Source organism: Halichoeres trimaculatus, unplaced genomic scaffold (genome assembly GCF_033239565.1).
Source record: "Halichoeres trimaculatus isolate MK-OKI-2021-1 unplaced genomic scaffold, fHalTri1.1 fHalTri1_scaffold_14, whole genome shotgun sequence".
In the NCBI taxonomy this organism is placed as follows: domain Eukaryota; kingdom Metazoa; phylum Chordata; class Actinopteri; order Labriformes; family Labridae; genus Halichoeres; species Halichoeres trimaculatus.
In genome coordinates this window covers 12951308-13023396 of record NW_027437192.1, presented here as the reverse complement: position 1 = coordinate 13023396, position 72089 = coordinate 12951308, and the positions used below count along the sequence as shown (strand labels likewise).

At 40.2% G+C, this 72089-nt stretch overlaps 2 protein-coding genes across 2 annotated transcripts; one reads left to right on the top strand and one right to left on the bottom strand.

Annotated features, from left to right (window-relative positions):
• Positions 1 to 17361: 17361 nt before the first annotated feature.
• Positions 17362 to 28860, top strand: LOC141803316 (kelch-like protein 10). Its single transcript, XM_074687279.1, has 6 exons — positions 17362 to 17397; positions 22306 to 22421; positions 24183 to 24666; positions 27103 to 27711; positions 28074 to 28223; positions 28492 to 28860. Exons 1-6 carry the CDS (start codon positions 17362 to 17364, stop codon positions 28858 to 28860), a joined length of 1764 nt encoding a protein of 587 aa, XP_074543380.1.
• A 19409-nt stretch (positions 28861 to 48269) lies between these two features.
• LOC141802940 (transcriptional repressor scratch 1-like) lies at positions 48270 to 60526 on the bottom strand. The gene is made up of 2 exons (XM_074686764.1): positions 59435 to 60526; positions 48270 to 51947 (listed from the first exon to the last, which is right to left on the bottom strand). The coding sequence occupies exons 1-2, from the start codon at positions 59556 to 59558 to the stop codon at positions 51172 to 51174; spliced, it is 900 nt and encodes a 299-aa protein (XP_074542865.1). The 5' UTR covers positions 59559 to 60526; the 3' UTR covers positions 48270 to 51171.
• Positions 60527 to 72089: the final 11563 nt, after the last annotated feature.

The window sequence follows — 72089 nt, the reverse complement described above, 5'->3', positions numbered from 1 at the left end:
TCCTGTGCTCTGCACTGAACACACAGCAACACGGTGTGTGTGTGTGTGTGTGTGTGTGTGTGTGTGTGTGTGTGTGTGTGTAAAAGCCCAAACCTAAAAACATTAATAAATATGAGTAAAGCAAAAATAGGATTTTGATTCTAAGTGATTTTTCATTTTTGTATTTTTGTGGGATTAGTAAAGATGACTCATGTGCAGTCTCATTCAGCATGTTTAATTTACGGTTTGTTTTGTCAATTATCTGTGAAACATGTACAGTTGACTTTTAACTCACTCAGAATTGAAACAGCTCTTCCACTTTTATAATTATTGTTATTATTTTAATTTGATTTTTTTTTTTATTCTATTATTGTTTTTGTTTTCTTTTTTCTTGTTTCTTTTTTTTTTTTTTTTTTTTAACTGGGATTCAAGTCTTGGACTTGGACCTATGTAATGTGACTTAAAGTTTTGAGTTCCACTTACTTGGAGTTCAGAAATGTAAAAGCAGTGCTAACATATTTTTTTTGCCATGAGAGGTCGTTGGCCTCACTCAACACACTCAGCTCCCATAATGCACACATGCTGCACACATGCTGCACACATGCCACGCATCAACTCATAATAAAGCAACCAAAAGTACAGCTTGAAAACAAAAACAATCACACTTTTTTAAACCTCTATGATGTAACTTTAAATTTTCCTTACATTTTAACATTCATTATCTTATTTTTCCACAGTTTTTTTTATAAAGTTTTAAAAGATCACTGTTGCATTATGCTGAAGATTGTTTCACCTTTCAGGCTGTTTTTTTCTGCTGTATTTGATGCAGAGCAGAACAGCAAGACTCAGCAGGTTGCATCAGAAAATGAAAGGTACTGGATGTCTTTAATATTTTAACTTTCTCCTCAGTGAGAAGTTAAATTCTTTTAACCATTTCAGTACCATTTTGTAAAAAAATATAACCCTGTCTTTGTCCATCACGGTTTTTACTGTTTATCTCTAAGCTCAGAAATCTAAACTATGAGGGTTAGGGCAGTGAAAAATAAAGGTTGGTGTGCTGTCTGAATTAAAAAAAATGCTTTAAACCTTTTTAAACATCTTGTTAGATGTTTGTTTAAATGTGTGTTTTGCATTTGTAGTTTGCAAGGAAAAAAGACACATACTGTGCACATTTTTGCCACCAAAGAAGGCTGTTTACCATGTTTTGTCAAGAAGAATGGCATTTTAAAGTGTGATTTGTTCCAAAGACGGCACTAAAGGGTAAGTATAAGCCTGGAAAAAGGGCACTATAGCGCGCTTTTTTTGGCTTCAAACAGGGCACTTTTGTGTGCTTTTTGGCTCCAAAGAGTGCCATTAAGGTGTTAAGGCTCCAAAGAGGGCACTTTTGCGAGTTTTGGCTCGAAAGAGTGCAATTCAGTGTGTGTTTTGGCCCCCAAGAGTGCAATTTAGCTTGTCTTTGGCTCCAAGGAAGACATTTTTTGTGTGTTTTGGCTCCAAAGAGGCCACTTGTGTGAGTTTTGGCTCGAAAAAAGTGCAATTAAGTGTGTGTTTTGGCTTCAAAGAGGATATTTTTTGTGTGTTTTGGTTTCAAAGAGTGCCATTTAGTGTGTTTATTGGTTCCAAAGAGGACATTTTTTGTGTTTTTTGGCTTTAAAGAGGGCACTTTTGCGAGTTTTGGCTCCAAAGAGGGCACTTTAGCTTGTGTTTATCAACAGTTGGGCAAAGAGGGAGGATGCCCCCCTCTTGCACACCACTGTTAAGTCTTTTGAAATGTAACTTGCCCTGAGTAAATTCAGATGAAAAATAATTAAAAAAAAAAAACAGAAACAACAATTCAACCTCTTGATGACCAAAAAATATCTGTAGATGAAATCTGTTCAAATAACTTTCATCAGGATGGCGGAGCACAGCACAGATCTGTGCAGTTAGAGACACTAACAGCTCACATCCAGTGGACAAAACTCTTAGTGAATCAACCCTGAGCCATCAAACAGGGATATCTGCTCTCCTTTTTTCTTCCTTTCCTGTCGTTTTTCTCCCCAACTTTTCTTCCCCGGATCTTTTCTGTGCTTCTCCTCTTCTCTCAGTCTTTTATCCGTCCTGTCCTCACTTCTCCGCTCTGCAGTAATGGCTGCATCATGTATATTCTATGAGAGATAAAAGCAGAGGGAAGCAACAATAGGCCAGTAGCAGTGGCCTTGTGTGTGTGTGTGTGTGTGTGTGTGTGTGTGTGTGTGTGTGTGTGTGTGTGTGTGTGTGTGTGTGTGTGTGTTGTGTGTGTGTGTGTGTGTGTGTGTGTGTGTGTGTGTGTGTGTGTGTGTGTGTGTGTGTGTGTGTGTGTGTGTGTAAAAAGGAACATGGAGAAAACAGACGGCTAATGGTTTTCCTTTAATAAACCACTGTCCTGCTCTCGGATGACTCGCCTTCACACGCACAGACAGAGCCATGACTAAGATTAGCCCGAGGAGGAAAGAGGGGAGAGTGGAGGAATGAAGAGGAGAGTTGAGGAAAGAGGAGGAAAGGAGAGGAGAGGAGAGGAGGCCATCAGATACCTTGAGCAATAATTTCACATCCTTACATCATCTCTTCTGCCTGTGTGTGTATTTTCTCTCTGTGTTAATTTTTTAAACACACATGTAATCTTTCATGCATGCTGCTTTACACTCCTTTGTGTCACAGCACTTATGTATATTTAATCTCACAGGTGTCAGCTTGTGAACACCTGTTTCTCACACACTGCCCCTCTTTTTTCCTCCTATCACATCTTTTTTTGCTGCTCGATATTATCTCTCCATCCGTTTGTGTACAGTATCCTGTCAATCCCTTAATGAATTTGTTTTCTGCTTCCAAACTTACTCCTGTTTCCTTTTTAAGATAAGATAATTTTCTTTTCATTTTTTTGTATGCATCATTTTTTCTTAAAAAATGTGCCTTACATAGATTTGACAGATTCATTGATACGTACTCAAGTTTCACAACACAAATCCTCTCATAAAAACACACACACCATATAAGTCTTTAATAAAGTGACTGTTCCATCTAATGAGGCACACTACATCATTTGAAGTTGGACTTTTCAGGATTTATCCCTTCTATCTTGAAGGAAGATAAACAGCACACACACACTGGGTGACTCATTCTGACACACCTGTCACTTTTATGTGATGACGTCAGTCCACTTCTCACACCCTGATGTAACCTCTGGTGTCAGCCGTGTAACATTAACGACTGTTTACCGTACTCAGGACTCAGCCAGCCTTTGATTCCAGCTTTTCTTTCAACATAGCTCTTGACTTCAGACTTCAACTCACTCATCATAAAATTACTTGAAGTTAATGTGAATCCAGAGAATAAACCTTCAATCATGTTTTCATTACAATATGGTACAATATGATTTTAAATATCATCAATAGGTGATGATGAAGCACATCTGCCAGTGGAAGAAAGACAGATAAAACACATATTTGGTTTCACAATCCTGACATTTTGCTCATAGTTCGAACATTTTATCTTTTTCTCTTTTGGCTTCTTGCCTTTGGAAATATGGAGAACAGGAAGGGACATGCAGGAAAAGGTTAAGGCGACATTTAAAAGGTGAGACCAACTTGAGTCTAACTTTTTAAATGGAAGTTATTGCTCTTTTTGTTATCATTTCTTATGCCATGTTTTGGTCTTTTTATGGAATACTTGAGACACGTTACTATTCTATAAAAGGTCCCATATTATGCAAAAATCACTTTACTAAGTATTTAAGTGAAAGTTTTGGGTCTTTGGCTTTCCTCCCAGCCCACAAAATGTGATATTTGATTACAAAACCTGTACTTAGTAGTGCTTGTGAATGTAAAATCTTGACCTGAAACGAGCTGTTTGGATTTTGGGGATTTGTAGACGTCAATGATTCCCTTTTTTCACCAATCAGGAGCAAGTCTGACCTGATTGGTCCACCTGAGCAGATACCCCCGAACCTCCTCCCCGCCCACTGCCGAAGCTGAAGAGCCATCACTGCTTTGTTTTTGGTTGTAAACAGTTACATAGTTTCATGCACAAGCTTCCCATCTCGGAAGAAGACAAGACTAAGTGGCTAGAGTTCATTTATCAAGGAAATGTGCCAGCTACACTCAGTAAAACTGTGCATGTGTGTGTTAGTCACTTCACAGACTGCTTTTCCAGCTTTGGACAGTACAACAGAGGGCTAGAGAATAGACTGGTCCTGAATCCAGGCGCATTATTAACCATCCGCCAACAAACCTCGAACCCTGGAAATGAGAGTATTTTAAATGTTGTGTGCTGTGGAGCAGATGTAACAGCTTTTCCTCAGTGTCCCCCCTGTCTCTGTGTTAGCTTCAGGAGGCTAACTTTAGCTGCAGTTAGCCTGTTGTTTTAGCCTGTAATGGTACGGTAAACGAGCTTCGCTGTTTTCTAAACATTGTGCACTCAGAGCTCGTGGCGCCGCTCTCAGTGACGCTGAACAGCAGGGCAGTATCAGCGGTGGCTCATTTACATATGAAGGTCACGCCCACTAAATCAGACTGTTCTGAACAGAGGGGCTATGAGAGCCTGGAAACAATGCTGCTGTGCTTGATTTATTGGCTTTTTGGACCAAAACATGTTACTACCATTTCATGAAGACATCAATGATCCATAATAAACTACAGAAAAGTAGCATATTATTGGACCTTTAACTGTTTATCTCATATTTAAAACTTTTTATATGACTTTTTAACTTTTACGTCATATTTTCTACTTTTCATCTCATAATTTCGGTTAAGTCTCACATTTTCAATTATTTATCTCACTTTTTTTCATTAAAATTTTAACTTTTTATCTCAAAATGTCAACCTTTTGTATTTTATCTCAAAGTTATGTTTTCAATCTCAGAAACACAACATAACTCAAATTTAAAATTCTCCATCACAGTTTTAACTTTTAACTTCAGAATATTTACCTTTAACTGTTTTGTTGTTGTGTTTTTTTTTTTTTTTGTAACTTAGGCAGAGCTGTGTTTTCATAACCAAATCTTCGAAGTAAAATCTCATGGCGATGAGATGAAATACTTTCTTTGTCATTGAGAATGTAAGCTGCATCCTGCATACCAGTGTAACCAGTATAAAATATATTACTGTACAGTATTACTCTATTTTATACATAAGATGGCACAGTAGAAAGCATCATGGATACGTAACAAAGTGGATCACTTTGATTCACCTGTTTTGTCTCTTTTCTATCTTTAGGAGAATCCAGTTTGATGCGTGTAAGATTTATGATCCCTGTGTTTGTGTTCTCTCTAGGTCTGCATGTCTCAAACCTCTGAATTTTATCCCTAAATTTGACTTTACAAGTTGTTGCTCAACCTGGATAAACAACCACACAAATGGGAACAAGAGACCACATCACACACACACACACACACACACACACACACACACACACACACACACACACACACACACACACACACACACACACACACACACACACACACACACACACACACACTGCACTGTTAATGTTTGACCTTGCATGAGGTTCAATAAATTCAGAAAAGTGAGTGCATTAACACACTCATGCATATATAATACAAGGACTTTTAGTGGATTTTTTTTTCTAAATTCAAGAGGATTGCCAGAAAACTCTGATAAAAGTTGTAGCTTGGCTTTTCTCCTAAGACACAGACCAAACCGTTAAGCTGCTCAGAGTATACAATAATCCAACACTGAGAGAAAATGCTTTTACGTTCACATTAATGAAGAGTTGTTTATTTCTAAGATAATTTGTGTAAAATAGTTTTCTGATGATTTTTTTGCTCATGTGAGAAGTTTTTAGATTGTGTCCATTTTGGATCCCTCAAAACTTTACTTTCGATCAGTTTATTCATACATTTCTTGCAACTTTAAAGCAACGTTTTCTGGTGACATATCTCACTCTGTCTTGCATCAGTCAAACATAGTACTGTAAACATATACAATGAAGTATGTAGGAGGAAAAAGAGCTAGAATGGTATCTACAGACATATCACCAATTCTTATTCATTCTGGCTAGCAGGTGGGTCAAATCACTGTCATATTAAACAATGAAAACTGCTTTCAAACACAAAATACACCACACCAATAATAGACCATTATTTTAAGAATTTGAAGGTAAGATCAGTTATATATGGACGCACAGCCTGCAAGACTCCATTCCTCAAGGAAAGGCATGCTGAAGCTCGTTTAAAGTTTGCTAAACAGTATCTTGACAAGCCTGTAGAATACTGGGAGAATGTTGTCTGGTCAGATGAGACCATAATTGAACTTTTCAGCTGTCATACTACATACCATGTTCGGAGGAGAAATGACACTGCACATCACCCAAAAATCACAATACCACAGTGAAGTTTGAAGTGGAAGCATCATGGCATGGGGTTGTTTCTCATCTCATGGTGTTGGCAAACTTCATATAATTGACAAAGCAATGAATGGAGCCATGTATGGGGAAATTCTTGATATGAATCTGCTGCCATCCACCAGGATGATGAAGATGAGACGTGGCTGGACCTTCCAGCAGGACAACGATCCAAAGCACACAGCAAAGTTTTCTCTCAAATGGTTTTTTAAAAAAATCACCTGACTTAAATCCAATTGAACATTTGAGGAAAGAACTAAAGAAAGGGTTCCCCAGAGGGCACCAAAGAATATTCAAGATTTAAAGACAATCTGCGCAGAGGAATGAGCCAAAATCACACCTGAGCAGTGTGGGCCATTAGTTAAAACATACAAGAAGCTTCTGGAAGCTGTCATTGCCAACAAAGGCTTCTCCGCTAAGTATTAGATGAGTCTCAGTTAGCGTGTTCAATACTTTTTTCCTGTGTTATCACACTAAATTCCATATAATCATTATTTATGGACATGAACGTCATTATTTCTTTTCATGTGTGGATAATTTAAATAAATACCAATGTCTGGTAGAATTTTTTTTTTCATTGCATCTTTGGAAATAAATGTGATGAGAAAAAAGTTGACACGTTTAATACTTATTTTCCCCACTGTATTTATATATAGTTTGTATTTATATATAGTTTGTGTGTGTGTGTTGTGCGTGTTCACTTCATGTAAAAAGTGTCAGGCAAATAAAGCAAGCCTGAATTGTGCTGTTGAAGTAGAATACACATTAATTCTCCAGAGACAGCTGCAATACTGTCACAAGAGCCGAGCTAGCTTATTACTGCTATAGCTTTATTGATCTCTGCACATGCCCCACACACACACACACACACACACACACACACACACACACACACACACACACACACACACACACACACACACACACACACACACACACACACACACACACACACGCTTGTTTGTATGTTGTGTTCAGAGACCTGCGTGAAACAAACTTAAAAGCAGATATGAAAAAACACACAACTTATTTTTGTGAGGAAATAAACCCATAGAAACAATTTTTTGTGCTTATATTCTCTTTCTCACCTCACACACACATTCACACACACACACACACACACACACACACACACACACACACACACACACACACACACACACACACACACACACACACACACACACACACACACACACACAATCACCTTGGGTCATTAGGACTTCCAGCAGTGTGTCCTGTAAGCAGTTTGGTTCCCTGGTGGACCAGTAATATACTGCTGTGCATGTGTGCGTGCTTGTCTTTGTGTGTGTGTGTGTGTGTGTGTGTGTGTGTGTGTGTGTGTGTGTCATAGTGTCAGCTGTTTTGTGCCTGTTAAGCCAGAGTTACAGTTTCTTAGTTGGCCTGGGAACACTTTGTTAGCTTGCTTTGGGACGAAGGTGTGTTGAAAAATCATTACACAGTAAAGTTGTTTAAGGCAGCGTTCAGGTGTTGTCTTCATTTAATCCTGCTTATTATGTTTTTACTGCATAACTCACAAAGAGAATTAGATTAAACCAGGAAATGAATTAAAACTGTGTCTGCTTGTTGCAGCTGTGAAGTTTTTTAAAGCCAGGACACACTTCTCACCATAAAATTAGGCAATACAAGCTGACTTTATAGCAATTTATGAACCCGCTGTGGCTTGTAGAGGGAGACAGATATAGGCCTGAGGGACGGGGAAGACAACCCATATACATAAAAAGGAGATTTAAGTGTACAGCGTGCAAATACAGCCAAGGGGATCAAGTTAAAGCAACAGAGGAAACAAACAGAAGATATTAAAAAAGGTGCACTGACTCTCTGAGAATAAGGGCCTGTGTCCACCAGCAGCATATTTTCTATAGCATCCCCATTTTAGGGCTACTTCTCATCCGTTAGACATTGAGGAATGGCTTTTAAAAGAAAACGTCTGGATTTTTTTCATTTTTATTGGATGGGACAGATGAAGAAAGACATGGCCAAGTTTGGGGAGTTTAACGAGACCAGGCATGCCCGAAGTCAGGCCCTATAGCAAAGCCACACCCCTTCCAATCATATGAGCAAACGATGAACATTTAGACCCCATTTACACAACGTTTCATCTGAAAACGCTAAAACGCTGTGAAAAAAAAACTGCGTTTACATGGAAACGGTGATGGACTGAAAACGCTGTAGTTAGCATGCCAGGCCTGTAGGTGGTGCTATAACTGTCTTGTCCAGAAGCCGCTTTTAGGAGATCTCCATCAAAGTAGAGTTGAGCCAGTCATCTGGTGTATTGGGGAATACCAAGTCAAAAAGTGGAGTAAAAGATGCACATTTTGTTGAAAGACAGTCACCAGATTGAGCAGCACAAGCACAACACGGTAGTCCGCAATGATCATAACAATGGTACTGTTGTCCTGTTGTATGCACGTGCGCAAGGTGGAGTGTGACGTCAGCGTTTTCACTGGAAATGCCAGCTTACTATTTACATGGCAACGGTGTCGGGACCGTTCCAGAAAAATCCCACTCTGGAGGCCATTTTCAAAAGTTTGCGTCATAGGTCGGCTGAAACGCCGTTTCTGTGTAAACACGAGTCTGATACGCAACAAAACTTTGCGTTTCACCCTAAAACCGTTGTCGTGTAAACGGACCCTCAATGACAGGCCCTTTGGTAGGTGTCACAGTAGGGGACATTTTGCAGGAGGCCATTGATGCTTTTTGGAGCCGGAAAGATCACATAACATCTAGAAGTCACTGGAAGGGTGTTAACTACGCATTGGAGTGATAATCTCATTGCTTACAGGGTTGAAAAAAAAGCTTCAGTTAAAAGCAAAAATTTACAGATCCAAGTGCAAACATGATAAACCGCATCTCGTTGCTGTCACCATCTCAGACAAAAGAGGATCAGCATTGTTGTTGTTCACAATGATGTCCAATCAAAATACAAAAACTTGAACTAAATGGACCAATGAACTCCAAACAAAGATGGGTGACATGATGGACAACAGCTCAGAGCTTACGTTAGCTGATGCTAGAGATGTTAAAAATAACTTTGTATTTCTTTCCACCAAAGTCACAATATGCTGCCTCAAATAAGATTTTGTGGTCAACTTTATCCAAAGAAGACACTTTTCTCGCTGAAGATGTGGCGTAGGAAAGGGTAAAAAATACACCTTATCACCCAGTCTCTCAGGATACCTTGTGTTGGAGTTGCATAAACACTGTTTGAACATTTAAAAAAAAATCAAAATCTCAGAAATTCCTCTTTGACCCAATGAAAACAAACTTTTAGCGATGCATGCCCATGAACGTCCTGGCAGATAATGTATGAGTGTATGGGGATGGCTTAACACACTGTGATTGGCTTATCATACCTGAAGGTTATACTTAGCCATAGGTCAATTAAGAGACAGGTAAGGTTGTATTTCATAGGTCTGTAATGATGGCACAGGTTTGTTGACATAACTAAAAGAAATAGTCAAACAGAGCATTCATATGTTACTTTCATGGTTAAGTGCTGAAAGCATTTAACTGCAATGGCTTTATATGAAAAATGGGAGCTGCTAGTGCAAACCAGTGGACACAGGCCCTTTAAGTCTTGGGTGATAAACCATGAACCTGGTAGACTTGGGAATCTTGTGTTTTTGGAGGTTTCGGCAGATTTATTTCAAATTCAAAAACAAAAAAATTAGAGCGTGATCCTGCCATGACAGCGCCTTTACCAAGTAAAAAATATATTTTAAGCCTGCTGATGAGTATTTATATAATCTAAATGAAAACATGACTAAAATGTACTTTTCTTGAGGCCTGGATAATATCAATGTTGTGTTCAATAAACATGATCACTATAAACTGGCCTCTAGCTGTAATGTTGCATTTCAGATCAATAACTTAAGCATTGACTTGTAAAGCAAGAGAAAATAGAAAATGTGGGGCTAACTTCAAACTTTTATGCCTCTTTAATTCAAAAGAAAGAGCAGAAAAGGAGGAGTGTGTTAGAGAGCAAAGGACAGGAGGAAAGGAAGAGCCGAGAAGCTCTGCTGCAGCTGGAATTGATTTTTTTAAAGGAAGCAACAGAGAGAAGCAGGAAACTGCAGGTACATCCCCTAGAGCTTCCTCTGACACACACACACACACACACACACACACACACACACACACACACACACACACACACACACACACACACACACACACACACACACCAACTATCCCTGACTTAGTCCTTTTCACCTGGTACAAACCAAATGACTCAAACCAGCACAGGTCACTTTGTCAGGTTTCTCCCATCAGAGCAGCTTAATTAGATCCAGTTACACATAAAAATACCTGTGTGTGTGTGTGTGTGTGTGTGTGTGTGTGTGTGTGTGTGTGTGTGTGTGTGTGTGTGTGTGTGTGTGTGTGTGTGTGTGTGTGTGTGTGTGCGTGTGTGTGTGTGTCAGAGAGAGAAAGTACCAATTCATTACAATGATATTGATCTGCTCTAAGGGAAAACCTCTGATATTACTGATGCCGCTGTTTCCTTTGGAGCACGTTCTCATTTATGATGAGTCAGCAGAATTTTTTTATTTAGCTTTGAGCCTCAGGAAAGAAAAGGTTGCCATATGTATATTTTTGGCCACATTTCTGTAAAACTAAGTTATACATGAAGGGTTTCAATGCTAAATGTATACATTTTTTTTTTTTTACCAGGTAGCATTAAGCTAGTCTGACATCTTTAGTCAGAAGTAAAAAGTAGTATAGACTCAAAGTTGGAAGATGATCTGTGTGTAGACTTTACCCAAACCGGTGCGCAAGCGGAAATGTCAGAATTACTACTCTGTTTATGTGCTTTAAAGAGGGGATTTTATGCTTGCCCATATTTTAAACATAGATATGAGGTAACAGAACTGGATGTTTACGCTACATGTGCTAATTTTCAAACTGCCGCGTATTAGTATCTGTAGAAATTCCTGAATCTGCAAACTGCTCAAAATAGTCCTTAGTAAGAAAAAGCATGAGATCTTTAGGCAACCTGTAGAAATGACGAGGTCATCCAATGAGTATCCCCTCACTGGCTCATGACAGTTGGAGAAGCAGGCCTCAAAGATGAAGCCATGCCCCTGACTGGCCTCCAGGGGGCTGGCCAATCAGAGGTTGGGGGGTTTGTGGAGCAGGTAGCCTTAAAGAGACAACGCTTAATGCAGAGGCTGAAAAAACAACGACAACAAAAGTTTGAGAAAAATAGGGATTTCATTTTTTTTTTTAAGCTCTTAATTGTGTAAAGCTACAACAGGTATTCCAGAGGGACAGTGTTAATCATTAAAAAAGAAAAAAGAAGAAAAAACACAATACTCTATCTTTAATGTAAAATATAATTATTATAGTCATAGCAATCACCCTGGTTTGTATGTTGCACTGGTTAGGAACTGCTAATAATGAAAGGAGCTCAAAAAGTTTAGATAGAAATGTTGACAAACTGAACTTTTTAAAAATTTCTTATTTCTTTTAACAGATATTTGTTAAAATAATAATAATAATAAAAAAATGATGTCACACAGGCTGGGCTTAAAAAAGTTTTCTCACACAACACTTAAAGATCAAAAGAGTTTATTAAATGCCTATGGGTCTTTGTGTAGTGTCTGCAGTGCCTTTGCATGAATCATTAGCTGCTCAAAATCACAACCGTTTGCCTCTGATGTGCAAAAACAAGAACACGGTATCATGCATGAGTCATGACATACATATCAAAAGTTAACTTTATGCCTCACAACAACTCAGCTGAAATCTCAAGAAACCTTCAGGGGACGGTCATTTCACCACAAAACAAGCTAATGTTAGCTTAGTTACAATCATCAATGCAGTCCAGAAACAGACCTGATACTAGTTAAAAACAAGCAGCTGCTTTTCTTTGACCCCTGAATGAAATTAAGGAAATACTTCTAAGTTGTGCAGTTGTAAACTTCAGTGTTTTGTTTCAGTACAGAGCTTCACTTTCAAAAGCAAAAGTTACCAGGGGAGCCACGAGAGATTAAAATTATGGTTTATGTAGAACTTTTCTACACCTTAGGACTATCTTAGCAAAGTTCTTGTTACATGAATGCAATGCAAATATGAGTTAATTAAACTCAGGAGAAAGGGGGAGAGATAAAATCATGAGCTAACTCCCTGATTGCTTAAATAATTAGTTGATGTGGATGCCTTCAGAATTTTTAAATAAAGACTGGAGCTGCATCCATCTGCTCATGTCACGAGATTCACCCTCAGCTCATTCTGTCTTTCTTTAGACTCCTGTGAAAACCGAAACTGAAAGTAAACAGGCTGTTTCTTGAAATAAAGATGTCTGATTCTTTTTTTCTGCTAGCTAGGCTCACAGGTGTGAATGTGTGTGAACAGAAAGTAATGAAAAACAGCACATTTGCTCAGCCAGCTTAACCCAGACAAATACAGGTTAATGAAAAACGAGCCCTTAAACTGAATGTGTAATTTGAGCAGCAGGGTTTGGAGCATGTGTGTGTGCGTAGCGAAGTCACCTGTGAGTGTGTGTGAGTGTTAGAGTGTAGTTGTGTGAGTGTTTTCTTCTTCACAAACCACACCCACACTGCCACAGGAAAACCCTACAGAGTAACTGTATAATTATGCAAAGAAAACCAACTGCTCACGCTCCTGAAAACCAACGAGTGATTCTTCAAAGTGAATCAACAGTTGAGAAGAGTTCTTGGTAAAATGAATGGAAGTATGAATATGGATCAGAGTGCTGCTTTTTCTGCCCTGTCAGCTTTTCTTTACTTTATTTTTTTTTTAAAGAAGCATTGCAGCACCACAGACCTAGTTTTCCTCCCTCATTGCCCTGCACATTGCACCAGAACGTTTAAAACATGCAGAGCAGGGAGGAACTCACAGAGGTAAACATTTGTTGCTTGTTGCAGGTCATTTAAAGAATGTGACACTGTGACGCCCAAAACTAAGGTCCATCCAGAGACGCTTCGAAATGATGGAGTCATGCATGTCCCTGAGCTGCCACTGATCTTGAGCAATAGTTCTGTCAGATAATAATGACATAATGTTCGAGGCACGTATGCATAACAGGCCATTAGTGGGAAAAACAGACCTATTGTACTGACGGCGAAAAAAAAGTTGATTCGCGGTATGCATGAGCCAGGTTAACGGCCAAAAAGAGCCTTAAAATTAATGGAGGCAGACCCCACCATTACAGGCCCAATCAGGATTACAGCGCCTGTTCGGCTGTTTGAGGGCGGACATGGCGTGATGTGTGATCATTTTAGACAAATATGCAAAGACAGTGGACAATACTTTGAAAGGGTGGCAATGTATAGCTATACAGCAACTTTATATTTAGGGCATACATTTTTTAGTGAACAGATGAGATAAGGGAGACAACTGAAGTTTCAAACCTGCGAGGCTCGCTGTCATCAGTTTTAAAAGTTTGATTCGCTCTTTGCTTTTATACATCTGGGTTGCAGCACTTGTTCCACAAAGCAGCTTTCATATTACTGATTTTACTTTTGAGGTTTTCTACTGTGGGCTCAGAAACACCACACACATCTACTGTGTTCAAGATCACCAAACTTTCTCTTTCTCTTTATTTTTTTCTACCTGATTGACTCACGGCCAACAGTTGTTCGTCCATGTGTATTCTTGTTATATAATCTCCATTTCTCCAGCTGAAAAATGTTTTTCTTGATCATCTCTGTCACACTGTTACCGCTCGCCAGGTTAATCACTGTTTTTGAGTGGCAGGCATGCACAGTTTTAATTTTTTTGATGGGGGGGTTCCCCTTAATTATGACGTAAACTGCACCTGTGTTGCTTTCATGGTGTAATTACTTAACTGGCCGATTATTTCCAGTCGTGCATGCGGCTAACACTGCAGCCAAACGGGCCGTTCCATAACAGAGTGTTAGGACTAAAGACCCTGTTTGTTTAATGACTGAATATGCATATGGACCCAGATCTCTGAATGCACAATCAACCTGCATAGGGATCTGTCTTGAACTCAGCTATTTGTCCCTAGTAACAGAGATGTCTCTTTCTGTCTCTGTAGATCCCGATCTCTCTCCATCCCTCTTGGTTGGTAAGTGTGAAAAAACTCCAACATGCAAAAGTAGTCTTGTAAAATATATGTCAGAAATAAATTGTTAAAAATGAGTAAACAAACAGCAAGACAGAGATTTCTGCTGTCATAAAGACTTATATTAGGGAAAGGCATTTCCAGCTAAGGCACTTTGAAACTGGAATCTGTTTGGGGATTACTGGTTACCCCCTCACTGTTTTTCCAATGTGGATTAGAGGCTTGCTGTAAGCATCTATACATTAGCCGCAAATTCACACCTGGGACACTTTCCATGTTAATTCAAACTAATAAAAGTTTGTGTGGCATTCGCATGAACCAACGCCAAGAAGAAAGGTTGCTGTTAGCAGGCATCGGTCGCGACTCTTGACATGTATGCCGGTGTTTTTGTAAAGACACAGCATGGTGGGCTTGTTGTCATTTTACAGTCATGCCCAGTCTCTGCAATCTTCTCTGTCTCTGAATCTCAAAGCTCTTTATCTGTATTTCCAGCGACTCTGGTTAATGCTTTCTTCTTCTTTAGCTGCTTGATTCAGTCACCTTTCTTCTTCTCCTGTTAATCATTGAGGTTAAAAACAGGGTTAAAACAGAATGATCATTAATTCAGGCCTGCTGAAAATCCCTCTATTTCACTATTCCTCTGGAACAGAATATGCAAATGAGCTTGGGTTTACCCTGCCCCTTCAGGAAGTAACCTGTAGCCCAAGTGCTTGGTTACCATGATAACTTTACTACAAAAACAAACAAACAAAAAAACTGCCAGATATGAAAGCATCAATCCATTCTGGGGATGTGTGTAGCCCAACATAACATAATTTTGGGCTGTATTTTCAAAACAGCTCTCAGAGGAGAGATTTTCAGAAAAGAGGGGCTCTCAAAGAAGGGGGTGGGTGGATCTTTTTCATTTTAGGCGGTGTTGTAGACGAGCCAGTGACACACTTTTCTGTCAGTTAAACATATGAAAGTGGATTTTGTGTGATATGTCTCCTTTAAGTGGCACTACAGCCACCGACTGTTGGGTTTCTGTATCATAACCAGGTACCAGCAAAAATGTGTAAAATGTTTTAGTTCTGAATGAGATCATTTTAATTTTAATAAAGTATTAAATACTCAGTGATTCAAAAAAAAAAAAAAAAAAAAAAAAACGTAACCAATTCTTACTTAAACCCAGTCACAAGCAATGAGTTGGGGTTGAGTTTTAAGCCTTTTCACTCAGTCAAGTTTGTCATGAATCTAATCGGACTTAAAAATGTTTGCTGAACAAATTAGTTTTTTTTTTTCATGTGTCTGGATGTAAAACTCTTTATTTTTTCAGTAATAATTGTTTCCTGAATAGTGTTTGTGTGGTTTCCATCACTTTGGGAGCCAGCCTCCAATGAACCATTGAGGAACTACAATTTTTAGCACCACAAAATCACAAAAAATAAATCATGTGTCCTTTACTAATGAAGCAGGATATACACCCTCGCAAAAAACATAAATTTCTAAGCCACTTCAAAAGATTTCATAAAATAAGAAGTATGAATTTATTTCTTAAAAGGACTGTTAGGACTACCTGGGTTTTCTATTTTCATGGGGGAAAGACTCCGATTCCCATGAGCACTTACACCCACTGCCATGAGGACAGGCCTCTTACCAAGGCATGCGTTTGTTTTGAAGCAAATAAAATCAGAGCAGATCTTTTTAGCGGTACTTTTGTTTGTTCAAGACAAGGTCATGTATTTGTTTGGAGTTATGTGGAGCTATTGTTTGAAACATGGCAACTAGCAAACTTTGTAAACTCAGTTCTTCCTGTAGTTTGGTACCCAGCCTGCATTTAATAGCATTAAGAAATAACTTACTTTGGTGCTGATGATCTCATTTAACTTGTGGAGTATGATCAGGCATATATCTAGAAATGAGATTTTTTTTTTCGCAAGAGCACCTAAAAGTCTTCACAGCCCCTTTAAATATGTTTACCACTTCATCTTAGAATAAAACAGCCCTTTTACATGGTACCATGCTTGTATCTGTCTTTGTCTGTCCTTTGGATGGAGACATGCAGCATGTTTGGCTGTTTTTATATAAATCTGGCTCTGATGTTGACATGTGGCTTAAATTAAATCCCTGCTCTTAATAAAAAGTCACAGTAGATATCTCTTCACTTCATGTCCACATTTCTGCGGTGGGCTGTTTTTACCTTTGCCTGGGAGTTTTCAAACGTAGGGAAACTCACATTTGGTTTATATTATTTCATTTGTTTCATACAATCGCACATTAAAACTGCTGCCAGAGGATAATTTATGAGTGAGGAGGATGTGGTAATGGCAGATAGATTCACAGACATGACAGGGATGATGGAGCAATAGAGATTTTACTGTTTGAATAAATCGAAACTGACAAGTGTAATTTCATTTTTTTTCTACTGGCATTTATCGGGTTATTTTAGCGGCAATTTAAATCCCTATGAAGTCCATTCTCCCAAAGTACACACACACACACACACACACACACACACACACACACACACACACACACACAACACACAGGAGTGTATTGGTAACATACATCTTCATTAGTGTCCAGTCGTATCTCTTTGCTTCTCGCACTTTGTTTCTGTGATTCTCCCTCATGAATTTTTAAATCTGAGAGTATTAACACTCTGTCATATTCAGATGTAAAGACTGAGAGACGCTCAGAGGCTGTTTCATCATATTTCTTGTTAGTCTAAAATGTGCTTGCTAAACTTCAAACAGGAAACATTTTCCATTAAGGAGGGACGGAAAAGGAAACAGGCACGTATGATGGAAATGGCTCCATTTACATTTTATGGCTATGAGATAATCAGCCACGGTTTCTCATGACTGAGGCAGAGGATGATGTCAGTAAACAGAGTGTTTTATTTAACATGACAAGATGATGAGAATAATCTCCTCTGAAAGGGAAAAATGCATGCAAAATCCAGATCACATCGAGAAAACACCATTAAGCCAGTCGTCATTCTCCTGCCAATAAAACTGATCCAAAGAAAGAGTTAACAAGTTATTCACAGAAAATTGCAAACACACAAGATTTTTTTAAAAAAATCTTTCCCTCCATAATTTTCTCTTTTCACTGATTACCTGTTTCCTGATGTATATCAGTGACAATGCACTGGTGGACTTCAGTTTTCTCTAGCCTTTGATTTTCATCGTTCTCTTTCATAAATCTGAGCTGGTTTTGCATCTTCTAGCATATTGTAACCAGACTATACTGTATCATTCTGCTTTGAATGGTGTCAGATTGAGACAAATTGTGTTGTATTTTATCATAACTATCATATCGTATGGTACTGACTCATGACAAATAAAATTTTATAATTACCTAGGGCATAGATGGCCTAGCGGACGAGGTCCCGTCCCATGAGGCCCGTAAAGGTGGCCCAGGTTCCAATTCAACCTGTGGCCAGTTTCCTGCACGTCATTCCTCACTCTCATCCTACTCTATCCAATGTCCTCTCCTATTGCAGCGCAGCGTTGTGCCCTTGCGGAGAACTTGGATTCCATTGTAATCTATCTGGCAAATTCCACTGCAAGCGCTGCTGAAGCGAAGGTGCGCGCCCAGGTGCGAGAAATACGCTTCAGGTCTATTTTCTGTGTGGCCGCTTCCAAACCCCCTAAATTCACTGTTGATAAGAAAGCACTAGACAGGAAGTCACTGTGTGAAGGACCCGGAAGATTCCAAATAAAACACAATGCACGAACTCTCGAATGTAAATTTCCCCCCTATGTTATAAATACGTCACATCTGGAGGCACATGCATCAGGTAAACCGTCGGTCAGAGGGTCCCAGACGCAACACAAAGGCATGGATGAAGAGAAGCTGATCTTGGAAGTTGAGGAGTTCAACATTCTGTATGATCCCAAACATCCTTTTTATAAGGATACAGGCAGAAAGGACAAGGTGTGGACTGACATATAAAAAGTTATGGGAGTGGATGGTGATCATGTGATATCGCTATTTACACGAGAGCCTGTGACTCTCCAAGGACCAGCCCTCCCCCTCCGGATTGAGTGGCGCGGTGTGGCGCGGTGTGGCGCGGTGTAGCGCGGCGTGGCGCGGCGCATGCGGTGGAATTTAGGTGTTATGCTTTTCTCGTCACTGCTTGTCTATCACATTCACCCTCATCCATACACCACTGACCAACAGTGGGAGCAATTCAGGGTTCAGTGTCTTGCTCAAAGATGCTTCGGCATGGGACCACAAGAGCTGGAATCAAAACCCCAGCTTCCAGTTGGGAGGCGATGACTCTACAACTGAGACACAGCTCTATAGCGCCATTTCCACGAAGCAGTTCAGTTTGGTTCATCTCAGGACAGCACACATTTTACAGCGTTTCCACTGACTAATCCCAGGACAGACCCCCCAAATAACCGAGACACGCCATCCTACTTTTTGTCACCCTTCTGTAGAGCTGCCAGACTAAATCGATCTGACCTTGGAAGGTGGAGCTACGACACTGCAGACCGTTGATTGGTCAAAAGAATCGTCACTTCCTGTGCAACAGTGGCTGCTGTACTTCTCCTGGCAGCACACAGACTTCTCTGAAACCAAACTTGATTGCACTTTGTATCAAAGAGACACATGGAAATCACAAAGAGGAAGAAATGCTGGATGTCTTCCATCGCTGCTCTTTGTTGACTGTGTCACGTTTTTCTTCTTTGTTGGATTTATTAGCAGGGTACACAGTGTCGCGCTGCTGTGGCGTCACACTATTATGTTTCTGATGCAGCTGTCGGCATCCAGCTTACACCCCACCTACCACGAGGGGGCACGGGTGGCTGTGGACACACAAACAGGACCAAGCTTGACCCAGCCAACCTGTTCCAAACCGTACTGATCGAAACCGGACTGTACTTCATTGTACTGAATTTCATCATACTTTGTCGTATCATATTATACTGTATTGTATTGATTTTTTTATTGTATCATTTTGAACTACATTGTTTAGTAAGGTGTCCTGCAGTTTCTCATCATATTCTTGATGTCACATTATATCTATATTTACTATCATAAAACATCTTAATGGGGTCGGATAGACATAAGCTCTGCTTCTTACATCCCTATTTCAAACCGAGGTGGTTGTTTTGTTGGGAGTCCTTGTTTGTTGTTGTATTGTCTTTGTTGTGTTGTTTGTTGTATCTGTTTGGTTTGAAATAAACTATTTAAATTGAATTGAATGTATCAGTTTGTGTTGTTTTGTATTGTAATGTATCATTTAGTTTCATATCAAATCATCATATTGTCTTCAGTCCAAATAGACTTAAAGAAATGTTTAATTCAAAATTGAATACATTATTTTCAAAGTCATGAATTAAAAGCTGGATAAGAGGCTTCAGCTGCCCTGTTTGGTTTTGCTCTTGGTGTGAAAACTTCCTCCCACTTTAAATCATCAGCTCAGAATGAGTGTCTGAATGTTTTGACATCTCGCGTAGTTGTTTTGCCTTCAAGATAAATTATTCAGCCCATGATTTGAAAACCATCAAACTGACCCTGGTAAGTGGGTTCAATTTCTTGATGAAATCTGTTTGATTACACTTGTTTTCTTCCACTGACTCTTTGTTTATTTATTACGAGCACCTCCTTAGACACTGTTTAATCAGAAGTGTCTGTATTTAACAGCCTTTCATCAAAATAATACCCTCGTCCAACTGTTCACTTTCCTCTTTATTACTGCAAAATGTCATGAACTTGGCTCAGTTTCTCTTGGATGGGATTTTTACTCAGTGAAACAAAAGGCTAACAAGCTAATTAGATCTCTGGCTACCTGCTGTGTTTGCCCCTGAGGAAGGCGGAAGTTTGATAACAGGCAGTGAGAGCAGACATTTAGGCAATAATGTGTGTTGACTTGGTCTCAAAGTGTACATGAATTCTTCTGATGCGTTCAAGTAAAAGCCCATAACCCCTTCTTCTGCCCACTTGTCACAGCAAGTTACCAGATGTATATTATTTATCAGTTATAGCCTCTTATAAAATGGGTTAGAGCAGTGTTTGCTTGTTTTACTCAGTGCTTATTTAGTGGAAGATGTAAACTCAATCAATCAAAAAATTAGAACGTTATAACTTATTTAAGAAATAATTTAAATTGGCACATTATTTAACAGTAATACAACAGTCCTTAAAGAGACAGACACTAAATACAGACAGATCATTAACTGGTTGGTATAGAAATCAGTGGTGAGAGAGATCTCACAGCCTGCAGGCTCTGTAACACAGAACAGGTGAAAACTAATATCCATTTTCTTATCACCTGTCCAAATAAAAATATTAGAGACATATTTTCCCCCAAATTTAGAAATTTATGCCCTAAATTTCCTTATCTCTTTGCAGAGCAGCAGATCCAGAAGATTCTGGGTGAAGACAGCGCTGCTGTTGAGCTGTCAGCTGAATATGTGACAGCTTGTCACAGAGTTAGACAGGCTTCTGTGAAAGACAGTTGATAAGATGTTATTAGGTAACAAAAACCATCTATGTCCATGTAAATACAGATTGTTGGTGGTTTATTTTATTATTTGATTTATTTTTGATAGATAGTACTGTTGTTGCTCTTAATATGTGTTTGCTTGTTGATGTGTTTTTGAATCCTTTTATCTAAACACTGGCTGTGTCAACATGTTTAAAAAATAAATCAATGTTGATAAAGCTTATTTTCAATTTGAATATGAATAGTGAAAATTTCTGTAAAGAATACTGCCAAAGTGTTAACCAATTATTGGCTTTGGCTGGCTATAAAGGCTGACATCTGACATTTGATTCAACCATTTTATACATTTATGTGTTTCCTTGTTGTTTACCTCAACCTCCTGAAAGGTCCAGTTTAATGTCTACCTACATAAATAGAATAGAATAGAATAGAATTGAACTTTATTTTCGCTGTAACAAGTACAACGAAATTGAAGTCACAGCATTAATCAAGAAAACAAAAGTAAGAAAGTGTAAAGAAAGTGCAAAAAGGTCCATAAGAAAAAAGATGATGACAGCTTGTCCATCATTCACCAGTTCAGCCAGCCTCCACCTCCACAGGGTCCAGGACTGAGCTTCTTCAGACATGCTCCATCTCTGTCTCCTGGATCCTGTCTGCTCACAGCAGGTGAAGCTCTTCCAACATGGCATTGATGCCTGATGATAGCTCCGTTAGCCATGTGTGTGAATAGCATGATGCTACTCTGCCCTCTGGTATTCCCTCTGTTGCTGGGTTAGCACAGCTAGCTTGTCCTTCTTGTTGGAGATAGATCTTATGTCCCCAATAACGATGGATGGACGGACAGGTCCATGTTGTCACTTCTTAGCTCACACCTGAGAACCAGCATGTCGTCCTCAGCTCCTTCTCCTCTCCAAGACATCAGGTCTTACACCAGTTAGCGTTGACATGCTACAGGCTGCTAACAGCTGAGTTCACATGTAAACAATGCAGCCATGGTTACATGTAGGATCTCCAGACAAACACAGGAGCAAAAATAGTAAAAACATCGCTGAAGCCACAAAAAGTTTGGTGTCCATGACCAACAAATGAGCCATACAAAGCAATGATCCACTCCAAATACAAAGATTACGGAAAAAAAAAAGAGAGAAAAAAATTACAAGAAACCGACAAAAAAGAGAGAGCTGCTTCAAAAGGCAGATATAGTGTGAATGAGGTGAGTTTGAAGCCTGGGTTTATTATTTAAAACACCTTGTAAATTTTAGTTCCCAAATCCAGACATCACAGGCCCTGAAGATAGAGATTCTGTCGTTGTTTAAATAAGTTGTATTCTGCAAAGAACCATTCTAGACCCCCGTCACCATGCATGAGCACTGACATAAAATCTGCCTCAAATCAAATCAAAATGAACGACAAAGGTTTGTGGTCCGACTCACTGTTTAACAACTTCCGCCTGGAGGGGACCTTCTGTGACGCCATTATCCGAGTCCAGGATGTGGAATTTCAAGTCCACAAAATTTTCCTCTGCAACTGTAGTTCTTACTTTCTGTAAGTAGATAACCTGGTCTCAGCTGATACTTTACAAACTTAAATAAGACAAAAAAAAATTCTTAGGGTGCGGCCACACCAAAAGCGAATTTGCGGCGCGATTACATACAAAGTCAATGCAAAGACGCGTTTAGCCGCCGATTCGCCTTGGGCGGTGGGTGTGGCGCGTTTGGAGCGTTCACACGTTTGGGCGGTAGACGCGAATTCGCTCGAGTTCAAAATATTCCCCCACGACGTCATTGTTTTGACGACGTTGGGGGGCAACTGCCGCCTGCTCCAGCTCCAACTCCGCCGGAGGATGGAGGAGAAAACAATCTGTGCGGTGTGTCATCATCCAGAGGTATACGATACGACGTGTGTACTCTACAGAGACCGGAAAAAAAGGAGCAGGCTTGGTTAAAAGTCTCTGAGAAGACAGGTTTTGAAGGTAAGTTCAGTAAATATTTGTTTCCAGCTGGATCTGCCAGCACGGGCTATCACTGAGTCCGACTGTGTTTTCCTCAGTGGAGTTTTGAGCCTGATAGAGAGGAGGAAAGAGCGGGGCAGGGGCAGAGCCCGGGAAAAGATGGAAGTTCTCTGTGCTCCTCTCTTTCCTCCACCCCTTCATTATCCCCAGGGAGACCTCTGGGAACATGGGTCGGGGGTTCGGGTGGTCGGGGGTACGGGGGGTCGGATGTTCAGGAGATCAAAGATGAGATCGCAGGGAACAGCCAAGCAGGGCTGGTGGATTACCAGGGAGAGGCAGCAGGCATTGATTGTGATCTCCAAAGCTTTCACACACTCTCCTGTCATGCTTTGGAAACCACAGCTCATTGTTTTTCAGATGCTCTTTTGGACTTTCGGTCTTTAAATGAACGAGCTCTCTACTCCGCATGCGCAGTACCGCGCATTCGCGTGTTCGCGCCTCAGCTTGTCAAAAAAGTCCAGCGGCGAGACTCGGGCGTTCACGCGGCGCGTGACAGGCCATTCGCGCGAGTAAATTCGCGTGTTCGCGTTTGGTGTGGCCGCGGCATTAGAGATCAAATGATCTAGACCTGAAACACACACTCATCACAATTACTAATGAGTAACTCTGAACTGAGCATTTGTGACACAACAAGACAAGGATAAATTCCTGATAGATGCTTAAATTACAGGGGTTATTAGGGGACAATTCACTTGTCAAAATTCAACCTGGGGTTTAGGTTTCCTTTTTGTCTAAATGTAGTCAGAAATCAAGTGAGATAGAAGTTTTCACTACATTTGGTTGAAAAAACTAAATTGACATGACAGTAAAATGATGTGAATATTGGGGATGTTTGATGTTGACTGCTGATTGGTTTTAAAATTTAACAACATCCCAAAGTGAGTTCAGTGATATTAGTTATAAAGTTGAATTCTGACTCAATACTGGTAACCTCATTTAACAACACAAAACTTAAAATAATTATAGAGGAAACTGATTGTGGCAGATGATGCTGTGTTGAAACAAAAATGTTTCATTTTTAATCTGACATTTTATTTATTATCTGTCAGAGTTGTACTGAGAGAAATGCATAAAATGTAAGCCACCACTTCCTTTTAATACACAATGTTGATTTCTTGAACATACACTGAAAATGTGTGTGTATTAAACTGTTACACTCATACACAGCTACTTAAGAGTTATAAAGATCTTGAATCCAGTTATTTTTCTCCGTACAATCAAAAAAGAATATTGGTATGAATGTCAGGAGGAGAAATTAGTAAATTGTTTATCCTGTGATTTTCAATAATCCACAGAGCTCTTTTCAAAAACTGGTCGCCCTCAGACAAAAAGGTCTTCGACATCTCTGGCGTCTCTCCTGACATAATGGAGCTCATGATTGAGTTTGCGTACACAGGCTCTGTTTCTGTGAATGAAGACAATGTTCAGGAGCTGATGCAAGCTGCCGATCAGTTGAACATCATTGACATCGTAAAAGCTTGCTGTGACTTCCTGGGCGAGCAGCTCTGTCCAGAAAACTGCATTGGCATCTGGAGGTTCAGCAACATCACCTTAACCTATGGACTGCAGAGCAAGGCCTTTAACTTCATCACTGATCATTTTCAGAAGGTAGTTTCCACTGAGGAGTTTCTGCAGCTCTCTCTGGAGGAGCTGCTGGATATCCTGGAGAAAGACGAGCTCAACATCAGTGATGAAAGGTTTCTGTTTAGAGCAGTTACCACCTGGATACATCACAACCCTGAAGAGAGAGAAAAGCACATCACAGTGCTCCTGTCAAAGGTTTGATGACTTTCTGTTACTGAATTTATTCAAATGTAGATCTTTAGAGTGGACATAGTTCATGACTGTAACAGAAATCAAAGCAGGGAGGAGATTTAAATATAAGCTCAGGTTACTTTTGCAAACCAGTTAATTCAGCCCAGACACTGAGCAAATCTGCCCATTCATGCTTCATTTGCTGTAATGAGATGTGTGTCTCAGATTCCCTGAATGAGGTCAGGAAACTTAAAACTTGAAAAACAAGACATTTGTGTTTAGTAGATCATTTCTTTGTTGTAACAAATCTTTTTGGCAAAAAATCTTACACCATTTTAAAGTTTATTTTCCCTTTTTTAATGGAGACATATTTGTAAAGAAACACACTTGTGGGGTGAGAAGCAGAGATGAGTATTTGGGTTGTGCCCATGAAAATTTGCCAGAACTTCTCTGCCAATGCCAAACAGCAATTACAACAAAGAAAATTATCCTTTAATCACGAATTACCTCACTTTTTGTGCTAGTTTTATAACCTGGGACAGGCTAAAGCATCAACGAGACACTGTGTATATCCTAAGCCTTTTATTTGAAACTTCAGAAGTTTCACACCAACTAATGTTACAGGCAGTTCCAAAATTAGGTTTTCTCTAAGGCAGGGGTCTCCAAGACTTTCAGACCAAGGACCCCCTTACTGATGAACAAACAGAGCAGGAACCCCCTAAGGCCGCGTTTACATGATGCCAAAAACTGTCAAATCCAATAACATTTCGTTGCGCTTTGGCCTTGCATTTGTTTGAGATTGCGTTGTGTTTTATCCAAAAATGGAAACTTTTGAAAACGCCCAGAGTGGAGAGTTTTCAAAACGCTCCTCCATCCAGCCTCGTATAAACACAGAGCAGAGTGTTTCAGGGTGAAACGCTGACGTCACCACATGTGCGCACACAGTTTCAGGTGAAGGTTGCGCGTGCAGCCACAACTTCCAGTTAAGCCAATCAGATCCAGTTGGTGGCGGTAATGCGCCTCAAGGTTGGATCGCCAACCGTCTCACGCAATGGCAGAAAAAGAAAGAACAACCACAACAATGATGGCTGATATCCACATCGCCAACTACTGGCCTAGCATGGCCACTACATCGTTGTGACTTGTCCTCTTGGAGTCGTATGAATGCGGATCATTTTCACGCCGTCCTCATGTAAACACGGGCGGCTTTTCGAAACACAAATGAAGAATCTTTGTGGGAGTCTGTGCAAACGTGGCCTTATACTTGTGGGTTATGTTAAACCTAGGGCCTAGAACAGGGATGTCAAACTCGTGCCATGGAGGGCCAAGAGGCTGCAGGTTATCCTTCCAACCAAGACCTCCACCAGCTGGTTTCACTGATTAGTCCCTGCTCTCTGCTTGAAGGTGAGGTAATCAGTGGAATCAGCTGGTGGAGGTCTTGGTTGGAAGGAAAACCTGCAGCCTCTTGGCCCTCCATGGCACGAGTTTGACATCCCTGGCCTAGAACAACATATGAGCATACCTTGTTAGTGTCTTCAATATTCAGCTATTCTGGGGAGCCTGACAGAGCCAGTTTGAAACATGCAGCCACATGATTGGCAGAGCAGCGTTAGCGTCAGGTCTTCCTGGTTTGTGGAGTTAGAAGTGAATACTGAGTGAACGTGTGCAGTTTTTTGAGAGAACTGCTGTGTTGCTAAATGTGTTCGTATCTGACTGAAAGATCTTTTGCCACCATGTATCACTTGTTGTGTGTTTAAAGACAACAGCGAGAAAAAATGAAATGTTTGGGAATAATTATTTGAAAATATATTATAAAAGAAACTGCCAAATCAACCGGAAATGTCATGGACCTCATGCAGTACCCCAAAGGGCTGCGGACTCCCTGACGAAGACGTCTGCTCTAAGGCCTTGTTTACATGACAACAGCCCTATGACAAACAAAAAAGACTTTCTGTGGTTTTCTGAGATCTCAAAACTTATGGAAGACACTGAGACACAAGGGGAAGAATGGGTGGTGAGTGAGGGCAAGGGACACATTGATGCAGTTTTACAGACTTTAGATGTACTCACTGTCAAATCAACCAGTGTGGCCTAAACAGATGGGCAACATATTTAATCTGCTACTGTGTCAGTTTTTGACAAACTGGCAAATGTTTCATGCAGCAAACAGATTAAAGCAAAGGTTCCCAATTCATGTTAACCCAAACAATTGTGTATTGTTTTGAGTTCGAACCTGTACATATTGAATGTTGGGGCTTTTGAGCTAGCTATCTGGCCAGGTGACCTTGCACTGCATTCCCTTTTCCACTGGGGAAACCATCAAATATTGAGGAACACACATGCACTCCCTGTCTTCTAGTCATCAAATTTCAGTCACCAAGATATAACTGTATGAAACTATAAGTCATAGCTGATGTCTAAACACTGTGCTGAAGCTCACTGTCTTTTTTCACTTTGTAGATCCGGCTAGTTCTTACAGATACAAATTTCATCAGATCAGAAGTAATGTCCAATGAGCTGGTGAGAAACAACACTGCTTGCATGGAGGCCCTCGAAGCACTCCTAGATTACATTGCCGGGGGGCCCTCCATAACTGGTCCCTTGCCACCTTTTGCCTGCCCTCGCCTGCCATCTACTATCCTGCTGGCAATTGGGGGCTGGAGTGGGGGTGATCCAACAAGTAAGATTGAGGCGTACAATGTCCAGGCAAACCATTGGGTCAATGTACCAAACAATCTGGAGTGTCCTTGGGCCTACCACGGCACAGCCTTCCTCAACGGGTGTGTCTACTGTGTTGGCGGCCTTGACCAAGTGGAGTATTTCAACATTGTTCGCCGGTTGGACCTGAGCACGTACACCTGGCATGAGGTAGCCCCCATGCATTATCGCAGGTGCTATGTTAGCGTCACAGTGCTGGATGGATACATCTACGCTTTGGGGGGTTATGATGATGATAATTCACGACTCAATACAGCTGAGCGCTACAAGCCGGAGAACAACCAGTGGAGTCTGATCGCACCCATGCACGATAAGAGGAGCGACGCCAGCTGCACAACATTCAACGACAAGGCGAGAGATCTGATTTCTACTTATGAGTTACAGTTACCACCACTATGTACTACTACTGATGTAACTGAACTGAGTCACTGCATTATAGCAGTCAGCTCCTTAGTAAAGTAGCTTTAGCATTACTCTTATTAAACACTTATCACTCTTGGACTCATCTCATAGACATTTTGTTGATTTTGCCAACTCAATAGCTGATATGTAAACATGTTTATAACAACATACCTTACAATGACTCTGAGTCCTGGCTTGTAAATTGTTTAGTTGCTTTATAAATACAAATAATCTTTGTAGTTTGTGTTTATGTTTGTGTTCATATCTCTAAAAAAGACTACCTTAATTAATAACTGTCATGTTCTCTCTAGGTTTACATCTGCGGAGGCTTCAATGGGAACGAGTGTCTGGAGTCATGTGAATACTACAGCCCAGAGACTGACCAGTGGACAATGATCAGCCCCATGAGCAGCAGGCGAAGTGGAATTGGCATCACTACATATGCAGGCTACATTTATGCAGTGAGTTCGTTTAGTGCATAAACATTTAACGCTTTCCTGTTTTATCTCCCAATTTTTTGTTGTGTTACCTCACAAAAGGTGCCAAAGGTTAACTCCTCAAACATATGCAATGACACTACATCAGCTCAAGATCAAAACAAGCATTGAGCTAAATGCTAACACCAACACACTAACTCACTGCATTGACTTTCAGATGGAGACACTGAGTGGGTAAGTGTTAAAAACTGGTTCTGGCATTTTAACTGATCATCCAACTTTCTTCCTTCAGGTTGGAGGCTTTGATGGTAACACTCGCCTGCAAAGCGTTGAGGCCTACAACCCCTGCACCAACTCCTGGCATGCAGTGCCCTCTATGTTGAACCCCCGCAGTAACTTTGGGATCGAAGTGATCAATGATTTTCTCTTTGCTGTTGGGGGCTTCAACGGGTTCACCACCTCATGCGACGTTGAGTTCTTTGACTCCACAGCCAACAAGTGGTATGCTGCTGCAAGCATGAAGATTTTACGCAGCGCTGTTAGCTGCTGCGTGGTGCCCCGGCTCCCCAACATGGCCAGCTTCATGGAGCCTTTTAATGACCTGCTGTTGTATGACTTTGGGATTGAGTCTGATGAGTCAGAAGACTCCGAACAGTCCTAAACTTTAGTCTGTTGCTGCCCTACGTCACCATCTACTGGGCTGAACTTTTCGCATCAAAAAATGAAATTATAAAAAAAACTTGTGTATTTTTCCCTTTCAGAAGGTTTATGCGTCCAACACGTAGACAAGGTTTGAATCAAATAGCACCATGTTAGAAAAAAAAACGACTCCCACATTCAGTCCATCTCTGTTCTGTTGAGCTTTTGCTTTGTGTTTCCACAGCATAGATTCATAACTTTCTACTGTTAGGAATGTAAGGCTAGATGGACCCCCTTCTTTCTTTTCTTCTTTTTTTGGAGTTGCTTTTGTTTTCTCATTTACTTTGGACTGGTTTTCACGATGGAAATAAAGTGGGTTAAGCTGTGTTGGCGTAACTGTGTTTTCTGATGGACTTGAATGCATCATGCTTGAGGTGCGCCAGGAGTGGACATCTGTCTCCTTTTTGTAAGACGTCATTAGCCATCAGGTGAAATGGGCTGCAGCTGGGAGGTTTTTGAAGACGCCAACAGACAGACGCCTGAGGATGCAACACGGCTGCCAACTGAGATAAAACCAGCATTTTTTGTTTGACCCCCAACCAAAATACAAAAACTGAACTGAGAAAGAAGCCGACTGGGTTCGCCGCTCACAGCTACGACTGAGTCCGCCATTCGACTCGACGCCGACCAGAGCCATCCTCGCCAGGTGCTCGACCGAAGGACGTGTGGGTGAGCTTATCCCGCTTCGGTTGTTTCTGCGTGAAAACCAGTCCATTCTTTCTCCAGCTGTCACGGATCACTTGTACACTTCAGGTTAGGGTTAGCTATATGTTTTTCGGTTATGTTCTGGACCCGGGTGGGACTAATCCGTAACACTACCTCTATGATGAGTTTCCCTTTATTCATGTGGTCATCAGTGACTGAAAACCTCTGCCTTCTTGACTCTAGGCCTAACTCTGCTCAACTCACTGTTTATTTATTAGTCAAGTCAGGTCAAATCTGTTTTGGGCAAGGAGTGGCTCATTGCTGTTTGGTATGTCTGGCAGTCTTGAGTATCGGCTGTGGGCCTCTGGATTGCCTGAGCTGAGACGCAGCAGAAAAGAGAAGGAGCAGAGCCGAAGGAAGCACATCAACCCTTTATGATCTACCCTACCAAGTCTGCCACAGCAAATCTTTACATTTTTACATGTTTACAAGCTGTGGTGTCATTGTTTTTTCATAAAGCTTTTGCTATAAATCAATAAAACCCATATATCATAAACTTAAAAGGTAGGGTCTCCAAGAATTTTCATTGCTTGTTCGTAAACACAACATTCAAACTGGGCTCCTCCCTCATGGCTTTGTGCTAGCGGTAGCTCTCACCCACTGCCTCTGACAGAAGCTCTGTGAACACACTCACTAGCCCAGCAACAACCTGTGGTGTCGCATCTTAACGTGGGAGAGACTTGAGAGCCATGCACCTGACTTGGCATGTTGGCACAAGTAAATCACTGGGTTATCTGACACATACCTGGTTGGAAGAAAAAGCTTTGTCTTCATTGCGTTATGTTTTATTTAGGTTGTGCTTCTCCTTTCCCGTGCTACATCCACTATCATAGCCGCTCAGGATAGCTTCTTCCACTCACTAATCAACACACAAAGTCACTTGCGCACTGAGCTCACTGTGATTGGCTGATGTAACCACTGTTATTCCCCGCCCAAAAACGTCCTGATAAAACCAAAACACTATACACATATAGGCTAAGGAGAGGGTTTGAGGCAGACACTGACACTGACAAACAAAGAGGCCTGTAGGAGACCATTGAGCAGGATTTTTCCTGTAAAAGTTGACATTCCATTTTTGAAGGAAAATCCTGCAGACTCTACATTTAATAAATTGTATAGAATTATGTCCAGACTAACTAAAATAGAATGAAAAATTTACACATTTTTCAAAATACAGAAACTGGTTTGTTTTAAGATGTCACAAGACTGAGCTCTTTTTTTTCCTAATTTTAAGCCAATTCCTCCAGAGTTGTGTCATTTTCAAATTTATAAAAGTGATTACAATGCGTTTTTGACATGCGATTTTTTTAACCTGTGATTCCTATATTTCATCCTTCAGTTTTAATCAAAAGCATACTGGAGCATCCTTATGGTGTTCATAGTTTCATTTGCTCACTTCTAGGGAGTAATAACCGCCTAGAAAAGTACAAACAGGCCCATTTAACTCCTGCACAATCCTGTTTAAACACTAGAAATGATACATGGATGGGTGGAGCAGCCTGCAGGGAGAAACATGGACATAAAAACGACAGTGGGATTCAGTGAGAGGAAAAGTTGGTGCTGTTACATGACTTTCTGTCTGATGTCAAGGACTGGATGTTCCACAATCTCCTCCAACTAAATTTGGACAAAACTGGGATTATTCAGGGGGAAGAAAAGCTTGAATGACTTCAGTCTGTCCTTCTCTGTTTTTGCCGCATGCACCCCTCTCTTCCTCTTTCTCTTAATCTCCCTCTTCTTCTCTTTCACTCCTCTCTGCTCCCTCTTTTTTGTCTTTTTCTTCATCTCACAGACAAAGCATTGGTTTCTTCTTTTCTTTTTTCTTTTTATTTTGGACGGAGTCACCTTGAGGCAGAGAGTGCAATGAGATTTCTTTGTATCTCTATACATTTGCATGGGAATAGATTGTATGAGTGTGTCAATACTGGGCATTTATACATATTCCTTTTGTATTTAGGGAATAAAACATTTTTCCTCCAACAGGCCTGACTGGACTGTTGAGCTGGCTCACATTTCTGGCCTCTAAAAGCATTTTAAAGTTTAAATAGACCTGGTCAAAGGACGTCAGCACTCAATTATGCATTCTATACAGTGTTCGCTTATGCTTAAACGTACAACTGTAAAATTGAGTTCACATGCTGTTGCGTTCACATCAAGAACCTAAAAACAACCTGATCCATAAAGAAAAAGTAACAAAGAGCAATGCAGGGGGTTACCGCCAGAGTGCCTTCATGACTCAGCAATTTTTAACCTGACACACCTTACAGTCAAAGCAGAGGCATGGGGTGGCACAAGCACTAAGATGTTTTGGTTAAATGATCTAAAACCTTTCTTGAGAAGTGAAGCCAAAAGTTTGAAGAGTGTGATTAAAAACCAACTTCAAATAAAGACTAGCTCCATTTTTTCCCCTGCAGACTCCCATCCTCCTTCTCCCACCAACCATGTCCTTCATTTCTCCAGCGTAACATCTCAGTGTGTGTGTGTGTGTGTGTGTGTGTGTGTGTGTGTGTGTGTGTGTGTGTGTGTGTGTGTGTGTGTGTGTGTGTGTGTGTGTGTGTGTGCATGGGTGTGAATGTGTGGGAGGTTGTTGATTGTAGTACTTTAGATAGATAGATAGATAGATAGATAGATAGATAGATAGATAGATAGATAGATAGATAGATAGATAGATAGATATCCTCTCAGTACCAAGAAGAAAGTTTCATTTTGTGTTTTCCCACATAGACATTTTTGTCAAACCACATTAAGACACAGCAAGCAACATATAATAATGTTTTAATGGTGTAATGTTAGGTAATATGTGTCTCAAAATGGATTGTAACTCGTAAAACAACAAAGAAAATTGTTTTTGGATCTTTATTTTTAGTCAGCAGCAGAACAGTTTTCTAAAATTGGATCAGATATGTTGCCAAAAAATGTTGGCCAGAATTAAAAATCCAGTGGAACACGACAGCTTCAGATTGTGTTTTGTCCACAAGACAAAATTGATGAAAAAAGGAAATACTGTAGAACTCAACATTACGCTTAGTTTTTAATCCTCAGCGTTATTCAAACTTCGCTTTTGTCTGTATCGACATCACACAGAAAATTAAAAAGAACCATCATGGAGTCATGAGGAGAGGATCATATCCGCGATGCACTTTGAGAATAATGTCAAAATGTTAAGTGTAAATCTGAAAAAAATTGCACTTTCACTTAAAGTCATGAAGCTTTCAAGCTGCAACAGCTGAGGCCTAAAATATTCTAAATATATTGTGGTGCTGTGTTCACCCAAACAGCGTTGCTCCCTGCTTCAAAAACCCGCTTCTCTCTGGCTGGTAAGTCCTCTGGAGGCCTGATGGGGCAGAGCTATGATCAGACCTTAGTGTTTGAGGTCTGCTCCTCCAATGTGTCATAAATCAGTGAAGACAATCTTTCAGAAGACCTCAGTATTTATTTCAGTAAGTCTCGTGAAGATCTTGTGAAGATATAACCTAATTTTTTTGAGCTGACTGCTTTGAGATGTTTCCACTAAGATTTAATGATTCATTGAATGAATATGTAGATGTTTGAAAATCTGCATACATTTACTATAGACAGCCAATATTGTTACTTTACATCCACACTTGAAATATGGTAAAGCATGAAATCCCTCTTTCATCAACATCAGTGTAAGGAGTTGCCCATTCAGTGACCCCTGTGATAAACCAGCTATTGCTGATCATCTGTCATAACAATCCTGGGCTTTGGGGGACATGAGGAGCCATAAGTAGAGGGCACAGTGGTATGGGTGCCATCACTGAGCACCCATACTCTACTGGTGGAACCTACCATACCACTTGGCCACTAGTTTCCCATTTCCCAAACTTGCTCAGAGACGTACAGTAAGAGCCAAAACATTATCTGAGTTTTAAGGTGCTTCATGGAGTATGACTTCTTAAACTTATTCTTGTTCATCACTTCCAAGTTAATCCCACAACTTGAAGCACACAAACACTTTTCTCACCCACAAACACTACACCGATTAAGGGATGCTAAGCTCACAACACCCCAGTGAGTGGTTACCAGGTAGCTCTGACAACCATCACCCCTGGAAGGTTAGACTGTACCTCCACCCAAACCCCCTTCCTCCTATGGGGGAATCACGCATCGACTACTGCAGGCCTCCCTGCGTGTACATTTCAACCTCTGCAGATGATCCAGAATGCAGCAGCACGACTGGTCTTTAACCAGCCAAAAACAGCCACGTCACCCAGCTGTTAATCTCGCTTTAATTGCCTCCAGTAGCAGCTCGAATCAAATTTAAAGCTCTTCTTCTGGCTTACAAAACATTAACAAGAATGGCTCTGCCTACCTGGGGTCCCTCATCCAAGTCTACACTCCTTCTCCTTCTACACTTCACTACGCTCTGCTTGTGAAAGACGCCTGGTGCTCCCAACCCAGCACGGCTCCAAATCACTAGCCAGACTCTTCTCCTCTGTTGTGCCCAAATGGTGGAATGAATTATCTAACTCTATAAGATCCGCAGAGTCCTTTTCCACTTTTGAGAGATGTCTGAAAACTCATCTGTCTAGGGAACACTTGTGCACTTAAGCTGACCCTTCTCTTTGCCCTCAGATTTTTTAGCATTGCTTGTGCTGTATGTCGCTTTGGACCAAAGCGTCTGCTAAATGAAACTGTAAACTGTGAGAGATCAGCCCTTATCTTGTGCTGTGTTGTATAGTATGGTATTACTTTAACACTTTTGGTTGCCTCACATTCATTATTGTTTTTTTTTTTAATTCTTACTGCATGTAAGCTAATTCTGCTAACATGTTAACTCTTAAAAGCGTTTACACACCACATTAAATGTCTTGCAGTGACATGTGCATGCATCCATCCCCAGAAGACATGGGGATAAGGTCTTCTACAAATAGAGGCCGACATCCCAACTGTTACACCGCCCACACACACACACACACACACACACACACACACACACACACACACACACACACACACACACACACACACACACACACTCACACACACGTCAGAGAAGAGGCCTGACATGCACAAAGCTCAGAGGTTTTTAAAAAATTATTAGCTAAAGTTGCTCGGCTGGTGGTCGATGTTCTAAAAGCTCTGCGCAATACAACTTTAATAGCACTGGCAACAGGGTGCACACACACACACACACACACACACTAGCACAAACACAGAGCCATTTTCTCCTTCCTTATTTGCAATGTCTGGTTTCTCTGTCTCCTCCACTTTCCGTCTCTGTTTCTCCTCCGCCTGTCTGCCTGCTCTGTAGCCGAGGGCTGAAATACAGCTCCTCGCTCATAAAACGAGAGAAAAACACACAAGCAGTTATTGTTTTGTGTGAGCGACTGTCAGCAAACTGACAAACGACACCGAATTAACGCTTCACTGACATGGTTATATCATGATATCAACAGTGTGGGGCCAGTTTCCGTGTCTTTCTAATGCGTGAACACATGTGAGTAGATGTTTGAGAGTCTGTGTGTGTATCTGAAGTGTGTGATCTGTTAATAATAAACCAAACAAACTGTATTATGTTTGCACTGTTATGAATCAGGATGCGCTATGTGTTAATGTGTCCTGTATGTGCGTGTGTGTGTATGTGTGTGTGTGTGAGGTAGAAGGAGGGAGTATGTGTGTGCAGCGCCTCAGGGCTTTGTTCTGTACTGGTGCAATAAAAGACACATTAGAGAAAGAGAGAGATTACAGAAAAAAACATTATCAACCATAAATGGTGTTCTTTTTTTCTCTCACAGGAAAAAAACAATAAATCTATGTGGGTGTGAGAAGCAACAGAGCTGAGTTTCACATGATGCACAGCCCAGGAAATCCTGCAAATGCTACAATTTATAGCAAAATACATTTTTGGGGGAGGGATTTGGCATCTAGCTTGTTCAAACATATCCTTAAATAAACCAGAGAGAAGAGAAAACTACAACAGACAAAGTCCATAAGAAAGAAGAATGTGGAGGATGAAGAAGAGGAGGATGAGAGGAGGATGGTGGCTTAGAGATAACAGAAGGGAAAAAAGCGAGGAAGAGAGGGTTAGTGGTGTGTGTATGTATTGAGTAGAGGGTGGAATCAATTTCTCCTGTCATGCTTAACACCTGTCTAACCCTCCTAGTGTGTGTCTGTGTGTGTATGAGGCAGGTGTGTGTGTGTATGTGTCTGAAAGAAGGAGAACAGACAATAGTTTCCCGATTGGAAAGGATTCAATTTATAGCCAATCTATCCTCTGCCTCGCCTGCTTTCTCACTCACACACGTCAAAGACAGCTCTTAGCGCTCCCCCGCGACCTCCCCATGACCTCTGTCTGTTTCCTCTTACCTGGGTGTCAGTCATATGACATCAGTCTGAGGATGCTGCTGCTTCAGCTCACATTTACTGTCCTGTTCACAGTCTAAAAGCTACATTTGTGGAAGAGTTTTTCTTCTCTTGAGCAGAGCTGTGTGGGACATGAGCAGAGGTCATCGCTGAGAGGTTTCTCAGTGAAGTCGCAGAAAAGATGAAACAGCCCCTAAAGAAGAGTGTTAGTTTACTCTTATTGTTTGATAATACTTAAGGCTAATTGAAACTTTTTTTTCTTAACTTTAAACAAGTCTTGAGTCAAGTCTTGAAAAGTTTGTTCTGAGTTTCCATGGACACAATATCAGATGGTTTTGAGGTTTTCTTCTCAGTTAAACACAACTACTTGTTGATGAAACATGGGCAGCTATGGCTAGAACATCACTGGGGTAATGAATTGGGCAGCTCCTTTCATTAGCCATGTTTACATGAGGAGTTTTTCGTCTTTCTGAATGACTTTTCCAAAAACAATAGTATACATGGAAAGGAATATTTCAATCTCTGGTCTACATGTGCTGCTATAATCAAACAGAATACTCAATGGGGCATGCACAGAAGAACGTAAACATCACGTGATTTATCAAAGACGGAGGACAACAGTTTTTTTTATCATGGTATTGCAATACTCTGTATTGCAAGTGTCCGTCCAGTCTTGAAATTATGTTCAGTTCTTTAAAGTTTGGACCAAAAAAAAACTTTCCTTCAGTGCTGACCGCTCGCCGCCATTTTTAGAATTGAGGAACGTTTCTAGTTGCGTCTTACGTCATATCTGAGCATGCACTGAAAAAATGCACCCTGACAACTTTCCGTCTGAGTGGATACATGAAACCTCAATCGGTTTGGGGAAAGGAATATTCCACCCCTGTGAAACCGATTAATTGTCCATTCAGATTGGCACTTTTCTTTCGGAATGAGGTGTATACAAAGGTCAAATTCTTTCCGTTTGAGCAAATAAACCAAATGCAAGCGGAATATTTGGGTCCATGTATACGTGGCTAGTGATGTGTCCTTAAAGAGGAGGTGTTATGCTTTCCTATTTTTTAAAAAAGGACTTAAAGAAATTCAGGATGCTCATACTAAACCCGCAATTTTCAATGTGAAGTGTTAAAATGTGTAAATTCGCTGAATTTGTCTGAAAACACCTCAAACTGGCCCATTCAGAAAATGGAATGAGATCTTAATGAGACTCGATGATGATGTCACCGCATGTAGATCTTCTGATTGGTTCATGACACCACAGAAGAGCTGGTCTCAAACACCGAGGTACATGCCTCCAGAGGGCTGACCAATCAGGGGAAAGGGGGTTTGTTGAGTGGGAAGCCTTAAAGAAACAGCAGCCTAAATGATAAATTTCAGAAAGAGGCTAAAATACAGGCTTTCTCAAACACCAGTGTAAGGAAAAGCTACAACAGGAGTACAACACACCTTATACCTCTGAAAGAAAAGCACAATTCCACCTTTTTAAGCTAGACCCCTGACACCAAGGGGAGACTTAACACTTAGTTTGTAAACCCCAGAAGACTCCATCATATTGAAAAGTTTAACATTTTCAACAATCTAATACATTTATTTCTCACAGTTAACAGAAAGGATTCTTTATCATTGTGAGATAAGGCTGTTTTCACCATATGTGTATATAACGCCATGATAAATGGTTGGATTGCTTTGCAAAACAATATAAGACAAGGTCACCATAATTTCTGACAGATGTAAAAGTACGATCCAGATCCTGATAATATTCTGGATACTAAGATCCAGAATATGAAATATGTACTGGATCATCCTACTTTTCAACACTGACAGGTAACAAATTATAGGACAAACCTGCAACTTACACCAAATTGTAGCAGACAGTCTGCTGAAAGGGAGTATAACATTAAAGTAAGACTAAAGTGTTGTGTGACAATCACAATATGCTTGGCTGGAGGCCTGCACTCTCTGAGTGCTTTTCTACTTCCTTAAAGATTTTCTAATATTTCTAAACGTTTTTGACAAATGATGCTGTAAAACTGTCATTGTGGCAGTGTACTTATTGTATATGCACTGCGCGCCTTGTTGGAGAGGTGTCTGAAAGATTTCCTCTCCCCAAGCCCTAAGCAGACTTGTACCCAGGGAGAGACTCCTCTATTCAGGCCGTCTGTGCAACAGCCTCCCCTGACAACCCAGGAGGTCAAACCACTGTCAGTCACAGTGATACGGAGAGAAAGACAGAGAGGGAGAGAACGACAGAGAGAAGGAGAAAGAGGGGGAGAAAGAGGGAAGGAAAGTGAATATACAGCGGGGAGATAAGTAGAGGAAGAGAGGGAGTGAAAAGAAAGGGCACACACAGAAGGGAAGTGGTAGGAGAAGAGATGAGAATCCAAATGAATCTTCTTCACCCAACGGACAGACTGTCAAGCTCTTTCTGTGTGTGTGTGTGTGTGTGTGTGTGTGTGTGTGTGTGTGTGTGTGTGTGTGTGTGTGTGTGTGTGTGTGTGTGTGTGTGTGTGTGTGTGTGTGTGTGTGTGTGTCTTACCTACTAATTGAAATGCGATGAGGTGTGAAACACCCCTTTAAAAGACCTATCACCATGTGTGAAGCCAAATGTGTGTTTGGGGGGTTATACGTGCACGTGTCTGTGTGTGTGCAATGCATATCAACTCCTTGTGACCACAGATTCAATGGAAGTGCGTGTAGCCGGGAGTGTTGGATTGAAATTTGTGGCTCCAGGAGGGAATGTACCTGTTTGCACGCAACAACGTTGGAGCAAAGAAACTCATGCATGAGGGCAGTGCGAGCGCCAAATGTGTTTCATACACTGGTGAATTTGCATGTTTGTCCACATGAATACCATGATAAAGCGTGAACGCTTGGTTCTCCTGTGGCTGACTGATTGTATGTGAGTGTGTGAGTGTGTGTGTGTGTGACTCTGAGTGTATAATTTCATTTTGCTGTCTCAGCTTCTTGTTAAGGAGCCATTTAGAGCTCAGGTTGAGTTTCTTCAGAGCCTCCTGACACTTTCTTTCCTCCTCACTGCCTCTCCGGCTTCCACCATCTTTCCTCAGTCTCTGTCTCATTATCTCTTCTCTTTCTCTCAGTCTGTCATCCTCTACTCTCTCCTTCCCTCCTCTCACAATGTGATTACTGCACTACACAGTACTGTAAATGATAATCAGCGTCTTGCTTTGTTGTTAATGAGCAAAATGTTTCAGCTGGACACAAACCCGTCCTTGAGAAGCTTGCTGATCTCCTGTCTGAATTATTCAGTTTGTTACAGCAGAACTTAGTGAGTGCAGGTTTTGATTCTGCAGCCTGTTTGACTTTTTATTCAGCACTCGGGATGTTTTGCCCAATTATTGAAACATTTTTTGCTGCTGAAAGTGATGATACTGGGTAGCAGAAAAGTCCTCCAGGAGCATGTACTCTGTGGGTGTATGTGTGTGTGTGTGTGTGAGCTATTTTAAAGCTAACATAAGGTGTTTTTTGACTGCAGGAACTTTCCCCAAGAACCTAAGATCTTTGGAAGGACTCAGGAACTAGAGTCTAAATTAAGGCCCCGTTTACGCCACAATGTTTCATCTGAGAATGCTAAAATACAACAGTACTGTTGTCCCGCTGTATGCGTGAAGCGGAGTGTGAAGTGTGATGTCATCGCTTCCACTGAAAATGCCAGCTTACTGTTTACACAGCCACGGTGTCGGGAGCGTTTTGGAAAAATCCCACTCTGGAGGCCGATTTCAAAAGTTTCCATTTTAGGTTGGCTGAAACGACATTCCGTGTAAACGGGAGGCTGAAACGCAACAAAACTTTAGCGTTTCACCCTAAAACCGTAGTCGTGTAAAGGGCCCCTAAGTTCCTTGAAAGTGCTTTCTACAGGTTAAGGAACTGAAGTGGTGGGGCCTTCAATGTGGATTGTTTTTAAATGATAAATATTTTTTGTTTCACCTGCAATCCACAATATCATCACACACCTTAGATAATTAATCCCTTAACTTTGTTGAGTATGGTATAGAAAATGTGTTTTAGCCTCAGGGGAAATACCTTTTACAAGTGACCCTCTAAACAACGACCATACAACCACTGTTGAAACAAGAAGTTGCCTTTTGTCCCAATTTAGTTTATTATTATTATTATTATTATTATTATTATTATTATTATTATTATTATTATTATTATTATTATTATCATTTTTATTATTATTATTTTTGTTGTTGTTATTATTATTGTTGTTATTTTTACAAAGTCAAAAATATTTAATCAGATGAGCATTTAATGATAATCAAAAGATTTTTTCCAACATATGTATCTGACGGTAGCCATTTAACAAAGCCACCCTTTAGACCTAAACACCGTTTAAAAGAGTGATCTATGCCACAGTTTTAAAAAAATCTGCCTTCTTATTTAAGTTGAGCATTTTTAAGGCAATTCAAATTTGCTTTGACACTGTTTACATCCTAGTGCTGATTCAATCAATCCATTTGGAATGCAATAAAACCTGATCAAAGACAGCCTAGCTCAAGGATCTCCTCCATGCTAACAGGCTAACTTCTATGGTGTATTATTTTTCTTATTGCCCTCTATTGGCCAGATGGTGTAGTGCAACATTTTTTTTATTTCTTCTCCATAAATCACTGGCCAGATTAGCATAATCTTCTCAGGACTTCAGGACGGAGTAGAAACACCCACAACAGTGGACAACAGGAACCTTTTAGTTCTTTGAGTGTATTTCGACTAGAAGGTCCAGGGACTAAAACAGTCAACAAGAGCTTAATGTTTCCTGTGTCCCACTGACTGTCTGTGTTTCCACCACAGGCCACAGACTTGGGTGGGTTATGTGTATCAGCCCAGTGATGTTTTGATAACAAAAATAAAGGTAATAGCAAAACACCACTGACCACTAGAGGGCAGTACCAGAGAGACGAAAGCTACACAGCAAAATCACATCATAGAAATGAGACAGACAAGCTGCAGTTTTTATGTGTAGCACCTCACCTTCCAAAGTCCCTCATCCAAAAAATTATGACCCTCAGGGAGAAATTCAATACCTCATAACTAAATTTAGACCCTGGTTTGAGATGCACATTCTGCAGAAAAGTACCTGTGGTTTGACACACAGCTGGTAAAAAGAAGTTCCTAGAACTATGTCTTTCAGACACCTCTAGTTGTCAAGACTTTAAAAAGCACCTTTAATGTATGCTGTAATATTACTGTGTTGGTCAAAACTTAAATTTAATCTGTGTGTTTGTCAGTATGAGTGATTTTATCATCACGTCCGCACTAACCTACTTTCTGTCTTTGCGCTGCAGGTGTTTACATGTTAATGTTTATAGATGAGTGTGTGTGTGTGTGTGTGTGTGTGTGTGTGTGTGTGTGTGTGTGTGTGTGTGTGTGTGTGTGTGTGTGTGTGTGTGTGTGTGTGTGTGTGTGTGTGTGTGTGTGTGTGTGTGTGTGGGAAGCCCTCTATATGTTCTCTATCAGATTGGTGAACCGTGATATTACACTCTAAGCCTATATACATATTCATCCATTTGCACTCTCATAAACACACACGCACACACACACACACACACACACACACACACACTCACACACACTCACACACACTCAAAGACATTTGCCCTTTGAGGTCCTATTAAAACATTGGTGTGATATTAGGAATAAATATCCTTTTTTTTAAACATTTATGTACAGAGAGTTTTTTTTCCTGGAGGTAAAAATGTCGCAATGCTGGAGGGTGTAGAATAAATAAAATACATTCTTGTTTTGAGGTGGCTGCTACAAATGAAATGTCAAACTGAATGAGCATGATACAAAGATACGTAAGCATTGGTTTTCTGTTCCTGCTGGACTCAGAGAGAGTTTTAGAGCAACAGAATTTAAGACAAATGATCCTTTGGGAAATTCCCCACATGTTGGGGATATAAAAAGACATCAACATTTGTTACTAAAGCTAAATACTCATACAAATATCGTGAAATCTTCCCAGTCCAAGAAAACAGACCAGGTAGATCACACAGGACAAGCCCTTTTCCCACTTCTTTACACCTCAGCATGTAACCAGATATGAATAAATACGAGCCGCATAACCTGAAAGCATCCAAAACCCATTTCACTGCAGGATGAGCTCTCAGTTTTTGACCACAGGGGATCTAACAGGTGTGAAGGCACATCTTCAGTCAGTAATAGTAAAATCAAAGATTGCTTTGGGGACAAGATACTGACTCTTAAAACTGAATGGAGGCGCATTTCCCCCAAAATGAAGCAGTGATTTATCTTGAACAGGCTCATCTTCAGTTTCGTGACTTTTTCCTCTCAGCTCAGATTATTTGTGATAACAGGTTCAGAGTGTGAGACGCTTTTATTAGTGGTTCTGTCTGTGTGTTTTTGAGTTTCACAGCCCTTCTTGTGCAGTATGAATGATTTAAAGTCAAAACTACACAGGGACTGTGAATAAACTATTTAAAGCCGTCCCCTTCTGAAGGCTAGAAGGTCAGCCGCCATGGGAAAGAGGAATTAGCATATTTGAATGCTTTGGAGCAATAAATAAAATATTCTCTGTATGTGACATTTCTCTTCATTTTCACACTCTTTGTCCTCCCTACATCTGTCTTAGGCATACAGATAAAGGTTTTTTTTTTTTTCATTTTGAAGTATGGTCATCGTCCCAGAGAGCAGTTTTAGGTAATGAAATGGACATCGTACCAGATTTCTTTGTAAAATCTGCTTGTGTCTCAAAATTCATCACTTACATTAATGGCATTTTTTAACCGTATTTTGAATTTAGTGTGGTTGGAATGATCACTGAATACAGCACATTCCAGTTTGAAAACCCCCACATTGAAATAGGACACTGGGACTCAATCAGCTTCAATTTGCGATGACAGACCGTCGCTTACCACCATCAACCTCGGGGCTGTTGTGAACTTATCGGGCCATCAGGTATCAGCCAACTGCATCGGCTCCCAGGGGTCTCTCTACCTTTGCAGTCAGAGCTGCCCAGCCTGAGCGCAAGTGGAGTTTTTTCTTCTTGCTCGTTTGTTAAAAGCTGCTCTGTTTAAGATGTCTGCAAACCTTCCTGTAAACTCTACTCAGCTCACGACTCACCTTATGTTATATGAATCTGCCTCTGCTTGAACGAGTTTTAACAGACTGTGGAATATGTGGAGGTAGTGTAGAAATATAAGCCATTCAGCCTAAATCTTTTTTTTTTTTTTTTTTTTTTTTTTAACCAGAACTGGAAACCTGTTTACTGTAGAAATAATCTTTTTAGGCTTGGTGTGGGGGATTTTTTTAGTGTTTCTGCAGCAGAATCTCAAAGAACATCAGTGTTTAACACTTTTCATAGGTTCAGCTTGGTTTGGGGCTCTATTTCAAAGTACTACTGTAACAGTATTTTTTCATCCTTTTGTCCCCTTTGATGAATTTGATAAAATAAATGGCAAAACTACGTTTCCGGCCTGCACAGTGGCGCAACAGTTAGCGCTGCAGCCTGCAAGAAGGTCATCGGTTCAATTCCCAGCTTGGCCGGTGGGCCTTTCTGTGTGGAGTTTGCATGTTCTCCCCGTGCATGTGTTGGTTTTCTCCGGGTACTCCGGCTTCCTCCCACAGTCCAAAAACATGCTCATCAAGTTAATTAACCACTCTAAATTGCTCATAGGTGTGAGTGTGTGCATGAAAGGTTGTCCGTCTGTCTGTGTCAGCCCTGTGATTGACTGGCGACCAGGCCAGGGTGTACCCCGCCTCTTGCCCAATGACAGCTGGGATAGGCTCCAGCCACCCGCAACACTGAAAAGAATAAGTGGTTCAGAAAATGAATGAAGGAATGAACTACATTTCCTGACAAACTGACTTGATCCTAAGCTGGAAATCAACCTGCCCAAAACTGGTTAAAAATAGGTGCTCAACACTCTGAGTCATGATCACATAATGACATACAAACATACGGCCAAGAGTCTATGGTCATGCTTGCTTTTCTTGATCTTGGAGCTAAATGCTTATCAGCTCACATGGACGGCAAAAAGCTGATAGCATGCAACTGTCACCAGAGTGCCTAAGTTCTTTACTTCACATTAAAGTTTACTGCCTACATTTATTCTTTATTTTTTTCTAAACAGAAAGTGAAGATGTGGTTCATCTGGGTTTTTTGAGGGGATTTTGCAGTCATTGATGATCTTCACCATTTTTTTTTTCACAACAGACCAGATAAGAATTTGGTAGCTATTTCCACCTTGATCTATACTTCGGCTCACTAGTAGATCGACATGTAAACATGATGTCTGTTCCAGGCTCACATTTAACCACTGGCTCCTAAATGAAACCCAGTCTTTACCCCCTAGATGTTAACAAGTGCTGGTTGTGAAGGAACAAGGAACAAAGTAACTTCTCTTGTCCTTCATGTGTTTTCTTTCTGGTTTAACCCACCTGTGATGCTCCATTTGTTGCAGTGGATCCATACTGGTTCAGACTAATGTAATGTGGAGAATCACACAGAAGTTAAATATTGCTATTATGGATTCCATAGATGTTTGTGCAAAACACAACCTCCCACCCACACACTCAGTGACAGTAGCTATTATAGCTAGGAAGCCTTTCTTTCAGGTCCAGTGAGTGTTAGAATTAGTATCATTAGCGGACCAAAGGCAATATAAGAAAATCAATTTCTTTAGTAGGAATAGGAGAAAATCAATCACCTTTTAATAGAAGGTCATTTGTCATTAGAGGTAAAGTACTGGCAGATGGTAGCCAATTACAGCCAATGGGATGTATGCTGCAAATGGCCAGTAGTGGTCCAAGTTACTGTGTGAAGACCATCTGGAGTAGTCCAATGAGAACATGTGCAGGTTAGTCACACAAGCTCAAGTTAATGTGGTATCATCTCATGAAGCCAGCTCAGGAGGGCCGGTTGGTACAATCAGGTGGATTTAAGAATCAGGAAAAGAGTCATGACTCTTTATCAGATAACATTCCTCGCTCTTCCTAGACTTAGTCCACTGTCCCAGCTCCTTTAAAAGGTGTAAAGCCCCAAATTAATCTTAATGTTAAAAGTTCACATTGAAAGAAATGTATCTGCAATGTCACTGTGAGCATGCTTAAATTACATTCCAGCACAGAGCCTCACAGAGTAAAATAAAAACACCATAATATGGGTTAATAATGCAATAAAGGCACCAGATGATTCATACATATAAACAGTGCCTGATTCCTCATGCTTCAATTAAAGAAAGCTGACTCTTTGCCAAGTTTCATTTGGGGAAACAAGGTTTTTTCAGCAGAAAAAATATCATGAATCAAGACAAATTATGCTTACCAGTGGCTGCAGTCTTCAATGTCTTTCTGTTCTCCTTTTCTTTTTCTTCTTTATTTTCTTTACACAATTTGATTCATTAAAACTGCACTCACACTCCAATGTGCATACACTTAATTGAATAGTGAGTTGTTTTAATCAAGTGTATGCATGTGGCAGCAGCTGTGTATGTTGTTTTATGATCCATGCCTTTAATTGTACATTTTTCATGCTATGTGTTTGAATCATTTTTAAATTAACGTACCAAAGTACGGTCCAAATTAAATATTGTCATTTATATAAAGGGTCCTTGTTAAAATGAGAGATTCCAGATTAAAATGCTACAGAAGAGGACTTATTTTGCACAAACACACTTTTACTGCATGTGTCTGTGCTTCCCAGAAACACATGTTTTTTTTCTGGGGCTTGTCACTTTTTTTGATTAACTTACATGTTTTTGTTTTGTATTGTTGTTGCATTGTATACTGCATAAATTACAACAGATTTCTGATTGGGCAATTGAAAATGTAAAGCTATTACTTCCACCAACTGAGGCAACATCTCATTATCTTTATAACGCTAATTAAATAGCACACTGTTAAAGATTAACCAGGTTGTATTTATTACACTGAATCTAAATTGATTATATTATGTGTTAACACACCTAATCTGAACATTTAACCACATGATACCCCATAGAAGGTGATATACACATTCACACACATGTAGTATATACTCTACATTTCTGCTTATACACAAAATGCATTGCAGTGTTACCAAGGTTAAAGACATTGCCCTGACATTAGCTTTCTTGTTCATGTGTGAGACCCCATATAGGCAATTAAATTCAGACACCGAAGCACACACACACACACTGTTGAAGCTTTGACCTCTACACATTCGCCATAGGGAACACAAAGAGAGAGGAAACAATGTAAATAATAATCACTCGCTTTATTTTATACTGGAGGCGAATCACCCTAATGAATGTTTCACAAACACTAATTAACCACTTATTAAGTAATGAAAGCACAGGGGCCAAAAACAACATTTATTAATTTAACAACAGATTATTTTTTCATGACTGTGCACCATGTGATTCTTCACATGAAGATCAATCGATACGCTGATGACTAATTAATACTATATCAAATGTGTTAACACTGCAGAGATCTTTGGGAGGACTGTGTGGCCTTTGAAGAAGAGCTTAATGCATATAAACAGAGTATTATTAAAAGGGTCACTGCACTTGTATTAAATGCTGTGGACTTGGCTTGAGGTGTGATCACATTTAATAGTTACAATATGTCCTCTGTGTCTCTGTAGAAGCTTTGTCATAATGGTGGTGGGTTAATGGTGGTTTGTTGTTTGTTTTGTTGTTTTGGCCACCTCGTTGGTCCAGTCTGAATTGATTCCTCCAAGCCTTAGAGGATTCCCTTGGAGGAGGCCAAGTGTTTCTTGTAACTCTACAGCATTTGAAATGTCTCACTTTGATAAGCTGGAAGAATCAAGAAACTCTCCACACATGTTGGCCATGCTCATGAGAAAAAATATCTATTGTGTAAAATAAATCCATGACTTCTTATCGCAGGATCATGAAAAAAAAAATGTGTATCATTCAGTTATGATTAAACACCTTCAAAAATTACAACCCTATCACCCTCAGCTGCTGTTTTGGTTTGGATCTTATGATTTTAATGTAGCTATGCTAACATGCTGCAAGTATCTCGAGGGCACACTCCATAAACTTACAATGGTATATGGACGACACTCAATTTTATGTATCAATAAAGCCAAGAAACTAATTAGTTATCTAAACCACAAGCATGCCATCAAGACATAAAACCCAATAAACATAAATTATTTGGGAATCTGTCCCAGGATCAGTCAGTGGAAATGGCATAAAATGCTTGCCATACCAAGATGAACCAAAGTGAACCAATTGGTGGAAATGGGGCTTGTGTGTCATGGTGTATGGGCAGTAACAGATAATGACGTAAACAAAGCTCTGTAGACCAAACCATAGGTCCGATTCTTGGCAATTCCACTGTCTTTGTTCTTCATCACCTTCATAGGCTCTCCGAGGACTAAACAGCCCATGCATTGGGACACACATGTATTACTGTTTCTGTTGGGCAAGACTTCCAGCTAGGTTGTGGTTAACAGTAAGCTAGTTTAAAAAGAGGTTGCTAGGCCCCACCCTGTTGGCTATGGCTGCCTTTTGCAGCAGCTCTTCTTGTAATTTTTTTGTCTCTTTTTCGTAATCTTTGTATTTGGAGTGGATAACTGCTTTGTATGGTTCATTCGTTGGTCATGGACACTAAACTTTTTGTGGCTTCAGTGATATTTTTCTACTTTTTCTCCTGTGTTTGTCTGGAGATCCTACATGTCACCATGGCTGCATTGTTTATATGTGAACTCAGCTGTTAGCAGCTTGTAGCATGTCAATGATAACTGGTGTAAGGCCTGATGTCTTCCCACAAGGTGACGAGAAGGAGGTGAGGACAACATGCTGGTTCTCAGGTGTGAGATAAGAAGTGACGTCATCAACCTGTCCTTCCATCCATCGTTATTGGGAACGTAAGATCTATCCCCAATAAGATGGATGAGCTAGCCATGCTAACCCAGCAACAGAGGGAATAGCAGAGGGCAGAGTAGCATCATGCTATTCACAGACATGGCTAACAGAGCTAACATCAGACACCAACACCACATTGGAAGAGCTTCACCTGCTGTGAGCAGACAGGATCTAGGAGACAGAGACTGAACAGATGGAGGTGGAGGCTGGCTGAACTGGAGAATGATGGACAAGCTGTCATCATCTATTTTCTTATGGACCTTTTTGCACTTTCTATACACTTTCTTACTTGTGTTTTTCGTAATTGCTGCTGTGACTTCAATTTTGTTGAACTTGTTACAATGATAATAAAGTACTATTCTATTCTATTCTATTCTATTCTATTCTATTCTATTCTATTCTAAATACCAGCTCATGTATAGAAAAAATGGAACCATGGTGCAGCATTTTTTAAACTAGTTTTTATTTAGGAAGTGAAACAAAATGCCCAGTGTTGTCTTTGTGCTTTACATCATTTGGAACCACCACAGGAGGCTCCAAAAAAAACCTCAGAGGAAGAACTCAAAACAAAGCAGGAAGCTCCAGAAAAGTTACCACCTTCATCATCATCTTCTTCATCATCATTACTATCACTCTATACAGGTCTATAGAAATAATCGTACTCCAAAGTCACATCAGTGCTTATGTACAAGGCCTCTTGCCACAAAATAGTCGAGTTTTTATTTGCACTTAGAAAAGGTGTGTTGAAGATGCTCTCACACAAACATGTTAAAAAATAACACAACATGTAGTAAAGGTGTTTATGTATACATGTCAAACATGTCTTGTGTTATTTCAGCATCTCTGTTGTTTTTACCTTTGAGTCATCAAAGTAGAAAAAAGAGAAAGAGGTTTTTATCTCTACATACAAGGCATTTTCTACCTGAAACTAAACTCTTTCATTGTGCTACTATCTTTGAACACAAAAAGTCATAAGATATAACTTGTAAGAGGAAGTGCTTTTAATATAAGAATAGGTAAACTAGCTTGTGGCTATAGTAGGCTACAGTAGTTCATAGTAGAATCTAAGTGTTTGTCGGTGCACTCTGGTGCTGAAATATTGACCAGATGTCTTCTCTTCCTCCTCGACCATTTTTTAATTGCAGTGGGGATCACAATAAAAACCTCAAAACAGCCAGAGATGATTGGAAGAAAAACAACCAGAAACTGTGCAGGGAGTGTGTTTCCTCCAGACTCCTCACATGGAGTTTGGTAATTAACGTCTGATGGAAAGCCATGGAGAAAACAAAAAACTTTCAGTGGGATTTATTGGCACCGTATCTGTGAAGAGTTGTATTTGACCTGTAATTCTTCTATGTGGTTTTTGTACTTTCGGCCATGTTTCAGCACCAGAGGCCTACAGTAGTACCTTCTACTTTCTACAATATTTTTAGAGTAATAATACGAGGCAGGCAGTGCATAAACCATGTACAAAAAGACCCACCCCATCCCAACCCAGAGCCCCTTACTTAGGAGAGTTGTGCCCTCTGTGTGAACCCTTGGATGCCGCGACATCTCCGAATGCTTAAACATTGTCAACAAGCTAATGAGCCTGACACAGAATTACCACTGCGAGGCAAATGTTTTGGGTTATATTAAATTCTAAATCATCAGAAGTTGGGAAATTGCAAAAATGACTCGATGACTTAGTTGTTTGCTAATTTTCAAGTCATCAGCCTCAAAGCATCACAACAGTTGCACAATCCCTCCACATCTGAGCTCTCAACCCAACCCTCCATATTAAACACTAACTTGGTTGGCTAACTCCCTGAAATTTCATTTCTCATAACTACATAGAATATTACTTGAAAAAAATCAAGATGTTACAAGCGGTTATGACTCACGTCTCTTCAAAAATATCATGCATTATTGCTCTATTGGATATTAATGAAATATTGCCCAAGACAGAAATTTGCTTATTATGCCTGTTTATCTAAGAGGTTTGGCAAAAGATCCCAAAGTTCATAAATTGGCATAGATTCCATTATTAGGCTATTGTTATTTTTATTTTTTGCATGCAGTTTCATGATTAAAGTGGCGGACAAAAGTAAAAAGGTTTTCGGTAATTAGAAAGTGTCAAATGCTTTGGCATATTTGTAACAAAGGCAAAATGTAACAAAGTAAGGTGCAAAAATAATAAGTCTACAAAAATTGAAGAATAAATAAATAAATAAATACATAAATAAAGTAGGCAATAAATAGACACGTAAAAAAGATATAAACCTGAAAAGGTAAGACCAATTGGCAACAAAAACAACATAAAAGAAGAGGTAAAAGGTTTGACCTTTTGGAGGAAATCAGGACATTTTGAATGTCTGAATCCTCTTTAAACACAGACATGAAAAAAATTGATAATAAATAACGTCGTTGTAGGATAACACTTTGTTAAGGAATACCCTGGTGGCTCAGTGGGAAATTTAACTACTAATCCACTCTCTTTTTCCACTGTTTGCTGTCAAGTAAATGTCAGAAAAACAAACAACAGTAACTTTATGTTTAAGACAGTGGTATAAAGAAATATCACAGAAAAAAAAGAACTTTTCCTGTTTACAAAGATGTACGATGATGGTTTCAATGTGAATCTAACAGAATCCATAGTTGACTCAGAAAACAAGAGACAAATCATCTCAGTGGTATGAAGTAAAACCTTTGACTAGTATTTTGTTTACTTGCAGGGAACAAATGCTGAGCCATTTCTTTGTCTTGTTGCTTTATCTTCTCTTAGTTCAGTCCAAGGTTAGTTTCAAAAGCAGGACACTAGAGGTACCCTTAGATTGTTTGTTTTTTTAAAAAAGCCATACGAAAGTTCATTGAATCTCTTTGCAAGAAAACTAAAGACGTGATTCATGCTTCAAAGTCCTGTGATATTCCTGTCTCAGGAAGACAAAGATGGGAGAGCAGTTGTGCTTCAGAGTGTTTTTGTCATATAACAAGGATAGATACGGACGTAAATAGATCTAGGTATGATCAAAAGTGATGAGCTAGATGTGCTGTGCTTTATTTATCTTCAGAGATGCTCAAAGAGCCTTAAAATGGGACCTATCTCATTGACGCAGGTGGTTATCTAAATCAAGCATCAAGAACTTTGTTCTCTACTTCCAGACAAGGGAAGGAGAGACAAAGGAGGGAAAGGAGGGTCTTGATAGAAACAGACATGTCCTTAAACTACTTCTCAAGCTATTTTTGTCGTATGCTCCATGATGCTTGCAGAGAAAGCACTCCTCCTTTCTCTAGTGCTTGGCATTCTGGCCTTTTTGAAGGGAACGTAGGAACAGAAGGGAGAGGCCAGAAAAATCTGACTTTGATAACCTAAAAAAGTTCAGTCCACTTATCTAGCTTCATCATTCCCCTAGCGAGCTAATCGGGGAGAACGCCCCTTTAAAACATGCTGACTCGTAGTGCTTGTTCAGGTAACTCTTGAGTGCAAACGTCTTGTCGCAGCGTTTACACTTGTAGTGCTTGAAGGCCGAGTGCGTCTGCATGTGAGCCCGCAGGTTTGACCGGTCAGCAAACGCTTTTCCACAGTGTGCACACCCGAACGGCTTCTCCCCCGTGTGTGAGCGCATGTGGCCCTGCAGCAGCCACGGCCGGCTGAACGCTTTACCACACACGTCGCACTTGTGCTTGAGGTCATGGGTGAGCAGGTGCATGGCCATCGCCGGCATGGAGACATAGACTTTCCCACATGTTGGGCACTTCTTGGCCATCTTGCTGTCGATGCTCCTGTGTGTCTGCTTGTGCCGGCTCAGGTTGGAGGACGTGGCGTAGGTTTTTCCACACTCGCTGCAGGAGTGCCTTTGAGCAGCTCCTCGGGGGGTTGCAGCGGCTTTTCTTCTTGATCGTCCGTCCATGATGAAAAATGCGTCCACAGTGTATCCCTCGCTCACGGCTGCGTCCCCATTGATGTATCCACCAGCTGATGATGACACCTCAGACCGTGGGCTGTCTGGTTGGTCAGAGTCACCGTGGATGTCCCCGTGGATACCAGAGTAGGTGTCATCGATGCGCCCATAGATGATTGACGGGTGGTCAGGGGAGGGAACTTTAGAGATGACAGAAGAGTCACTTCCCACCACATCGTCGTAAGGAGATGGACTCAGATAATCGCTGACATAGCCTGAGGAGAGAGGGAGATGATGAGGTCACTCATTTGGTCAACGACAGGAGGATTGATTGGAAATGAGAAGATTATCAGTTCTACTTTACAGAGTGCAGATGGGAGTGGAGCCACAGGGGGTAAATGCATGCCTGAACAGGACTAATGCTTTTCTTTGACTGAGGTATAAAAATGAACAGATTCAGCCTTTGATAAGAACAGATTTTCATAGCTTGAAAATCATTTTAACACTTTATAATTACAGATTGTGCAGGAGATTGTGTAAAATATGCCAAATATTGAAACTGATAAAGAGTTTTGATAGTATTTTGAATTTGATACCAGTAAAATATTTTTAAAAAGTTGGGGAAAGAAAAATAGAACACTGAAAAAGTTGTACAAGACAAATAAATTAATTAATAAATAATAAAATCTTCCCACTTATGAGGTTAGTCTGCAACAAAATAGCAACATGACAGGGTATAAAAAAGCATCCTTGTAAGAAAATGGTTCGGCAGATTAAGAGTTATCCTCCTTGGAGTTAATTGCAGAGATGTTTGGACGTTTGGATTTTGTGATATTGTGCAAAGAATCAGAGAATGTAAAATCGGCACAAAAAAGGTCAAAGGCAAAAAAAGAACGAAAGAAAGAAAGAAAAACTGGATGGCTATGATAGTAAGGCCCATAGTCAGCACTTCGTTAAAACCAGACATGGCTCTGTAGTGGATCTCACTGCATGGACTTAAAATCAGTTTTTGGGCAACAGGTTGTAGTTATTAGCTGAATTATATTTGACCAGTGGTTCCTAACCTTTTCTAACTCGGGGCCCACTTTTAAGTCCCCAAAATTATTGCAGCCCACATCTGACCCCATATACTCACGGCCATGTGGTGCATTCTAAGAGGACTTAGTCACATGTGTAATACTTGAACGAAATTTTATTTTTATAAAATTACATCCCCCACAAAAAACTCGCATTTTTTATTGGAGATGATTCAGTGGCCCATTTAGAAAACCTTGAAAAATGTGGACCGTTTTCTCTCAGATTTTTGGTGCATTTTTCAGGCCAAAGAACGCACTGAAATGGAAATAAAGCAAATTACTGCCCTCATCCAAAACATTGCGTTGGAGTCTTCATAATGCTTATAATAATTAAATCACGCTGCATGTCACTTAAAGTTTTTTTCTGAGGGGTGATTATGTAGATTCTACGGTGCATCTACAGCAAATCTTCCAGCTGTTTATTTGTATAATGGCAGTTTCACAAAAGTATTTAAACACTTACATGCAGAGTAAGTTATGATATAAGGACTGAACTTCAGCGATGAGTCATAGTTAGAGAAACTTGTTTAGAAATCATTACAGGGAGCTGATTGGTTTCTGTTAACTTGTGCGCTGCTCGTTACTGAGTGAGTTATATGAGCTATTATCATCTTGAGGACCACAGGAGCGCTGAAGTATCCACAATTTCCACAACAGTTAAGAGGATATCATAATTGTAAAAACACAGGCCGTAAATCATACTCATATACTGACGTTCATTCATTATTCAGAGAGCTGCTTCACGTGTTGTCTCCTGATAATGTTACTGATTACAGCCTGGCGTCTCTGGTTTCTAAATATCAATTGGACCGCCCAGGATCACATTAACAACATCTGCATTATCTTTAAAGATGAAGTTGTTGTTTTTTCACATCGTATTTATTCAAGACAAAGGCAGACGGGCGAGGCTTGTCTGAGGTTTGTCTAAAAGAAAACTATTTTCAGATTTGGTTTAAAGCGGAGGAGAAGAGTTTAGGTATTTATAGTGGCAGTAAAGTGCTTTTATGTCTTTTCCAGCCAGGAGGAAACACTTTCCCCTCAGCAGGAAATCTTTATTTTTCATATGAGGGTTCAGCGAGCACACTGCCTCTTCAACAAATGCACCTTCCCTGACAGGTCTACAGCATCCACAGTCACACCTCTGAGCTGTCAAAAACATCTACTGCTGAACACACAGCATCTCTATTACAGCAGCTGGGGTACTTTTGCTTTGCTCAAGGGCAAACTGACACCGACAGCATTCAGATGCGCACTTCTTCTCGTCTTTCAGTCTTCCTCAGGTATATCTGGCTCAAACATTCCAGCACAACCTGCGCATTTCTGCAAAGCAACCAATAACTGATGAATAATTTGTTTCTGTGTTACGAAGTCAGATGCTTCATTATTTCTATTATTGGCTTTTACGCTCAACAGGCCGAGCTCCAGCAGACACAAGGAAAAGTCTGGGAGCTAATACCCCACAGCCGTGACTCCTGTGGATCCATACCGATCAATAGCTCTCCATTTCAATTAGCACTCTGTGAGCATTCAGACACAGGCAGCGGAGGAGATACTATTGCTGGTAATATAATTTCATGATGCAGTTCTGAGAAAGCTCAGAAGTTGGTCGATAATATGATGAGAAGAAGAGATGGAGAGGGATATAAAGGGAGGGAGGAAAAAGAAGAGAAGAGGAGTGAGTGGATGGACAGTGAAAGAGAAAGAAAGCAAAGAAAGAAGGAAGCAATGAGGCTGGGAAAACTGGTTTAAGCAGGGTTAAAGTTGTGGTAAGACCATCATGGTGATTGAGGTTGGGTGGTTTGGCAGAGCTGTTAACAGCTCTCATGCTGCTTTAACATTTTGAATTAATTTAAGACAGAGAAATTAGAGGGAAGGAAAAGAGAGAAAGTCAGAAAGAGGGAGAGAGAGGGAAAAAATCATGAATCATAAATATTCAATCATTGCACTCAGAAACAAAGTCCTGTTTTTTTGTGTGTGCCCACATCTGTGTGTGTATGTGTGTGTGTGTCTTGTTTTATAGAGCATGATTAAAGTATTGAAACATGACCAAGTGTTCATTTTTAAACATTATTGAGTTGACTGAGAACAGCTGGGTTTTTTGAGCATTTTGTAGCAAAATGTCACATCACATATGCTGAAAGAACCACAGACTGGAGCTTACAGCCTTACTGAAGAGGTCACGTCTCGCTCAAGGGTGCTTCCATCTTTACCATCAAAGTTTAGAGTTAGCTTTATATCATTTTTAATTATTTCATTGCAGTCAAATATAAAATGTTGTAGTACTTAAGCACTTATTTTAAAGGTCCCATATTATGCAAAAATCACTTTAAGTCTTTTAGTGAAATTTGTGGGTCTTTGGCTTTCCTCCCAGCCCACAAAATGTGATATTTAATGACAAAACCTGTACTTAGTAGTACTTGTGAATGTAAAATCCTGACCTAAAACAAGCTGTTTGGATTTTGGGGAATTTGCCGACATCCGCAATTCCCTTTTTTGACCAATCAGGAGCAAGCTACACTCAGTAAAACTGTGCATGTGTGTGCTAGTCACTTCATGGACGACTGCTTTTCCAACTTTGGACAGTACAACAGAGGGCTAGCGAATAGACTGGTCCTGAATCCAGGCGCATTACCAACCATCCGCCAACAAACTTCAGATCCTGGAAATGTGAGTATTTCAAATGCTGAGTGCTGTGAAGCAGATGTAAGAGCTTTTCCTCAGTGTCCCCCCTGTCTCTGTGTTAGCTTAAGGATGCCAACTTTAGCTGCGGTTAGCCTGTTGTATTAGCCTGTAATGTTACGGTAAACGAGCTTCACTGTTTTCTAAACATTATGCACCTGGAGCTCGTGGTGCCGCTCTCAGTGACGCGGAAGAGCGGGGCGGTATCAGCGGTGGCTCATTTACATATGAAGGTCACGCCCACTAAATTAGACCGTTCTGAACAGAGGGGCTATGAGAGCCTGGAAACAATGCTGCTGTGCTTGATTTATTGGCTTTTTGGACCAAAACATGTTGCTACCATTTCATGATGACATCAATGATTCATATCAAACTGCAGAAAAGGAGCATAATATGGGACCTTTAATATTGCTTAGTTTGGTAGGAGATTATGCATTCAACATTGACTTTTCTCGGTATTAGGTTTGAAATCCTTATTTTTAACTTAACCATTAACTAACACCAAGGAGAAGTAAGATATAATGAAGTTAGCACCACTATAGCCAAAAGATGTCTCAATGTGTCGCGTGCATTAAATCATATATAGGACTATGGCTCTGTCCTGGGAGCTCCCTGCCCTTCCATGTGCCTATGCAGAATTCAATAACCTGAGATAGATCACCCCCAAATGTATGTACATACATGAAAAGTCAAGGCAGGCAGAGCAACAGCAAAGACTCCAACAGTAGAGAGTTATCATCAGTGACAATACATATGACGATGATGAAATCAGACACAGCTTAAAGAGAGGTACTGAGGTGGTGGGTTACAAAGTGCTTTGGTGGCAGAAGGAGCAGCAAGAGTAGGAAGTATAAAGTACTTAAATTAGAATAAATGGTTTGCTATTGAACAAATGGATGTGTGGTAGTAAACATGTGAGCTGGCAGCTGATAGGGGCTGGTGTTGAGAGCAGCTGATGTTTTGTTGGTCAAGCTCGACTTGGTAGTCAGTCACTTTGTTTTGAAACCTTTCTGCTACCCAGGTACATCATGCCAAATTAGTTAAGATTGTATCACAGCTTTTATTCATGTTTTAAAGAAATATATGTAAGTTGGCAATGAACAATATTGATTGTAGTAGTTAAAGGTAAGAATTGGTCCACTACCTGCATGTGGACTTTTATACTTGTAGACTTTTTGATATACATATATTTAGATATTCTTTTCAATTCAACAAATCTTATTCTTATCTGAGTAATTTATAACCAACAGTTGTGACAACTTAATGTTTAAGACCTGTATGTTTAATAGATGGAATGACAGACTCTGGTTTGATGTTGACTCTTGATGAATATTATTCAACTAATTCTTTTTAATACTCAGTGTGTACCACATCACTTATTTCTGTTTATACGCCTGTGAAAGCACAAGGGATCAGATTGAGTTTGCCCCATGTGACAAACAAGTATGAACTCACAAATTAAAAGACACTCTATCCCTGGTTTCAGGATGTGAGATTCTAAAAAGCACCCATCACTGTGCTTTGCTACTTTTTCTCATAAGCTTTTCTGTCACCCCTGCCAATTAATACCTGACCGCCCCTCGAGTATTTGCTCTACAAAAAGAAATGTACCTGCTGTGTGTCTCAACATGTGCGCACCGTCTCTGTTTGTTTGTCTTCGTCTCTCTCAAACTGTCTCCGCCTCTGTCTGGCTGTGTCAACTCTGTATTCATTTCAAAGCACTTTAGCAGCATTAGAGCTGATAGCTCTTCTAAATGCTTATTAAAGATTAAAATACTCTGCCAAACCGAAGCCGTCCTCCTTTTATGTGTGTCTTTGAAATACAGAGAATGTGAGAGGGAGAAAGAAAGATGGAGAGAGGCAGTGAGAGCCAAGAGGAGGAGGAGAGAGAGAGAAAAGCTGCAAGCTACAATTTAATTTTTGATCCAAACCAGCAGTAACTGACGCACACTTGTGTGCTTTAGACACTTGTAGGTCACTGACTGCTCCCCCTGTCTGTGTGTATGTGTGAGTCTGTGTGTCTGTGTGTGTAATGCAGTGCACTCAGCTGTGCAAGCTGCCTGGGAAATGTGCCGAGTTGACAGAAACACAGCAGAGTGCGTACGTTCATGTGCATTTTTGTGTGTATATCGGTGAGTGTGTGTGTGCAACAACCTGCAGCTGCTTCAGTCAAACTCTTGTTATATTTATAACAAGGGATAGAAGTCTCAGTCTTTACATGCCTGCCGCACTGCTGCTGCTGCATCTGCTGCTGCATGTGTCTCTGACATCAGAACACCTGGGATCTCTTCATCGCACATTTGACCTTGTGACAATGTGAAAACCACCAGGCTGCACTAACACGGTGCTCACCTCGTGCTCTGCTGTGGCAGCTGCAATTTTCCCTCTAGTCCTTTAAAGCAGCTTTGATTAAAATTCCACCACTAGGAGGCGGAAAAAGATGAAAACAGAGGTCTTGAAACATGACCTTACAATTTACCTTTTTGCTTTTAGCATGAACAGGAAATGAATAACTATCAGTCCAAATAAAAACCCATCATATTTAAATGTTTGGCTACATCATCAACTGGATGGAAATTTGCACCACCTTAGTTGCTAGATGTTAAGTTTTTGTTTGATGGTTGGTTCTTTTAATGGAGTTCAATTTTGTCTTTTCAATGTCCAGTTCAATTATTCCGAGCTTGTTTTCTGGCTTTTGCTGCTCAAAAGTCTGTTGATGCAGCAGAGCAGTAAGACTGACCTGGCAAACCAAACAGTTGACTAAAAGGGGCTTAAATGCTTTGAATGCTACATGAGACAGACTCAAAACAGAGATTAGTTCCTCAAAAGCACTTTAAAGCAGAAGAAGCCAAAGATCTACTCATGGGTGCTAACGTGTAGTTTTTCACGTTTTTTTTCCAATATAAACATAAAAAAAGTAATTTTTGTTTTTTTCTTTTCTTTTTTTATTGTATTATAACTCAAAAAGCAGATCACTTTGTTAAAGTCCCAAGGCCATGCACCTCTTGATAAAGTGTTTTTTCATCAGTTTTTACTCCAGGCACCACAATGTTACTAAAACACACTCATAGAGAGCAGATATTAGACATTCAGCTACTATACAGAGATTTTTAGCCAATATTTCTATCAATAGATAGAGAAAAACCCCTGAATGTTTGACCTGCTCACTGACTCTGCTATTGTATTTTGCCTGTGAAATCAGGATTAAACACTGCGTGGGAACCATTTAGCATCAGTGTAGCTGTGTAATATTGTTTAAATCTTGAAGGGAGACTCAGAGATGCTGGAAACGACCTGGTTTGAATAATTTACTGGGCAACAGAACAGCAGAGAATAACAACGGAGAATCCCACTGCATATGATGTAATGCAAGCAGTGGTTTCCTGCAAAACTCGTTGTTGCTCATCAGCTTTGTTTTCTTAATTCTTTTTCATCTTCTAAGAAAAAAGTTAACGTTTTCCCTCCACTCTTAATTATTTGCTTACTATACTAGGATGTAAATGTCTTAATGCTTCGATGCACTCACATTATTATACATATAGGTGTTAAATGCAGTTAGAAATATCAAATAAGTAGTTTCTTCAGTTTTATTGTAAAGTTTTACATCCGCACAGGGTTTTTTGAGATTATGTAATTCTTACAAAACAGACTGATCTAGCCCTGACCTTTGACCTGGAGGGTGATGAGTCAGGTCATCATGTATCACACATTTTTCACATTATATCGCCCCAAACGTGTCTTTTTATAGCCTGGGGTTCTCAGTGGCTTTCGTTAATCCAGCCCAGATCTCCCTAATCTGCTTCTCCACATAACACGGTTTCACGGACATAATCTTGAACAGAAAGGGATGTTTCAATGTTTATGTTTTTTGGGTTGTGACCGCTGTTCGACCCTATAATTCCCCTTTACCTTATCCCTCTGAAACAGCCGCGAGTAACGCATCAGATGAGTGGATAAAGAAATACATTGGATGATGTATGGCAGATAGTGACATTGAGGTGACGAACCTTTGTCATGATGATGAAACCGCAGACTGAGCTCTTCTCTTCTGCTGTGACCGTACGAGCTCTCCAGCTCTGCGGCCGAAAAATCGTCCAGTTTCACTTTCTTCACTAAGAACGAGCGAGGCATGATGGGACAGTGGTTGCTCCTTCACTTGAAAAAAAAAAAAGCCAAACACTTTCCCTCTTTCAGTCAACTTGAAGGTAAAACTTTTAATTGTCTGATTTAATGTACTCCTTGGTTTCAGCTACTAGTAGTGAGTTTGCTCCTTCCAATAAAACTGCCTCGAAAGTGGAGAGCAGACATGGCTTAAGCACTTCTCATGTGCTTCTAGTGTTCATTTTTGCTCAGGTTTGAGATATTTAAATAGTTGAGTAAAAGTCGCCACTGGAAGACCTGCGGAGCTCTGAGACGTTGAAAAAGGAAGAATTGTAGAAATCTATTCCTGTCTTGGTTTCTGTTCCGAAAACAAAGGAGGTGAGATGCTGTAAATGAAGTTAAAGTCTCCTTTTTGTGTCCTGTTGTGTTTTATCCCGCTGTTTCCAAGCAGGAAGTCGACCGTTTGTTTAGTCTTCCAAACCGCTGGCTTTCAGCACGCGGACAGTTCCGAGAACAGCTTTCCTCGCGCCCCAGACAGCCTCTTGATTTCAGCACCGGACAGCTCCGCGCGAGCCTTCAGTTATTTCCCCTTCATCCGCGTGCCACAGCTCACTGCCACAGTCCGTTCAGCGCCAACGGCTAAAGAGACAAAACAGAAGTTTCCTTCGCTTCGAAAAATCCCGAACAGGTGAGTCAAAATAGTCTGAATATTTGACCGTTGAAAACAAGACAAGTGTAAAAACAGGTGTAACGGTCGTCAAACGGTCAGGGAGCAACTGAAGGTTAAAGGGGTTCAAAAAGGAAAACAGAGTAGTCTAGAAAACGTCTCCGTAGCAGGACTTCAAAATTAAGTGCAGCCTAAATCGTCAGCACAGTTCTTCAGAGATATTGCTAAAGAATACTCGTCTGAAAACCAGCAATTGGAAGACATGAAGAGCTCGTCTCTCCGTCGCTCACTCTCTTTTTTACACTCTCGCCTCCTTTCCTCGGCGAGTGCGGAGCTGCGGCGCTTTCTGATGCACGAGATCAGCTGTTGCCGCTTTATAGGCAGAGGGAGAGGGAGAGGGAGGGGGGAGAGATGGAAGAGCTTAATTTTATTCAACAGAAGAAGAAAAAAAAGAGCATCTTGTCTTGTGGGACCAGTAGCAGTGCGCGAGGATGGCCGGGCAGGGATTTAATTAGTCAGTTTTCAGTGCACGCTCACACTGATTTTTACAGCAAAGGAATATGGGATTACAATCACACTATCGAAGTAACAATAACTGTATATTTTCTACCTTTAATTTCATTTTTTTTCTCGCTATATTTCAAAATTTAAGCATCCAGTCAATGCATGCAACCTCTGAAAGTGGCGTCTAAGAAAAAAGGGTTGTGGGGATTTTTTGACAGAAGCTATCGTAATACAAGTGTGCTTTTTGTGTTTATGTTCAACACCACTTTTTTGTAGACCGATACCAGTATGAGTACTCCCTCTTGAGTACTCACCAATACCGAGTACCGATACCACTAGTTTTTTTTATATATAAAATTTCAATTAACAGTGACAGATCATTTCAAATAAAAACAGCACAGTCACTCTGCCTTTAAGTTAAAAAAAAATTCTTTGAGTTTGACTTGTTTTTAATAAAAAAAATTTTTAAAAAATGAAAAAAGTATAAAAGAGATAAAAACAACAACTAAAACTGTCAGAGTTGCAGTATTAAAATAAATAAATAAATAAATAAATAAATAAATAAATAAATAAAAGTGAAAAATAAAACAGTTAAACTGTTAATTCTTCCTGGTTTATTCATGTTGTCTGAACAGGATCTGGCGCACATTTGCCATGGTGTCAAACCGCAGCATGTAGCGCCAACTACTGGCAAGGAGGGCTATCAACGCTATCTTGAATATTTTGAAACAAGGTTGGTATCGGTAGTTACAAACTTAATTTATGCTGATATGTTAAACTGTGACCAGGGTTGTCGAGATGAAATGATGGGAGTATTTCTCATCTCTGTGTCTGACAGCAGCAAATGCTCCAAGATGGAGAGTCTACCTCAGATTACTAAATTATAGCTTCAGTACGTGCAATCTTGCACAATAATGCATTCATAGAGGGTACAATCAGTAAACAATAACATTTATTCATAGAAGAAGAAATGCCACCCACCTAGTAATTCAAGGCTGTATTGTGACTGAGAACCATGTTATCAACTGCTGAAACCCAACTTCTTGTGGCAGTGAACACAGGTCAATGCCTTTACACTGCAGTCGACCAATTGAGTTCCCTTTATGCAAATCAGCATCCCTCCTGGGCCAATCATGACTTCTGTGCGTAAATCCAGACTCAGCATTAGCCAATGAGTTAAGTTATTGTAACTGAGGTGAAGGTGTTTTTACTGAATGGTCTCTTACAGAAGCATGATGTTAGAGCTTTACGGGGCCTGCATCACTTAATATTTGTGTTTGACTGTGTGGCAGAGGACAGATGTGGTGCAGAGTCAAAATGCACTATTTTGTTGTTGAGACACTCAGAAACACAGATCTCTCCCCCCCAGCCAGCAGACAGCAACACACACGCACACACACTTATCCAAAGCCCTACCCCCATTCATACACAGACGGGCAGGATGATGATGTGTGATGTAATTCAGTGACGTGTGCGTTTATGTAAGTTCTATTCAGTGAGGTCCTTGGAGTTAACCTATTTTTATAGTTCATTGAGAAAATGTTTGAGAGAGACAGAGAGAGCATGTGAGTGGCTCTTTTTTAAACCTGCAGGGGTGTATGCGTATGTGTGTGTGTGTGTGTGTGTAGTTAAGTGCATTTCAGAGTAATGCTCTTAAAGTCATCTGCCTGTCTCTTTTGTCGACACTTTCCATTGCTGCTTTATTCATGTGCTCATGCTTACGTACTAAGAGTGTTTCTTGATCTCTCTCAAATGGACTGTATACTATTAGAGGCAATCGTTTACAGTGTGTTCAAACATCTTGTCTGAGGCTTTAAAAACTGATTTATCACACGTACATTAGACTTATCCAAGAAGCTTGTTTTCCTGTGTATGATGTGCGGGATGAGATTCAACTCTGTGTGTTCTTGCATTCTGTTTTTAGTCCCTTTAAGCTTTTGTTTTGATTTTCCTGCCCAAGTATAAACTCTTTTTCCAGTCTTATTGCCTTCATCAACATGCAGCTGTGATACGCCTGTTGTATGCTGTGCATGCTGCACATAATGCTGAATGGCTCTCCAAAGATCTGCAGCAGTGGCCCTCCTTCCATCAAGTGCCCTGAAAGGGGCTGTGAGAACTATATGGAAAAGCTAGTGTTTTTCCAGGACACTGACTCCTTTTCCCACGAGCACTAACACTCACCGTCACAAGGGCATGACTCTTATTAAGGATCTTCTATGCATTTGTTTCAATGCAAATGAAAAGAGAACAGATCTTGTTTTTGACACCACTTTTCTTTTTACTGAGTGCAAGCCACAAGATAGTGTGTTTATTGACAGGTGCAAGTGACATGTGACAACAAGCAAACTTTGCAGAATAAAAAGTTAGCTGTGTTGGTGTTAAACACTCAAAGTAGCAGGTGCTTAATGGTAACTTTTTCCATAGACAATACATAGACTTAGTCTCCATGACATCACCAGTTTCTCCCTGATACAGAGTTTTGAATCTTATCGTCAATGGAGAAATATTAGTAATGATGAACTTTTTTTTTTCCTTTTTTCCTTTTTTTTCAGTCAAGTTAGCCATGCCCTTATATGGACAAAACTCACAAGTTTCGTAACTTCAAAACTAATTAGTATTGAAACAGTGCACCCCATTGTGTGTTGATAAAGAATTTAGGCCAGGCCATTTTTTTTAAAACACAGTAAACATTGTTATTTTTGCTGTAAATTCTTTTTGGCTCAGTGTGTCTGTGGTTTCTGAAGTTTGTGGAGCCAGCCTCAAGTGGATTTTTCAAAAAAAATGTAGTTTTTAGTAGGTAGGTTGTTTCCTATGGCTTGACCTTAAAATAGTTTATTATTTCTTTGTTAATTTAAGTTTTAAATTGAACTCCTCTGCAAAATGAATCATAAAGTAAACAGCATTCCTATGCTTTTATAAATGGAAATGCTGTTGTTTTTTTTTGTTTTTTTAAATCTGGTTTTAATGACTTATAGACCTGGCATTTGTTTGAAATTCAAAAATAATCAGTGTTTGTCAAGATATCAAATGTATAGTCTGTTCACTACAAGCAAGCCAGATGCACTGATTGTGTCTCCTTCCCGATCAATAACACACCAGGAAGCACCGACTCTATCTGGTCTATTTCTATGATGGTGACATTGTCCTCTCCTCGTTATTTTTCCCTGTGGCCTGTGAGTGCCGCTATACTGCTGAGCTCAGCGAAAAAATCTGTGTGTGTGTGTGTGTGTGTGTGTGTGTGTGTGTGTGTGTGTGTGTGTGTGTGTGTGTGTGTGTGTGTGTGTGTGTGTGTGTGTGTGTGTGTAACATTGTGCGTAGAGGCTGTGGGGACATGTGGAGACTGGAGAGTCATTAGCATAATAATAGAGTCAGATGCATGTAGACAAGCAGGCGGTGTGTGAGTGTCTGTGTGTCTGTGTGTGAGTGTGTGTGTGTGTGTGTGTGCGTCGCCTGTGAGGGAACACAATCGAAGGGCCCTTGTTGACTTTTCATTCCTCTGTCTTTTTAAGAGCTATTTAAATGACAGGGTTTTAAATAAAACTCCATTCAAATGGAAGGGTTTATCATATAAAGCAATATCCAGATGAAAGGGTTTGTAAACAAAAAGTGACAGAGAAATACAGAGCAGAGTCGGGAGGAGAGAAAACCAGGGAGGGGGTGACGGACAGATGGAAAAAAATAGGAAGAAATACTGAGATAAAATTACAGACACAAACCACTTATGGAAGAAAAATAGAAGGTCAAACAGGGTTTGTCTGCAACAACAGCAGCCCACAGTGACAGAGTCACACTGAATACAGGTAAGGATACAGGACTTTGATACTGATAGTGCTAATACAAAATTCCTGGGTGAGTTATTTCAAAGATATAAGTAAATTAGAAAAAAAAATCAAGCCACATTTTTTCTGGGTTGGTTCCATTTAGCCTGGTGGCAAAATGTTTTTTAGATACTCTCTGCATTATATGGCACAGTTAGTGTAGACTAGAAGGATGACAATGGGAAATAGAAAAATGTACGTATAATTTTAACCTCTGTGGTCATAGTGAAATGATGCAGTTATGGTTAAATCATCCCAGTCCTATTGAGCTCTTTGATTGTAATGGAATGGTCAGGTGAGTTTGCTCCTGGACTTCAGGGCTTGTGCACCTTTTCCCTGCCCAGTACTAAAAACTGCTTTATGAGGGTTAGGTCATTCACACAACACTACGTGTTTTCTTGTACAAACTTATGTCCAGTGTCAGTGGATGTTTCCTCTGTATTCCTTTCAGTCTCCATCTGTAGCAGCTCTTCTTCTGTGTACTCCGGTTCATACAGGAATCCTTTTGGTTCCAAAGTGAATGAAACTTCATCGTCGCTGTCATAGTCACTCATTTTGAATTTCCTACGCTGCCTCACAATCCATAGAGTACAAACAAAAGAATTACGATACTTGATCAAACTTACACAAGGCTACAACCAGCACCCAAAGCATAGCTTGTTTACATTCCCTACAGCTGAAAGGAGGAGGGGGGACGGAGCGCACTAGCGGTGCGCGGAAGGATACATGACCAGTTTGTTAGGTCCGGATAAATGTTTATATTTCCGAAGACTTAATGCACTTAAAAAATATTTTATGTAGCGTACTCTTAAACTGTGGTATTACTTTTTGATTTTAGTTCTTGTAGGCAGAGAAAATAGCATTTGAATTTGTTACGGTCTTTCCCTGTTAGCGCCTATTTCCTCGTCACCATCGATTACAGTTTGTGTCTTACTGAGGGAGAGGAGACAACTTTCTACTGTATCTAATGTCCTTAGTGGTCACATAGAGCTCATACAACCCCACTTCAAAAAAACTGAACTATCCCTTTAATATTTCTTTAAAGATTTTTTTCCAGGCTTGAAAAGTCGCTCACACCGTGGGTCAGCGTGGACTTTTTCCAATGCAGAAATCTGTGTGCATAGCCTGACGTGCACTTCTTCCCAAATGTAACTACACGTTAAAACAACACTGATAGCAAGCTCTGTGATTGGTCCACTGGCTGTCATCCTATTTCCTGTATTTGCAATATTTCTGGATTCACACTACGTTTCCTCCAAAGTTTCTTCTCTTAATTCGCACATGTGTTTTGGTGGAGTATTGTAGAGTGATGCAGACACATCAATGCACAATTGTGTAGGGATCATGACCGTGCCAATTACTGTCAATGCAAAAGTGAAGGCCAGGTTTTACCTTTGTCAGATTATTATTTTTCTCTCTACAGAGCATTACATGCAGGGAAAAAAGCTGACCAACATTCTACCAAATACTGAGCTTCCTCAACCAGAATCAGGTCATTGAGTAAAAAGTAACAAGACTTGGGAAGGTATTAATTTCTCAGTGTTGATATGTGCTGACTACCTTTCATAGATTGGCTATACATGATTGAGACAATTACATTAAAAGCAACAACTAGTTTCTTATCAAGTACTGAAAACTCAACAATGTGTGCTATCTAACATGTCTTGAATTCTGTTCTTCTCTAACAGCTTTATGACAGAGAAAAAAGTGTTTGTCTGTGTCTCCTGAATCCATTACAAGAGTCTCTGAACAGCCAAAAATACCTATGAGGTGAGAGAAAGGTCATTTGGTTAGGGAGAAAAAAAGCAGACGTTGCTGAGGAAAATGAAAGCAACAGAGCCCTCCTGAGTTTACAGCACTTTCCACAAAAAGATGTGATTTTACAGAGCTAATTTCAGTTCTTGTCAGGAGAAAAGTTGGAAAAAACACAACAAGAGGTATTACTTTCTTTCGGAAATTCATGTCATGAGCATTACTTTAAATCTTTTTCCACCAGCCCTTGTTCCACTTTTGACTTTTTCAGTACAACGCTTTGTTTAGACTTGGGGGGCGTGAGCGTCAGCCTTACTTTGATCTTCACACCTGCTTTCTTTGAAGTTTCAGATATTTTTATGACTTCAATCTCCTTCAGTCCTCTCAAATGAAAGACTAACTTTTTGGTGAACTGTTCAAAACTAATGCCAACACAAGTGTATTTGAAAAAGAAAGCTTTAAAGCCAAAAGGGTTGGGAAGAACAGCTTTTTATTCATAGTTAAGTAATTTAGTGTAACCCTGTGCAATACAAGGCAACTCTGTTAAAAATAGCAGCAAGGGATTTATCATGTCCAGTGCATTAAGCAAGAGTACAATGTAAGACTGAGCAAAATACAGTGTAATAGAGGTATAAAGAGGGGCACACAGCTGGCTATAATAAAACAAAACAAAGACAGATCATAACATCACCAGTAAACCCGTCATGTCCGTGTCATTAAGATACATATACGACCCCGCATGTGTGCTATGAATATGTATGTTGTATGTATAAGATGTGACCCTGGACATTAATATGTATTGGGTGGTAATGAGGCGAATGGGAAGATCAGATGGGTCCTTTTTAACTGGTCACATGTGGCTCATTAGGGCAGGGCCACACAGAGCACCTGACACCCTAAAGATGACTACTGCACCCAAAGAATTCTTTTATGTCATTCTTGTTTTTATCAGGCGGGGCAGAGAGAGGAGAGATCAAAGACCGAGGGGAGACGAGAGACAAAAGTCGACGTTTGGATCCAAAGTAATTTGACAGGTATGTATGATCGTACACTGAAGAGAGAGGAGGAGATAAAGAAAGTTCAAAAATGTGTGAGACTGTGAGACGGCATTGAATCAGATGAGGGGGGAAGTTGCTTTGAGCCAGCCCTGAACTTTGACCTTTTTGTGGACATAAAAGATCAAAAGCAGAAACTATCTAACAGGAGTCATCATCTCCCATTAGCAACCTAAACCCGGACTTGATGTGAAGATATAACTGCTAACCTCTGACAGACAGAAAAAAAAACTTCTTATTAAAAAAAAAATGGACAAATCTTATACTCATATTTGTAAGAATCAGCTTAAATCTTATGCAGACTAATGAAAAACATGAATAGGAGCAGCATGAGACATAGTTTGGCTTATATTAACAAGGCACATGTGTGTCATTAACGTAGTTTGATATAAAACAGCTGACATCCATGAGGGGAGCATGGAGTTATAGAGTTATATCACTGAACCATATGTCTCTCGGTGCACCTTTTCCTACAGTGAAATAAAAGCCACATGTATGTGACACATGACCAGATTTAAAAGGTGGTTGACTCTGTCTTTACATTTACATGAATCTGTTAAATCATGGGTCTCTGAGACTGGCTGGTAGAAGCAGAGGCAATATAAAATTTAGAGAGATAATTAGGTCCATAAAGATGGAGCCAGCTGACACCCCACACCCTCCAAAAAAGTGGTGAAGCATCACCGTTTGCAGCACATTTAAAACATGTTGGCATGTTTAAATCTTTTATTGCATTTGAAAAGACATTCCCTGAACATTTAAAAGTTTGAAACTCCTTTCCTGTCATCAGGTATTAACTGGTTTAGTTGTTTAAAAAGAAAATGTTGAAACTGTAATTTTAACAAAAGCAGTTATATCGGAGTTTTGCAATCTATGACAATAAAAAATAAAATCCAATTTAAATTCTTAATACAATCATTGTGCAAGAAAAATATTAACAGGGAACAGATTAGTCTTACTAAAGCCTCAGCCCTGCTTGAAAATGTTTAAACGCTTCAGAATCATCTAGAATGATCCCTCTTTAGCTCTAAGCAGAGCAGCTTTGCTGTTTAATGATTCTCTTAAATGCTGCCTTATATATTTTCTTTTTTATGAATTTACCACATAAGAGATTCAGATCATCCTGACAAAAATCCAACCATATACAGTTTGTCATGTCTTCAATCTTTATCACAGCCCCAAGACAGGTCCTTGGGATTCAGCTTTGATGATAGGAAAAAACCCAGCTGACAAATCTTAAACAGATAAATAACCATAACCAAAGAGATTTTGGATGGGTGGACCAATTTTTGTACCAACATGTCCACTTTCAGCATACTTAGTCTTTATTTTGGTCAACATCATACCAACAAATCCTATCAACAACCATATAAACGAGTACTGAATTATTGCTGTCAATTATTCCCCTCTGTGTGTTTAAAGTAGCTTCATAAACGCAAGTCTGGGGGCGACACATGTTCACCGACAGACAGACAGATAGATGGATAGACAAGTTTATGAGTCATTAATTCAAACACAGACGGCTTATTAACCAGTCTGTGTTCGCAGCTGGCTTACACCTGATACCGTCAATAGCCCCTTGACTCCTGTAACTGTGTGTGTGTTTTGTGAGTGTGTGTGTCAGTGTAAGCTCCTGATGTTGTTTATTACAATGCAAAATTCTTAAACAGGGACCTCAAGTTGACAGCTGTATGGCATAGAAGAAAAATCAGCGTTGCTCAAACCAGTTTAAATATTTTATTCATTTGATCCTACATTTTACAATCTCAAAGTAAAGCATTTCACAACCTTTACAATTTAATCCGTAATTTCCTCTTTAAGACCTAACATTGTGCATATTTTGAAGCATTTTTATTTGCTTTACATCAGTCTAACCCTTAAGACTTACTGTCTTATGTCTTACCTAACACAAGAAATTGCTTAAAAGTGTGGAAAAACCTAAAAAAAAAAAAAAAAAAAAAAAGATAAACTTTTTTCTTCACGTATATTTCAAAATACTGAAATTGCAAAGCTGTATCTCTCAAATTTGTGACCATGAAAAAGTTGCACAACATCCTTTGGAACCACAGGAAAATTATTTGGAGTCTGTACATAACTTGCTTTTTGAGAGATATAGTCAAATTTGTTACCTGTCAAAGGAAAAAAAGAAAAGAAAAGAAATAATGCCAAATTTGCAGAGACAACTATACACCAAAACAAACTATCAACCATAGTGCAATCAAATTTCTAAGAGAGCCATAAACTTTGAAACAAACACATTTTATGTACATAACCACGGTCATCCATAAAAAAAAGTGCATTCAATAACAACTGTGGTCTTGTTTATGAAGATTTTTGTTATATGCACTTTTTGTTGTTTTACAAACCCATCACAGCAAAAAAAGCGAAAAAGTGCTCTGAGACTAGATAAATGTGCCAATGGTTTAATGACTCCCCAGATTCTAAAACCGAAAAGAATAATTGAAGACAGAAGAACTGAGTTTGGTGTCTTTAGCTGTGTTAACTTCCAATCATTTCAAATTAAATATATTTCTACTCTCAGATCTGTGCTTACCTGCCAGTGCTTACCTTTGGTTTCAAAAGGGGACCACACCCATGACCATCAGATAAACAATTGATAAAGATAAAGATAAAATATACTTTATTCATCCCTGAAGGGAAATTCATGTTGTTTGGGCTCATCTTCCGATTAAAGAATTATACACTCTGATGGCTGCAGGGAGGAACAATCTTCTATATCTCTCAGTTCTGCAGTGCACATAGGTGAGTCGTCCCCTGCAACTTTTTCTCTGGACAATGATGGTGTGAAGTGGATGATCAGAGTGATGGATGATGGCCTCCACTTTCTTCTGTGTATACCTTTCCACCACAGCCTCCAGTGAGTCCAAACTGGATCCAACCACGGAGCCAGCTCTCTTCACCAGTTTTTCCAGTCGCCTCTTGTCCTTCTGCTTTAAACTATTTCCCCAGCAGACTGCACCATAAAACAAAACACTCGCTACCACAGAATGATAAAACATCTGCAGTAGCTTTCCACAGACGTCAATTGATCTGAGCTTCCTTAAGAAAAAGAGACGGCTCTGCCCCTTCTTAAAGAGTGCATCTGTATTAAGGGACCAGTCCAACTTGTTGTCCAGATGTACACCAAGATATTTGTAGGATGGCACCACCTCCATGTCCACCCCATGGATGTTAACTGGCTGATGGCAGAGCCCAGACCTTCGGAAATCCACAATCATTTCCTTTGTTTTTGAGGTGTTCAGTAGGAGACAATTTCTATGACTCCAGTCACAGAAAGCCTTTATCAGATCCCTGTATTCAGATTCCTGTCCATTTTGGACACACGCCACAATAGCAGTGTCATCAGAGTATTTTTTGGATGTGACAGGACTCAGAGTTGTATTTGAAGTCTGCAGTATAAAGTGTGAATAGGAATGGAGCCAGAACAGTTCCTTGTGGAGCCCCCGTGCTGCTCATGACCGTCCCAGAGACGCAGTTTCCCAACCTGACAAACTGTGGCCTATCTGTGAGATAGTCTGTGATCCAGGAGACAAAGGATGGGTTCACTCCTTCACTCCTGATGACCCCATCAGTACTTCAAGTGGACTTTGTTACTCTGCGCACTGCATCACCTGATGCCAAAAACTCATTAAAACAGTAAGCTCTAGCTGGCAATAGATGGGTACTTACAGCGCTGTATTTCATCACCTTGGGGCGCTGGTGTAGCTGTTGTAGCTGTTGTAGTTTGTGAGTTTCTGGTGAGAATTGCCCAAAAATGAGGAGAAGCTTCCTCTGTGAAGGAAAGTTGTGCTTTATCAGAATCCCATCGCCAGGTAAGATCTTTTAAGTACAGGGTACTTAAAGAAATCTGACACTGTTCCACCTTTCTGAATGCTTCTCCCACTGCCTTTTCCACTTTTTTATAAAATCTTGTTTTTCTATTTTTTAATCAGAACGAATACAACCAGCAGGAGCACCAGTGATGCATTTACCCTCCCTACTGGTGTGTAAATTGAGACATCTTCAAAGACTTTCTCTGAGCAGAGTTAGTCAAGTGTAGTCCGTGTCACTCCCCCAAAATTCAAAGGGAAGCAGATGAGTAACTGGAAATCAGCTAAAATTAGAGAGGCAACAAGCGAAGCCTGTTGTGATTGGCAGTGATGTTCCTGTGATGAAAAAGATATCAAACTGTGATATTTGTAAAAGCAATCCACTTCTGTTCAAAAGCCACACACAGATCTATTTTAGCTCAGCTGTGTCAACATGTTGATTTCCATGTGAGGAGGAAACAGTTCACGTGATGCTCTGCCCGTGATCTCAAACAATTACACCTTGATTTGCTTACACAAAAACGTAGCACCTAAAGCTGGTTACTTTAATTTTCTCTAATTTCTTTGCAACAACTCAGCAGAAGGAAGAGATTGAGGGGGTTAATTGGGTCTAGGGACACAGCACACACTCAGACACCAGACACACACACAGACCACCAAATCCTCTTAGGTTTATAATGAAGGAAGTAGCGGAAGAGGTAAAGAGAAGCTGGTAGAGAGAGTGTGAAAGAAAAGAAAAGGGGGCGAGGATGGAGAGAAATAACGAAAGCGAAGGAGACGACAGAGATGCAGGTCAAGATAAAAGGATAAACACCAAGGGATAAAAAATGAGGGGATGCTGTGATGGAAGCAACAGAGAGAAATCGGAGACAGAAAAAGTTGAAGGGGTGACAGTTAAGAGTGGATTGTAAAATAACAATGCTCCGTCGCCATGG

What these genes read in the sequence shown, in the direction of transcription:
- LOC141803316 (XM_074687279.1), top strand. Translation starts at nt 17,362, where the DNA reads ATGCATGCAAAATCCAGATCACATCGAGAAAACACC. An exon ending in AACTGTAGTTCTTACTTTCT is followed by an intron (nt 22,422 to 24,182) that starts GTAAGTAGATAA and finishes AATAATCCACAG; the next exon opens with AGCTCTTTTCAAAAACTGGT. An exon ending in GCACAACATTCAACGACAAG is followed by an intron (nt 27,712 to 28,073) that starts GCGAGAGATCTG and finishes TGTTCTCTCTAG; the next exon opens with GTTTACATCTGCGGAGGCTT.
- LOC141802940 (XM_074686764.1), bottom strand. Translation starts at nt 59,558, where the DNA reads ATGCCTCGCTCGTTCTTAGTGAAGAAAGTGAAACTGGACGATTTTTCG. An exon ending in GTTTCATCATCATGACAAAG is followed by an intron (nt 51,948 to 59,434) that starts GTTCGTCACCTC and finishes CTCTCTCCTCAG; the next exon opens with GCTATGTCAGCGATTATCTG.